Here is a 60,948-nt window from a genome sequence, read left to right as displayed (position 1 = left end):
GAGGCTGCCGCCACATACTGACTCAGCTTGAAATTAATATCCAAGATGAAGCAGCGGATACATGTAAATATTCACGACTGTCAACTCCGCTCTCGGGTCTGGGCCCTTCACTGCCTGAACGGGGGTGAAATCCCCACCCGTGTCAGGGAGGGAAGCGCAGTTCTTCCGGGACTCACCCAGGATTCATGGGCTGTTTCCCCCCCACAGGCTGTCCTCAACTATTAAAAAGCTCTCAAGAATTTTACACCATGCAAAACTAAAAGACGTTTCTGCAGATGGAGCACTTTCTCAGGCTTAAACCTTTTTTGCCTACACTCAGCAAGTGGGAAAATAACACATGACTCTGCAAAGTCTCTGACCCTCACCACTCACAGGAGTAGAATGGCCTCAGCACAAGATGACTCTTCACGGATGAGAACAAAATAAACCCGCCCCCAACCACAGGCACTCCCAGAGACAGCGCTCAGCAGTCTTCTGCACACTCACGGTTGTGCAGCCCTCACCACCATCTATTTCCAGAACACTTCATCATCCCATAAGAACACCCCTGCCACTAGCAATCACTTCCCAACCCCCCTCCACCCAACCCCTTGCAACCATCACCTGCCCTCTGCCTCTGCATGTGCCTATTCTGGGCATTTCAGATCACTGAATTCAACAATATGTGGCCGTTTGTGTCTGGTTCCTTTCACTAAACGTGCTGTTATCAAGGCTCGTCCAGGTTGAAGTGGTATCAGCATCTCTCTTTTTTTTTTTGAAAGTGTTAAAGTTTATTAGAAGGTGGTAAGTACTATCAAAAAGAGTAGAGAGGAGCATAAGTGATTGGGTTTCAAAGGGAAAAGGGCTGGTTGAGCAGTCAGTGTGGACTTCCCAGAGCAGGTGGCCTTTTTCATATTCCCCTTTATTTATTTTTTCTTTTTTATTCACTTTTACGTCTGAATAATGTTCCACTACATGGAGATACTACATTCTGTTCATCCATTCAGCAGCTATGTATGGACGAGCTCCAGACGAATGAGTGTAAGAGGTGACTAGGCAGGGATGGCATTTAAGCAAAGGGCAAGATGTGCTTTCAAAAAAAAAAAGCCAACAAACAGAGGCACAAGGAAATTCAGCGCGTTTCTGAGAAAGTGCATGCTTGCTTCATGATGACTTCCGCGCAGGGCTGGGGGGGGAGTGACAGGAGACACAATGAGGGAGTCACCTGAGAATATTCCCCATGCAAGCAGCTCAGACAATTCTCCTCCCTCATCCTGTATTTTAGAGCCATTTTTGATAGGTTTTCTATTTCAAGTAACAGTTCTTAGTTACACATCTGATCATCTGCATCAGATCACCTTACCTCTAAGACACAGAAAGTCATTCACTGACTGGAGCAGCTCCAAGACATAAAGGTGATGGACCAGGGAGTCTTGCAGCATCCCGGCCTGCAGGCACAAACCCCCACATGTTCCATGGTGATGTCCAGAAAGTAAAATGCATGGAAATATCTCACTGCTTGTGCACGATATCTGCCCCCAAATTGCCCCAAAATCATGCTGGCAAAGCACTACTGAGCCCTCTCACTACAAAAAAAAAAAAAAAGAGAGAGAGAGAACAGAAAAGAATAAAGCTCAGAAGGCAAATTTAGGGTCTTCCATTGAAAACCAGCCACCATCACTGCCAGTAACTCAGCTGGAATTGTCCTGACTTCAAAAACCACTGCGCAGTTACATTGCAAACGTGATAGACATATATGTATTCCACGTAGATGATATTACAGTAGGATTTTTCTTTTCGAAATTTCCAGTTGCAACATTAACACAAGAAAGATTATGTTTCAGCTTTAAAAAAATCAATTATTTTCCACTTTCTTAATTTTGAACCTATTATTATTTTATAAAGGGTGCTATGCTGCAAATTATAAACCAACTATTTGGCTTCTGCCAACAAGACCTTTATGACTTCACTATTTCAGAGCAAGATTTAATGATGCTTTGAGAAGTGGGGCATGGGGCGCTCACTAACAGCTCTTTAAATACTGACAAGGATGTGCTATTTAAGTAATGCAAAGGCTCTAACTCTACATTAACTCAGAAACCAAAGAAACTACACCAAAGCCTTACTTTATCAATTTTAAATTTTGCTATTCTTTTGAATATTAAATTTCTTAAAAGATAAGATTTTTTTTGAGAAACACAGCAGCTGTATTAAATTTCCTCTCACCAAGAAAGCAATCTTTATCAAGAAAAAATACCCCTATGGAAATCCAAAAGACGGGACGTTTCTAGCTAAGTGAACATGCACATCTCAACACAAGACTAAATCCTATCAGATCTCTCTCGAACGAGCTCAAAAATATCCTGTGCTACCCTGAAACTTAGCTATTCTCTTCCAAATGTTGGCTGAGCTAAGATCATCACACAATGCAGGGAAGAAGAGAAAAGTCCACCTGGTTGCATCCGTTTTCTTCCAGCCACAAGGTGCCGCTAGGGGGTCCCCGTTAATAAGCTCTCCTCATGAGGAAATCCGGCATTCACACTGCCCCTGCCGTCCCCAAGCAGCCCCGACGCCCCTCTCCCACTGGTGGCCGCCCAGCCTGTCAATGGTCTTCTAATGACCCTCCCAGTTGGTGGCACTCTCCCCCTCTTCCCTGCTTCACACACACACACACACACACACACACACACACACACACACACACACACACACACGGAGCCAGGACAGCCTTCCCAAAGCACAAATTTGATTACATCACCCCCACTTCAAACCCTTCAGAGGCTCCCTGGTAGAGTTCTAGCCCCACCCCCGACGCTGCTCGCCCACCTTCACCACAGTACCCAGGTCCACAATGACCTCAGGCGCCCCCTGAACTGCTGCTACTCCCCACTTGCCTCCAGGCGCATTTTGACGGTTTGTCAAGGGAGCCTTCCTTCCCTCGAACCTCTACACTTTGGGTTAGGTGCCCCTGCTGTGTTCCCAGAACATTCTACGCTAAGACAACTTCTGACAATGCTAAACTCTCAAGAAGCAATACATTTTGCTTACTACTGTGAGTCCACCCTCTCTCCCCTGGACACTCAGAATTGCATGTGTTATGAATAAATGAATGAAGGGGTGGGTCTCAAAGGGACGGGCAGAGCTGCTCTCGCCCACCCCGACCCCTTCTTTCTGTAGAACATCAGAAGCAAAACCAGGAGTACCTCTCCTGAGGGTCACTTTCTGCTGACACCCTTCACTGCCTCTTCTGTGTCAATTCTAGTAAAAAACCAAGCTCCTCCTAAGCCCTCCATCCCTAGGCCCACTCCAGTGTCCTCCCAAGCAGGGGCACCCTCCACCCTGGACCACACAGTGCACTCTCCCCGAGTCCCCACCCCACAAGCCTCCAGGCCTCTACCCGGGCTGCTCCTGCAACCTGAGTCACCCTCTTGATTCCTTCTCCTGGCTGACTCTTACTCTGTCCTCATAACTGAATGTAGAGCCCATTTCTTCAAGGAAGCCCTCTCTGATGAAGTCCTTTAGCTCTTGGCTGGGCTCCCTCTACAGCAGGACTGCTTGGCGACCAACTGGTGTTTGTCCACCTGCTCCTCTGAGACCATGAACTCTTGGAGGCCACGTGGGAAAAAGGAGTGAGACGATAAGGGGGGTGGGAAGAGCAAAAAGCAAAATCACAGCCCAAGTCCCAGATTCAAGGATTCTGTCTCAGAAGAAAAGAATAAAATGTTTAATACGTATGTCATTTGGCTATGATTTTTGTGGCTCATGGAAAGCAAGAGGTTGGTGTTCTAGTCTAAGATCCAAGTTACATGCAAAGAAATGTACATATTCATATCCAAAGGAAACCAGAGCTGCTCAACAACAGTTTGCAGTTAAAATCAAAGGAAATTTGATAAGGCAATCTCTCTCGCTCTCTCTCTCTTTGTTTTTTTTTTTTTGTATCATATAGTTTTAGAAGTATTTGTATAATTAAGTGATGGCTACAGCCTATGATTCTGCACTGGAGTGTTTGGGGCAGAGGAAGCCCAGATTACATGCACTGTGTAAATGCAATCACACCAACACACTGACAGGTGCCCTACTGGCTGAGCTGAAGTTCCAAAGCAGACAACATTACGATGCAAGACACCTCTCATTAGAAAGTAAGGAATGCAATGTTCTGTACTCAATTACTTACGTTATATGGGCCATTAAGCGATAGTGCATCTTGTCTAATGAAACCCCAAAATAAATAGTTAACGTCGATTTTCTCCATCTGACCCTTATTTGCTAACTTTGGATATCAAACCCTCACTCCATACAGAAAGCTCAGACCTACGGTGCAGCAGGTTACATCCCGTGGAAGAAAGCCTATCAAGGGAGAACTGGAGAGTTTCCCTTCAGAAGCTGATAAGTCTGGTTTTGCACCTGTACGTCATTTGCAACCACGTCATCGTCAAAAGAGTAAGACCTTACCTCTGTGGGGCGAAAAGCACTGCGGTGCTTCTGAACAATTAAAGAACACTGAGATTTGGGAAAGAGTCCTGAGGCACTTAAATCGTACTTTTTGTGAAAGGCTCCAATACTGACCCAATTCACCAATCCAGGTACAACATGGAGGTACCGGAATTAGTAGAGAGAACATGCCCTTGAAGTCTGACAAGGCCCTGCTTGAATCCTGCTACAGCATTTACTAGCCGCGAAATGGACCAATTCCTTAACCCCTCTGAGAAGGCTTCCCAATCTGCAAAAGGGGGCTGCCACCGCCCACCTGGGAGGCACGGATGTGAATGCAACACGCAAGTAGTGAGGCCGACTGCTACCTGACACGAGACCTGGCTAGTTTCCCTCCGCTGCCCTTCTCCCCCTTTAAACTTGCCCTGTTCCCCCTGGTAAGGGTCAAGCCCCGGACCAGACTGCCCGATTCTTCTGTGTATCCCCGGATACATGTCTTACCCTTAGGAGGCCAGAAAAAGAACTATCTCCTCCAACGTCACTATCAATGTTCTTAAGAGTCTGGGTTTTTTTAACTCTATTTTGCAGGGAGACAATTCCAGAACTGTCCAACCACCATTCTCCACTTTGGCTCTTTCTCACCTCAAATCTTCTGTCTGCTGGCCTTTTGTTCATGGGAAATAGAGTCCGCTAGGGTGGAGACTCATTAGGCCTCTGTCCCTCCCTCACAGGTGAGTGTGACTACATTCTCAACACTCCCCACTCCGACTCCATCTTCCGAGGAGGTTCCCCTCCTGGAACATGCAGCCTCTGCTTCATCCCCAGATGCGCACGCGTGGCCACAACCCTCCATTCAGATTTCTTCCTGGGTGGCCCTGCCCACCCCCAAGACCCTTAAGGATAAATGCCATTGCTCTGAAAATCCCAAACGCCACTGAGTGACACGCCAAAGCTGCATGGTCTGGGCTTTCCTCCAACCCAGGCACAGCCCTGACCCGCCTCAGCCTCAGTCTGCACCTCTCGAGATGAACTCATCCACCTGCACGGCTGTGAACCCAGCTAAGAATGACGACTCCCAACGTGTTTCTCTAGTCCGGCTCCTTCACCTGAGCCCCGGGGCCATAGACCCGAGTGCCTCTTTGAAGTCCTAACTTGGATGACAAATGGAATCTTAAAAATGCCTCATGTCCACCATTTACTCTAGAGTTCGATTCCTGGCAGGTACCTCCCAGGCTCCCGATTTTAGTAACAGACCCAGAACCCACCTAGGTGTTTGAGGTCACATTCAATTTCCCCTGTTCCTCCCCCCGGCCCTGCCCTGGAATCAGTCTTGTCATTTCTATTGCTAAGCCAATCTCAAGTCTGGTTCTGCAAGGACCACGGATGGAACCCCACAAGCTGACAGCAAGGTGCAGTGCGTCACAGTCCTCCGAAGAGAGCTCCCTGGAGGGGGAGGCATCTCCTGCCTCTGGTCACCTCAGAAGGCACTGGATTCTCACAAAGGAGGCCCAGGAGAAGGGACTCAAGGTTCTCCTGTGGTCTGAACTTTGAAGGGCCCGAGGTTTGGGGGAGTTCCTAGTTAGCAGACACACCTGCCAGTGAGCAGATGAGGATGGGGGAACCCAGGCAAGGCTGTTCTCACTCCGACCCCTGGGCTCTCGGGAGCCACGGGAAAGGCCTGTGAAGGGCACAGCCCAGCCTTCACAGATCCCAGCCTGCATTTGCCAACCCAGAGAGCCTAGACTCCTACTTGCGATTCTTGTGTTCTGTTCCCCCCCAGAATGTGATGGGCTCTTTCAGAATGTCTGGTCTGTCTCAAGCGAGACCAAGTCAGTGAAGGATGAAGTGTCCACAATTGGACCAGGGCATGAAAGGTAAAACAAGGTCTCATGGCCAGCATGACAGTGGTGGCCAAACCCTTCCCCCGGGTGAGATGAACCAGGGTGTGGGTGAGAATGCAAGGTCACTTCACAGCTGAATAGGGTGTTGGAGACTCACTACCGCAAACTAACGACACGGCCGTCAGTGGTGGACGTCAGCTGCAACAGACACGGAGTCAGCTATTTACTGCCATAATGGGTTAATAGTAAAGGCTGGTGCAGGGAGGACTGCATGGCTGCTGAGGCAAACCACAGACCCGGCTCTGAATGCCCACCGGCTGGAGCAGAGAGGAAGCTACAGTCCCCTTTAGCGGTCCCTGTGTCCACCAGATCCAAGTGAGCCAGCTACTTAGGAGAAGGCCATGTTGTTCTGATACTCAGAAAAACCAGCCTCGTAAAGGGAAAATAAGAGTGGCATGGAGTTTAGACCCACTCCTGCCTCTCTATGAAGGCAAAGTAAATTAAATGGCACCGGGAAGGTGAATGAAAAAACAAAAAACAAAAAACCGGTGACTGCTTCTTCCAACAGCATCCCCTGCAGCTGCTCACCCCCGAGACTGCCACTTTCTCACCAGTGACCGCCGGCCAGGAAGCTCCGTCACGCACGTCACACAACGACAGCCCTGAACCGCGTGCCAAGCACGTTTGTCTAAAAGCCAGAATCAAGGAAGATGCTGCAGATTTTGACATTCCAAGTTTAAATACTCCTTGAAAAAAAATCCCTCAGCATCCGCCTAAATCAATTCACATCTCACTTCTTCAAAACAATCAAACAAATTTAATAAGGGCGCATTTGTCACCAAACATAAGGAGGACCAAACTGTTCCCCAAAGCAAGGATTTTAACAGGTATCAAACACCAGTGGGTGATGTGCTAACAAAGCAAAAATTCCAAAAATCTAGAAAATAAAAAGATGACTAGGATAATATATGGATCAAGGCAACTGTTAAGGTTTTTGCTTTTTAAAGCGATGGGGACAGCACGGAGGACAATCTCGCTATTTCCAATGCAGGGTGTGCACAGTCCACTTTTCAGACGCAACAACATGCTCACAGGGCGGTACAAGATAGAAAGGGAAATAGAAAAAGGAAAAGAGGAACAGCGAAAATTAGAAACACATGAGAACAAAAATAACTGAGAGCAATTACAAGAATTTAGGTGAGTTTGGTGAGGACAGGGACGAGGGGACGGTGAGACCCACCCTCACCTATTGTTCCAGGGAAGGCAGGGGCCTGAGGCGAGCGGCGCTGCCGGGGGACCCCAACGAGGTCAGCGCCCCAAACCTAAACTTCACCTAGATGCGTGTAAACAGCTTTTGAGCTACAAAATGTGGTCGCATTTCAAGCTGGACAATTTTACTCACTCCCACCAAGAGTAACAGGAGAGAATTAGGCTCTGTTCCTGCACCAAAGCATTGTTTAAAAAATTAATGACTGTGTAATAGTAAAAGAAACAATGGAGTAAAAGTGACTGGAGGAGAACTTACTTGACCCGAGCTCACTGGCCGCGTTATCTCACTGACGTTCAGAGGCTGGCTGAGCCCTTACGGTACCAAAACAGACAGACCCACCAGGAGGGAGGTTTAATGCGCTGCTGTATTTTGATGCCGGGAGCCATGCCTGGTACACGAGGTTCTGGGTAAACAATGGTGACAGTGTCAACCACTATGGGCTAAGCACACATCCAGCTACTCCGCCAAATCCCAAGGACAGACTTCAAAAGGCAAAAACAAGCTGGTATTCTCTGGTGGGTCTGCAGACTCAGAGCCAAGCAGTTGCTGAGCAAACATGTCACCAGTGCCTCCTGTGACAAAAGAGGAGGCACTGGTCAGGGGGCTGGGGCAGGGCTCCAGGCTTCCACTGCTCACCCACCATTATGTCCAGGGGGAGATATTGGTCCCTACTTACGTTGCACCGATGTACCGACATTGACTGACGCCTGGGGACTCAGCAGGAGGTGACAGGTGACGGGAATGGAGCCAGCCTGGGAGTGGCACGGTGCTGGCATCTGTGTCCTCAGCTTTGCCCAGGCCACTACATCTGCCAGCTCATCTACAAGAAGCAGAAGGGGAGAAAGCCGTGTAGATCACGGGGCCCTGTGAGGACAAGTACAGGTCATGGAGACGACAAGCCTCGCCCCTTCCTTAAGATATAGATGTATGTCCGGGGAGGAAGTGAAAATTCATCCAGAGCCCGCCAGGCACCACAAGCAGGTGGGACTCGTGTCCCCTGTGCCTGTCACTCAGAGGACTGGTCTGGACTATCTTTTTATCAATTCTCTGGCATCTTCTCCTCCAACTTACCAACAACCAGAAAGTAGAATCTGATTTTAGACTCACAGAGAATCGCAGAAACCCTCCTCCACATCAGGCCCGGCAGCTCGTGCCAGGCCCTCCGACCGTCACCTGTGGGACCGCCATGAGCCCTCTCAATACTCAAGGCCCGAGGCCGTAGGTCGGGGTGGCACAGATTCCCACACTCTCCCCAGCAAAGGGGGACCACCTCTCGGCAAAGGCATCTCACCTTCTTCTTCCCGAGGGACATCTCGATAGATACACAGGGAAACAGAGCAGAATGTGGGGGGGTAGGCAGCCCAGAAGAGCTCGTCTGCACTTCCAAGGCAAAGTGGGTCCGTTGACCTAATCACAGGGACAAAGTGAGGACGAATCTTTCCCTGCTGTGCCCCATGCTCCGTGACACGCCTTTCCCTGCGTAAGGAGCTCATTTGGAAGCCCCTGGCAGTGTTTCTGTTGTCCTAAATTGGCATGGTGGTTGTCAGGCAGGGAGAGAGCTCCTGAGCCGTGCAGGTGCTGGACCTGGGAGGCAGGAGACACTGGCTCCACCCCCAGCTCAACCAGCACCTCATTCTGCGTCTCAGGATTCAGCATGACATCTATAAGCAAAGGGATGAGACTGTCCCAGGACATGCTGTCCAACAGGAATGAAATGACAGCCATGTAAAGAAAGTTTCCCAGTTGCCACATTTAAAAATGTCACCCCCCCAAAAAAAACCCTAGAAACTGATTTAAAAACATATCTTACTTATTGTACAGTATGTAAAATACTATCATTTTGACATGTAATCAATAAAGAAAGAAACAAGATAGTTTACATTCTTTTTACTAGACAAGTCTCAGCGTCTGATGTGCATTTGACCTAGAGCACATCTCAGCTCAGAGCAGCCTCCTCCCCAGCTCTCCTAGCATCAGTGGCTTTGGCTACTCTATTGGACAGCAACTCCAGGGGTCACACCAGGGGAATTGGCTGAAAAGCGGGAGTAAGTGTCCATAATAACCCTAAAAGTATCTCTCTGAAACAAAGGCGGATTCACTTTTAAACGTCTGAAAACCGGCGGGTTTCACCTCCTTCACGCCTTGGCTACAAGACAGCCCTCCTCCTTGCTGATCCCTTTCTGGATGTAGGGAAGCAACCCTTCACACAGCCAGGGTGTCCGTGCATCCAGGTAGACTTTCCTGCTCTCTGTGTCCAATCCCACAAAGTCCTCCTTCTCAAACAGGATGTAGAGCAGGAGGATCTTGTCCCCAGTCTTGTCGGATGCACAGTCCAGCCACTTGGACTTGAGCATGATGAAGTGAGACTCAGTGAAGTCCTCGATCCTCTTCTCCACCACCCTGCAGTCCTCGTAAATTGAAGGCCACGTTGGTGCGCGGCTGCTCGGCAACCTCCCCATGCAGCACAAAGACAAAGAGCCGAGAGTCATAGAGCGTGGTGCCATACAGCTCCTCTGCACGTGGAGCTTCTCGAAGGTCTTGGCCAAGAGGCAGTCGGTAATGGTGACAAGGCCCACGACCTTGCGGTGGGTCTCGAAGTCTCTCCACCCATTCTCGGGCGCATAGTGGTGACTTTAGTGGATACAGAGTGCCCACTGCGAGCCGCAAGGGATGATCTGCCTCACCAAGGAGATTCGCTTATAGATGCAAAAGAAATTCTCCTCTGAGATGATCCCCACGGGTTGGACCACCACGGGGAGAGTCTGGTGGTCCTAAGCACACTGCACGTAGTCAGGGATGTTCATGTTGCAGGCCCTGACGAGAGGGAAGAGGAGACCGAGGTACATACTGTGCTGCAGGCTGCGGGCCTCACTGGGTTGCGGTGACCTGGTGTGTACCAGTCAGAAGGCAGGGGGAGCCCAAACAAAGCCGGGGGTACAGTTTGTCCTCAGCATCTGCACATGGCTACCGCAGGTCGGATCACATTACGCAGCTTTTGGTCTAGGCTTCCGACCTCTGCAGAAAGGGTCATTTCTTGTTTTCTGTTTCCAAGCACCTAGCCAGGCCCTGATGCAAAGTCAGTGCTCAAAACTGCTGAATAAAGGAATGAATAAAGGAACTGCTTCCACACCCCTCAGCAGGATATAATGCAAAGAAACACAGTAGGATCAAAAGACCTGGATTTCAACTCCAATTTATTTGAACTCCTAAGCTGCAGAATACTTGATAAGAAAACTTGCTTTGGGGAGGAGGGTTCAGTTCAGTGGTAGAGCACATGCTTAGCATGTATGAGGTCCTGGGTTGAATCCTCAGTACCTCATTTTAAAAAAAATGAAACAAATAAATAAACCTATTTACCCCCCTCAAAAAATATTTTTTGAATTCCAAATTCAAGAAAAAAAAAACACCTTGCAATTGACACAACATTGTAAACATGAGTATACTTCAATTAAAAAAAAATCCTTGCCTTACAAGAATATATCTGGATTATGGAAGTTTACAAATTTAAAATGCCTAGGGTCCCACCTGCATAAGAAGAAGGAACTGTACAAATTTACTATCCCTCATTTATGAGCTATATTTCCTTTGGGGGGTTTATAACCTCTCAGAGCTAATTTTCTCAGATTAAAAAAAAGAAGGAAACATTACCGGATTCTCCATACTGCTGAAGAATCAGATAAATCTATGATAGCATCTGACCCACAGGGTTTACTCAATAAATGCTTGTTGAATGAATGAATAATCAAGAAATGTGAATGCTGCTCCCTGCCACAGAGAATCATGATGATACTGCCAGGAAATCCCAAGCCCAAGTTTCACCATACTCTACACTAACCATGGGTGACCTGGGCAGGCCTGTGTGCTCCTCTAAACCCCAGTTTAATCATGAATAGAAATGAGGGCAATAACACAAACCTCAAAGGGTTAGTGTGTCATTACTGAATTGTATACCAACTTTGCAAGATGGAACCTTTAAAGAAATTTGGGCAAAAAGTCCGTAGGCCCTCTCCATATTATCTCTTACAACTACATGGGAATCTACATTATATCTCAAAATTAAAAAGTCTAATTTATTAAAGAGGCTATTGAGGTTAAATGAGCTCATTGTCTCAAATAAGGAACACACAGTACCAATCGGTCAATGCCCAGCCCATGAGATACACTCAGTAAACATTCCCACTGAGCCCACTGGTCCCTCCAACTTCAGAGCACGATGATGTGTCCTCATGGCCAGAGGCCCCTGCACCTGAAGCTAACAAAGCTAATGGTCCCCACTTTCAAGAGCCCCTGCCACCACCGTAGGCCTAATTTTGTACTTGTAAATTTTTTCTTTTTATTAAATAGAAAAACGTAATTGCATAGCCTTCAGGTCACCAAAACCTGACCACAGAGATCATGATGGCAGCCCTTCTTCATGAAACAATAAAATGAAAAGCCATTTCCACAAGATCTCTGTGTAAATCTACTAGGGAACCTCATCCTGGACTGAGAGGAAGAGGCCTGGGGAGGAGGGGGCCATCTGCGGCACACAGACCCATGGGCCACCTGTCCCACGATGGACTTTAGACCCAACCCTCACCCTCAAGGAACTTCAAAATAGACACAGACAGAGAGCTGTGGACAAGATTTTATTTTTTTTAAAAAAATCCCTGATTCTCCCGCAGGTTTTGTTTCTACCGAGAAACAAATATCTTATGTGTATAATGTTTCACAAAAGAGTTAAATTGTTATCACCCCAACTTGACGCATTAAGAAACTGAGGGAGAGAAGTTTATCACATTGTGCAAGATTAGAGAGAGGCAAAAAAAAAAAAAAAAAGATTAGAGAGAGGCCACGTCGGACACTGTATATAAGCCCAAGCCCCTGTTCCAGTGCTCACACTAGAAAGTGGGATATACTGCCCCTTTCCTGCCCTCTCCGTGCAGTAAATGTCTGAAGAGTCTTTTCTGTGCCACCTGGAATCACAATCACTTCAATTTTCCACAAAGAGCTATGTCACTCCTTGGAGGATGTGTCAAAATGTATATGTTGAATGGGAGGAGAGATTTGTATTTTCTGTTTCTCAAAGGAAACATGGCTTAAAAGAAACTGAAAAGCACTTTTCTAGTCTAAGTCTTCATTGTGCAGAGAAGGAAACGGAGGCTCAGAAGAGATGAGGAAAGGGCCTTATTAACAAATATTGCCTCAGCGCAGCACCAAGCCAGCCTTGTGCTCTGCTGGGGGAGGATCTGGAAGGCCCAGGAGAATGAGTCTTAGAAAACGGAAAGAGAAGAAGCATACAAGGCCCCGTCTCTACACCACCATACCATGAAGTTCCACCAAATTACACAGTATGGGTGCAGCCAATATTAAGGTGGGCTAAACCGGTTATAGAAACCTGGAAGTCTCAACCATAGTGGAAATTCCAACATTTACTATGTTTTTTTTCCCAGTTCAAGCATCAGCTCAGTGGGTGCTCTGTACCAGGCACTACACGAGGCCTGGAGTTCTCCCAAATACACAACTCTTATATCACGTGTGCAAAACACAAACAGGCGCACCAGAAGGAAAATGCCCACAGATAAGTTGGAATTACTGAAACTGAAAGCAGCCTACCAGCATATATTACTAGGAAAATCGATGCTGCTAGAAATAAACTCATGGACATAGAAAGCAAACTGTGGTTAGCAGGCAGGAAAAGGGGGGTTAACAGATACACATTAATAAATATAAAATAAATGACAAGGACCTACTATATAGCACAGGGAACTATATTCAATTTCTTGTAATGAGTTGTACTAAAAACAATCTAAAACATATGTAGATACATATGCATATGTTTATAACTGAATCTCTGCTGTACATCTGAAACTGACATTCTAAATTGACTACACTTCAATAAAAAATAATTTTAAAAAATAAGTAAAAATAAAAGCAACGCCATTTAGAAAAAATAAAAGAATACTCTGATCCCCTTAGCTGTAGGTGCTGGAGAATTCTGGTTACAAACACCAAGTCCACTGGATCACTCCAGCACTGGCTGTCACTATTTCTGACCATCAGAGAGTCACTTGGCTTCAGTGAGTTTATTTTCTCTTCTGTGAAAGGCTTCAGTTGCAACTAACGATGTATCTCATCATTCACAAACCCAACAATTAATGAGGACTTCCCATGGGCCAGGCTCTGGAAATATGAAAATATAGGGTCCGAGATATATTCATGGCTAGAAGAAATTTATGCCATAAAGACATTAATTCTTCTTGCTTTGATAGACAGATTCAATACAATTCTGTTTAGATTTCCTACCAGATTTTTTATGGGTAACAAGATAATTTATGGTCAGGAACAGCCAAGAAACTTCTTTAGAACCAGCACTGGGAAGGTGTGGATAGGTCATTCATTTCCACTGGTCTTTCTGAAGTGATGAAAACGTTCTGGAATATTAATGGTTGCACCACTGTGAATATGCTAAAGCTGCTGAATTGTAGCATTTATGTGGGTGGACTTCATGGTGTGTGAACAATATCACAATAAAGATGTTAAATGAAAAAATATTTCTTGACAATTATTTTTCCCTCTATACAACTAGTCTGCCCCACAATTTAAGAAGAACAAAAAAACCAAAACAAACCAAATTTTGCCAGGAGCTCTTTTGGACTGCAATGTCCCTGAGTCTACAAAGCCTCTGGTGGTGCTGTTCCTGTTAACACACCCTAGCTGGATTGGGCTAGTTAGGGACTGTAACTATTTTTTTAACATCGACGGTCACACGTTTCACCCTGGGAGAGGGAAGGATGGAGGATGTCACAGCCTCATGCCTTCAGCTGATTTTTAACTGAACCAAGCCTTGCTTTCAACACTGTAATCCCTCTCACTATAAAAACAGTGACATCATCAAGCACCGCCATCATAACACGTGAAAGGGTTCAAGGTACTTACCTGGGGCAGAAACACTGAGGGAGGAGACGGAAGCTCGCTCAGCACTGACGCTCCATTTTCCCGACTCCACCAGGAGAAGCTGGGGTTTACAGCCGGAGGCACTCAGCCGGGGGAGCAGCGCAGACGCCACTGAGCTGGTCCCCAGGGGGCGGGAAAGGGAGAGGAGGGCAGCCCCGGGGTCGCGGGGCAGGGAAAGCGGGGGTGGGTACGCGGGCTGTAGCCCCGCTCGGAGGCCAGCCCCAGCCCCAGCCGCCCGCCCCCGTCCGGGTCCGCAGACCCCGCCCGCCCGGGACACAGCCCGCCCAGGGGCGGGGACGGGCCGGCGGCCGAGGAGAGGCAGCCCGGGAGGAGAGGACTCGCGGGTGGGAGAAGGGAAAGGGACGCCAGCCACGGACACAGGGGAGCCCGGCTGGGGCGAGAGGCGGCAGGTGCACACCTGACCCTGGACAGCTGTGGACGGGGCGCCGGGGCAGGAGCAAATGTCCTACCGGGCGAAAGAGCTGAGCAGCCTTTGGGGCCGATCCCCGGCTCGGAGCTGGAGCTTCCAACCCTCATTCCAGCTGGCAAAGACTGCGCATGCGCAGGAGGGCCAGCGATCCTCTCCGAGTTCTGTGAGAGAAGGTGGGGAAGCAAGGGACGGAGAAGATGGGAGGAGGACGGGAGAAGGGGAAAAGTGGAGGAAGAGACATGGACAGGAGTAACAGAGAGAAGGCAGGGATCTGGAGGGTGGAGGACAGTAGCAGAGATGGAGAGAAATAGTTTTAACTCTGGGGGCATCCTGAAGGAGGCAACAGTCCTGCCTCTGGACACTTCTCTAACCCTTTAAGGCCCGCAGCTCATATTTTACCTCCCTGGTCCAGCCCTCCACCCAAGGCCTCTGCAGAACCCCTATGGGGATCACACCCGTTGCTCCCAAGTGGAGCTGGGCTTCTCTTGCTCTGGGAACCAAGCACCCGCAGGTGTTGTCGCTCAGAACTACCTTGGAAAGAGTACATATTCCCCTTTTACATGCTGGGACACAGGCAGGCAAGATGTCTGCCTTACCTCCACTGTCCCAGGTGTTGTGTTGGCGGGGAGCGGGAGGTACAAGGTCAGATCCCAAAAGGAGCATACTGCCTGAGTTTTGGTGCTTAGTCCCCATCCTTCCTGGGTAAACCACTCCCCACCCTCGGGGAACAATCAAGGGCACACAGTATGTCCCTGGGTGTGGGATAGCTGCCCTCAATTCCAGTGCCCAGCTTGCTAGGAAGATAGGAGTGTTACTGAGTCCAAATTCATTCTCCTTAGTGCAGGACAGGCCAGTAAGTTGGGAGACCAGGTGTTGGGGCATGGAGTAGCAACTTTCTGTAGACCTAGATGGCAAACTAATGTCCTGGAAAACCATCTCCCCAAGTCAGAATTCAGGCTCCTTTCCTACGTGCTTGGTTGTTGCAATCTTCTTGGTGTAGGAATTCTTTGTTGTTAGAATCCTTTGTTCTTGCAGCTATCTGCCTGGGTCAGATCCCTGTAAACCTCCAACAAAACAAACGTTATTTTCTATTATGTAACTTGTTATCTTTATATGAATGGAAAAGTGTTAAATATCCTTAAAGGTCAGAGCATTCAAAATAGGCTCTCCTGTATATTTTAGGCTCTAGGCAACATTGTTTTACAAGCAAAATGAAGCCTAGGAGACAGAGCACAGGGTTACAGTCAAAGGAAAAGATCTAATATGGAGTCAGATTTGTTCTTTTCTATTACCAGGGCAGAAGACACGAGGTTTTAAATCCCTTTAAGTTAAAAATAAGTAATACTTTAAAGGAATTTACATACATAGGTCGGAATGTGCATAGCATACCTGCAAAACAAACAAAGGATTGTAAACAGTGGCATCTCCAGGGAGGGCTGAAAGAAGAGAGGATGAGGGAAAACTTCTTTCACTTGTGTATTTTTGTGCTCTGTTTGAAATTTTTTAACCACATGCATGTATTTCTTTTTCAGTTAAAAAAAATGTGTAATGGAGCAAAGGAGTAGCAAGCTCAGCAAATACAGCAGCCATGGAATCACTGAGCCATCAATTTTGATTTTAGCCAGGAAGCATTTATTGACTCTCTCCTATGTGCCCAGTGCTGTTTTAAGACTTCTTTTATTTTTTTTTTTATAAAATAATAAAGTGCTATTCCTCACCCCTGCCCATGGCTGGTGGAAAACCTACTGAGTTTTTATTGAGTTGTTTTCCAAGAAGTAGAGATCAGTTATAAACAGAACACATCTTCAGGGCAAAACAGGCGGAGTGGTTTTCCAGCAGGCTAGATAGCTATGAAGGGTTTTCAACAGAGGCACACAGAGGCTGAGAGAGAAAGCCTCCAGGACCCTACGAAAAGCTGCCCAAACTGCCTTCTCCATGGCACTACTGAAATAGGAAAGAAAAAATCTGACTCCATACTAGATCTGTTCCTTTGACTTTAACCCTGTGCCCTGTTTCCTAGGCTTAGTCTTGTTGGTTCTGCACCTTTTGTAAAACAATGTTGCCTAGAGCCTGAAATATACAGGAGAACCTGTTCTCAAGGCTCTGACTTTGAAGGATATTAACACTTTTCTATTCACATAAAGATAACAAGTTACAGAATAGAAAATAACATTTGTTTGTTGGAGGTTTACACGGATGTGACCCAGGTGAAGAGCTGCAAGAACAAAGGATTCTAACAACAAAGAATTCATACACCAAGTTTGCAACAACCAAGCATTCCCACTTCCCATTTTTAATAAAAGAAGAGCCTGAAATCTGACTTGGGGTGATGGTTCCTCAGGACATTATTCTACCATTTCTCAGCTGGCTTTCCAAATTAAAGTCGCTATTTCTTGCCCCAAAACCTGGTCTCCTGATTTATTGGCCTGTAATGCACGAGCAGAACAAGCCTGGACTCGGAAACACAGACATTGAAAGTACCCATTTGGTATATTAAATGACCTGCTTCTACTCATCTTCCTGACGTTTTATTCTCTTGAACACTCCTGCTATGTTTATGAAAAACCTGTCATGTGGACACATTTCCACCTCTAGCCACTACCCTTCCAGGTAAGAACTGATGCCAAGAAGGCAATGGAAGTTGCTAGAAGGTATTACCTGGACAAAATAGAGCAGAAGTGGGTTCTGGCTGATGTTCAGGAGCAGGCTGGAACACCTGACAAGATGTTATAAGTACGGATAGACAGCTGGGCACCAAAGGAGAAGCTTCTAAACTTCCATGAGGGACTTGTTGGATAGGAAGGAAAAGTCCCAGACTATAGCTAGGATCCCACCACGAGCTTCCTGGGTGAGTCTGGGCAAGTAATTTAAAATCTCTAGGCCCGTGCTGTCCAACATGGGAGCCACCAGCAACATGCAGGATTATGAAGTTATTCTGTAGCCAGACAGAATTATAAAAAGACATTTTATTGCAAAGGCCCAGCAGGTATAATACTTAAAAACGTTATTGGTTATCTTGACCTAACGAGTTATTTTTGTATGTGTAGGTTTCTGTGGTTTGTAAGGCCTGTGACTAATGATTCCGTTACAGTGATGTATTTTGAAATTATAAGTTACTAGACACAGTATCCTTATATCACAGTTGAAAAAACTGATCCACATAAGCAAGGTGATCTGACTTATTAGTTATGAGCAGGGGCTCTTGGGCCAGCCTGCCTGAGTATAAATTCTCACTCTGCCTCCAGGGGGTTCTGTGTGAATCTTGGACAAATTATTGTTGTTTTTGTTGTCGTTGTTATTATTTGTGCCTCTTTTTCCTTACCTTTTAAGTAGCGAGGAATATGTGGACTCTATCTCCTACTGTGTTGGCAGGATTAAATGAGTAAACGTCTGTGCTGCCCACTTCCCTGGGTTTCAGCATTCTCCAGGCAATCAGTGCCAAACTCAGAGGCATTCTCCACTGTCTTCGTCAGTCTGGGATGCTGTAACAAATTACCGCGTGTCGGGTGGCTTAAACAAACAGCATATTCCTTATGGTTTGGAGGCTGAGACTTTCAAGGTCAATGTATCCTTGAGAGGATTGCCAGCTCGAAGATGGCTGTCTTCCCAACATCTTTATATCCCAGAGAGCAGAGAGAAGCAAGCACTCTGGGGGCTTGTATAAGAACACTAATCCCATTCATGAGGGCTCTACTCTCATGACCTCATTTTATCCTACAAATCACCTCCCAAAGGCCCCGCCTCGCAATACCATCACCCTGGGAGATGGGGTTTCGACATACGGATTTTGAGGGGATGCAAACATTCAGTCCACACATCGGCTAAGTCTCCCCAACATGCAGTCATCAAACCTGTAGCTAATTTCAAAGTAATATTTATATCTCTCTGCCCATTTCCATTCCTACATCCACTATCACTGAAGCCCTGTTACATTTTATTCCTTATTTTTCTTGTGGAGATTTAATTGATTCCTCTAACTCCAATGCTCCCCTCGCTCCAGTCTGCTTAACAGCCCTGCCAGGTAAGTCTTCCTTAAAACACCTTCCCATTTCACCTGGTTGTTTTTTAGGTGTAAATGTCAGAATCCTCTCCACACCCCATCCTATACCTTTAATCCGTTACACTACGGCTCACTATGTTATTTTCCTTTTACCAATGTAAGAAATTTCCATAAGCTTAAGAGCTTAAACCAGCACAGATTTATCAGCTTATGGCTGTGGAGGTCAGAGATCCAACACAGTTCTCACTGTGCTAAATTCAAGGTAGCAGCAGGTTTCCTTCCTTCTAGAGGGTCTAGAAGAGAATGTTTCCTTGTTGTTGTTTTTTTTTTTTTTTTCAGTTTCCAGAGGTCACCCACCTTCCTTAGCTTGTGCCCAACGACTTCCTCCATTTTCATGGTCAGCAGCCTTTCTGAACATTGCTCTATGGCTACACCTCCCTCTGATTTTAAACTCAGCTGGGAAATGTCCTCCATTTTAAGGACCCCTGTGAATACATTCGGCCCACATGGACAATCCAGGCTACTCACCCTATTGTCTCATCTCAGGATCCCCTTGTCCCATCCAATTCAGGCATTATGGATGTGGCTGCGACACTCACCTGTGTAACATTTCCTCTCATGAGCATTTTATGGTTCAAGGCACTTATGAATGACTTTTTGTTTTTCTTCCTTAGCCTTTCTGCATTCAGTATGTCTGGTGGATTATATGAATCCTTTTTATTTGTTCCCCTGCACTAATCTTTAATAATGTATCATGGGTTTAAAACGCTAACTGATAGACAATTTAGAAGACAGAAATCTTCTAAGATTTTTGTCCTAAAATATCTGTCATGCATTTTGCCATGTACAGTAACATGTCACAGGTGGCTACCCTGTGGCCGGGGAGGGACATGATTCTGCCATCACACTCCCCTCATTTTCAATGTGCTGATGTGCTGATCACCTATCCAAGGCTCTATGCTCCCCGCTTCACTCACTTCCTCCTCCTTTCCATTGACTACCCTGTTCCCATCACTTCCTTCATTCAGCACATCAGGATTTCATGACCACATTCTTCTCTAAATGGAAAGGGTATCTTGAATCTAATGTCTGACAACTCTTCTTACTGTATATGCACACACTGACCTTCACATAACCCCGTCCGGCTCTTTATTTTCCTAGAATCTCCCAGAGGAATCAGTTCCATGATGATGGTGATGATGATGATGATACTGACAATGATGACAGGGACCTCTCAAGGATTCTGATAAAGAGGGAATCAATAAAGGGAGGGAATCATTGCAAAATTGCCCCAGAGACAGGCTTAAATGTAAATAACTGCTATAGTGTTTAATGAAATTGACTAATATATAACTATTTTTAAAACTTTATATCACTGAATTTAAAATTTTAACGGGAATTCTCATTCACCAGTAACCAAGATTCAACTCTAGGACCAAAGTCTAAGGATTTTGATCTTCTAACAAATTGTCCACTAGCCTTTTAAACACGTGATCCTTTTAAAAACTTAGTGCTGGGCTGAAAATAAGCAGGATTCATATAATCTCACCAGACACAGTGAATGTGGAAAGACTAAGGAAGAAAAACAAAAAGCCATTCATAACGTCTTGAACTTCACGTTGCTCACAGGAGAAAATGTTAGCCAAGGTGAGTGTCACATCAACATGACGCCTGAGTGGGATGGGGAAGCTGATCTTCCTCATCAGACATTTATGCTGATTTGTTAGATGACAACACAGTTTCCTCATTGGATTTGCTTCTAACAAGTATGGAAGAATTTACGTTCTACCAAAAGCAGTCTAAACATTTTCCCCTGCTGTCAGGTCTCTGGACTGAATGTCCCCACAAGAAGGACATGAATATCCTTCATAGGGAATTCTTCCTGAGAAGCAACAGGATTTTCGAGGGCAGAACTTCAGGCCCCCCATGGAGGGCTGGAGGAGGGCTAGAGGGGGCACTGGAAAAACAGCAGGAGTGAGTTCAGATACTACCGCTCAGGTCGCCAAAGACAGCATTGCTATCTCTGAGGATATGACATTCTCCCAAAAGTTCCATGAGTGAAGGTACCTGTGAACACTAAGCAGGTTGTTAAGAAACAGCAGCACATAATTTGCGTCACAACTCAATTACAGTATGTTTTGATATTTGGAAAATAATTAGCCCATTGTCCTTTGAAACTGCAGCAGTAGCAATAGAAATAAAAAAGGCTGAGCCGTCTTGGAGACAACAATCAATAAACAATTCTAAATCTGCAGGATTCCTTGACGATATGCAAGCAATGAGCTAGATGTGTCTTGCAGATAGCTCTTACTGCAGGGCGCTGTCCTGCAAAGCATAGAACTAGTTTTCTCAGCAGACAGAGGGAACCCAAGTCAAGATTCCAAATCTTCAGAGATTTACTATATGGCAGGAAAGATCACAAGTACATCCAGCCAAATATGAATAAATGTAATCAAATATTATCAAATGTGATTGGAGCACAGATGAAACAGAAATTCCTTTCACCTGGGATCTAGAGAGACTTCTTCAAAAAATGTGGCTTTGGAGATGGCCAAAGACATGGGTGGAATTTTGGCAGAACAGGATGTAAGGAATTTTAAAACTGATTCTAAATTTCATATAAAAATTCAAAGGATCCCAAATATCCAAAACAATTTTGAACAAGAAAAACACAGTTGGAAGACTTGCACTATCTGATTTTCAGCTTTTTTTTTTTTTTAAACTACAGTAATCAGAAAGTATGGTGTTGGTGTAAAACAGGAAAATAGAATAATGGAGCAGAATAGAATGTTCAGAACTAAACCAACACTTATATAGACAATTGATTCTCAAAAAGGATGCAGTGGAGAAAGGATCTTTTCAACAAGTGGTGCTGGAAGAATTAGAGAGTGATATGCAAAAAAAAAATGAACTTTGATCCACACCTCACAAAATATACAAAAATTAACTCACAATGGATCATAGATCTTAATAGGAAATCTAAAACTACAAAACAGCTAGGAGAAAAAGCATAGGCTTAATCTTTATAACCTTGGGTTTGGCAAATATTTCTTTGCTATGACACCAAAAGTATAATTTATTTTAAAAAGAAACTGATAGAGTGAACTTTATCAAAATGAAGACTCTTAAAATTTGTTCTAAACACTGCTAAACAAATGAAAAGACAAGCCATAGACAGAAGCTATTTGCAGATCATATATCTGATAAAGGTCTCTCTTTGTATCTGATCCAGAATAAAGAGGTCTCAAAACTCAATAATAATGCAAACACCTGAATGAATGAATGAGACCAGAAAACACACTTCAGTAAAGATATCCAGATGGATAATAAGCATATGAAAAGATGCTGATTAAAGATGCCATTAGTCATTAGAGAAATGCTTTCAAAAACCACAGTGAGATACTAGTACACATACATACAAGAATGAATACGATTAGAAAGACCGACCTTACAAAGTGCTGGTAAGGAAGTAGAGCAACCAGAGCTGATACACACCACAAGGAATTTACAATAGTACAACCATTTTGAAACAGTCTTTTACAGTTTCTTTAAAAAAGGTAAATACCTATCTACCATATAACCCAGATATTCCTCATCTGGTGCTTTAGAAAAGAAAAGCATATGTCCTTATAAAGACTTGTAACCAAATATTCACTGCAATTTTATTTATAATAGCTCAAGTTGTAAATAACCCATTCATCCATCAAGAAGTAAATGGAGAAACAAATGATGGTCTATCCAAACACTGCTCACAACAAACTATTCAGTAAAAACTCAGCACAAAACAATACTCTGCTATAAGACAAAAAAGCTATTAATACAGCAACACAGATGACTCTCAAAATAATTACACTGAATGAAAGAAGTCAGACAACATAGAGTAGATACTGCATGAATCCATTCATACAACGATGTTGAAAATGCAGACCAATATGTTGTGATGGAAAGCAGATCAATGGTTTCCAGGGGAAGAGATTGGGAGGGAGGGAGGGACAACAAATGGCAGGAGAGAAGCTTTGTGGGTGATGGGTATGTTCACTCTCTTGAATGTGGTCATGGTTTCTTGGGGATATACTTATGTCAAAACGTATTAGCTGTACACTTTATACGTGTGAAAATTACTTTGCCAAGTATACCTCAAAGCTGTTTTAAGGAAAAAGGCACTTCAGTCCTGATCCACTTCAGCGCCTGATTGGAGTGACATGATCAGTCCCTCACCCTGTTTGCCTAACAGGAAGGTAGAAAACCTCTCACGGAAAATAACATATGGATTTTTCATTTGCAATGTCTGCCTTGTAATAAAGAATTTCAAGACATGCAACATGTCAAGACTATATAACAGATAATATGAGAATAAGAAACATTAGACAAAGGATGCAAACCCCCAGGTGATGTAGGCATCAGAGTTACCAATAAAGGCTATGAAATACTTTTAATATATTCAAGAAAATAAGGAAATTATGGGAGAATAGATAACAGGGTAAAGACTTTCACCAGAGAAATATACTGGAATGTATTTTTAAGAGAAATCAAACAGATACTCTAGAACTGAAGCTTTCAGCTCTGGAAACAGGTAAACAGAGCTAATTAGGATCCCTTTTAAGTAAAACTTTCAGTAATACCGGGTAAAATACAACAACAAATGTAACACAGAGCTAACTATGGAAAGAGAAGTTCCCAGGTGACAATACAAAGAGGACACTTAAAGCCCAGAGTGGTAATCTTGTGAGCTGATGCCACCACACCCTGGAGGGAAGGGGTTTTAATCTGCACATAGAGATACAATGTCCATTTAGGAAAAACGGTCCATACCAGATGTAGAAGACTCTTCCTTTATATCTATATAGGCAGATACAGAGATGTAAAGTGGCAGCAGAGGTCACAGTGACACAGGGCCCTGGGCCAAGGAGTGTGAACACCTCTGCAAGCTGGGAAAGGTAGGAGGACGAATCCCTCCCTAGAGCCTCGGTGTGGAACATAGCCTTGGCCACACGTTGGTTTTAGCCCACTGACAATGACTTTGCACTTCTGCACAATAGAACAGTGAGACGATGAATGTGTATTGCTTTAAGCCACTGAGTCTGTGGTCCTTTGTTACAACAGCAAAAGGAAAGAAACTCAGGAACCAACATGAACATGAACCCCAAGCTGCCTGCTGTGCTGGCAGGAAGTTCTTTGTCTCTGATCCTGAGGGAGACTCCTGTCTTCTGGCAGCATCCACAAACTACCTCATGCTAACTTGACAGCTTGCAGATGGTTAAATCTTAACCCTGCACAGTTCTTGATATTTAGTTAATAAAAATGATGGTGTCATCATGGGTATTTTTCCATCTTTTAAATACCCTTCAGTCTTCTAATAAAGCTACCTCTAATTGAGAGACAGTGTAAATAGTTTTCAATCTTCATAATAAATAACTGTGGTTTTATTTGGTTATTTAAATTATGAATAATAATATTCACATTAGTAAAAGTTATTAAAATCAACATTGTTTAATGAAAATATCATTTCTTTTTGCATGAACATGTATTAACTACAATAAATGTTCCATGCTTTGTTCTACGATTTACTGTTAGAGCCTTAAAGAATAATATTTTCCTCAAAAGATATTATGGCAAAGGGATTTCTTTTGGTGGAACAGTTCCTACATCAAATCTGGTGCATGGCTCAGGCCACTGGGAACCTAGAGTTGATAGAAATTAGGAGGCATTATAAACACAAAATGATTTTTAAAGAATTAAACAACTGGATGTGTGAAACAAAGAATCCGAGAATATTCTAGTGAAATAAATGTATTTTTCAGCTTAAGCAAGACACTGGGTGAATAAATCTAAAATGAAAAAAACACCCAGAGATCAGCAGTGATTCATGCATGCAGTGTGACTGATCAAAACCAAGTTGTTTCCAAACCAGTGTGCAGGCTTGATGCCTTCATGAATCAAGTCTGTGTGGCACCAGGCCATCTCGAATACATGTTGATGAGGTATTTATAAGCCCTTCACCATCCCAGCACAAAGCCCACACATGAGCCACAAGACCATCACCTACACATCTGCAAAAGACACAGCATGGTGAATAGCACTTTTCTTGTTCAGTAGCCGGTGGCAGGGCACTGTGAGCAGACAGAGATACAGGGACACAGAGACACAGAGGCACTTCCCCTCACTCAGCTGATAACCTTCCGTGCATTCCTGGGGACAGGATTGTCATAAAATGCACCATGGATTGATCCTCCTCCTAGGAAAGGAACGGTAGGTCTGTCCTCAGGTTGGAGCAAGGGTGGCCGGAGGATCTCAGAAGAGCTGTTTCAGCACAACAAATAGAATTTTCGGCCACCGTGACCACGAGAGACAGGTCTCCTGCCATCCCGGTAGGCACTTGGGCTCCTGACAAAAGCTGGGCTCAGTAAAGGCTTGAGTAGAAGGCACAGACCTGAGGGATGCCCCAGCAAGAGACAGGAGGTAGGGCCTGGTTTATACTGCTCTGGGTGTATCCCAGCCTCATCCGAATACGAAATCAGAAATTTGCAAAACAGCAGAGCTGGGATGGATCATCTACTCCAGACTCCTCACATTACAGTTTAAAGGGTGGCAGCCCTGGGAGGCAAAACAACGTGCTAAAGGCAGAACGTGGAAGAGGCAGCGCGAGATAAAATGCACCGTGCCAACCCCTGTTCAAGGATGCTGACACTGAGTGTGGGGCCAAGGTTTCCAACGAGGAGAATGAGACAGTGTAAATACTTTGTTCCCCCCAAAACCCCAAATATTTTTTAATGGCACAAAACTCACCTTAACTAGCTCTCTTCTGAGGGCGCTCTCTTCTGCTTCTTCGTCTTTCTGTCTGTCTCCATTTCTCTCTCTCAGAGAAAAACACATACAATTTTGTGAAACGGGACTTCCTGCCATACAAAGACAAAATTCATATCTTCAAAAAGACACCTGACAAAGCACGTTTCTCAACTCAAGTCTTTGTGTGGGGTCTGGGCAACTGGCTTATTTTCTAGAACATTCGGTGGTTCGAAAATCAGATCATCTTCCCCAAAGGAAGAGTTCTGGTCCGTGTTGATGAAGTTGGGGATGTCACATTTCATGGGCAAGTTCGGCTCCTCCTCTGGCCATCCGCTGCATCTGATGGCTTCCTGGAGCCGAACATCACTGTCAAGGGCTATGGTGGGGATACTAGCTTTGGCCTTGTCGAAGTGGCCCACTTCATTGACGTAGCAGTGAAAGATGGACCTAGATTCGTCATTGACCTGCCAGAGAACATCTGGGGCACCAGCGGTCTCCCAAAGTCTGACACAAATCTGTTCAGTCTGAATCTGTTTTCGGGAGACTCTGCATTGCTATAAAGAAAACCAAAATAAAATATCGCTCACACTCTAGCTCGGTGACCTGAAGAATCATAGTTTTTGCCATCTACTGAGAGCAAACCCCTGCAGAGAGCATGCTGACAAGCACTGGAAGTGAAAGACATCACTTCTGAACACATACAATTACACCCAAGGTAAAAGTCTCAAGTGAGGACCCTTGGACAATCCTGAAAAGACATCGCTCCCTGAGAATCCTCAATATTGGTGTCTCGCACACCAGTGTTTCTCAGTGGGACCATCAGATCATCTTCATCAGATTTAGTTAAAGTGCTTCTTAAAATGCAGAATTCTGGTGTGCACACCCTCAGAGTCTCAGAGGTAAGGACGGGTAGTCTGTATTTTCATAGCCACCAAGATCACTAAACATGCTCAGGTTTAGCACAGCGGTCTACATCGGGTCACCTGAGCATCGACAATGCTGTCTCATGTGGTGGGGTGGCCATGTGTGTCAGGGTGCTGTCCTACCCACGTGACTCCCCTGATTCTCAAAACTCACAGTGCAGCCCCATTGGGCAAGAAATACCACCATTTCACAATGCATACTCAAGGAGCCCGACTGACAGATACAATCAGTGATAGGAGAGGGGACAAAACTCAGCTTCCTGATACCTTCTTTCACTTACTGTGGGACAAATGATCAATTCAATGGTAATAAATTAGTGAATGAGTGAATAAGATGACTCGTTAGTCCCACGAATGCCTGGAAGAGCGAGCCTGGGCACACTGAGAACCGTAACAGCCCATCTACTTAATTGCCATCCTCCCCAGATCTATGTAAAGGTTACTACCACGCAGGCAGTGTCTCCTGAAGGGCAAGAATCATGTCTGAACACACTCTCAAATCCAGAACAGAACCTGACAACAATTAGGCTCTGGAGTCTGTGTTTAGCGAGTGTGGAATCTCAGTGATTTCAGCTCTTAGACCTTGCCTTCCCATCCCACCCCTCATGATATGGCCCCTAAGACTAGTTCTTTCAGGGCTGGGGCCACGGAAACCATTTACAGGACTGGAAGAATCTGATCATATAAACCATCCCCCAGATTATCATCAAATGTCACCTGCATTTCAGGGATCAGAAATTCCAGAAGCTTTGCAGTTCAGGCAGGTGAGGGATTTTTATATCAGCTCTGTCTTCTACTGTGACTGCCTGGGTGACATCCGACAAGGAATTCTCAAAAGCCTGAGCTTTTCCTTTCAGGAATAATCTAATTAACAAATCTCGCTGACCACTCAACCAATGTGATGTGAAGATCAATGATTTACACAGGAGTACAACATTCACTAGGTCGTGGATTTAGAATCAGAGAAAAATCATTTGAGAAAGATTGACAGAATTTAGCTTTAATGCAAATTTAAGTATTCTTACCTTTCAGTAAATCATCTTCCCCTACTTATCACTTCACCCAAGTTTAAAAGATATTTGAGAACAGGGATGAGTGTGCCAGCAATCTGTGACCCAATAACCTAAAATGTCACCTAGGAAAAAGAGAGGAGTAACACATTTTTAAAAAGCATGGTGAGGATGGCGGGGCCATCCCCCAACTCCAGACTAAGAAGCTCTAAGTAATAGATTTCCTGCCTGCCTGGGGCATCAGCTGATGTGAAAACCCACCCAGAAACCTCACTGTCCAGCAACTCTTCCGTAACACAGGCTACACTTCCTCAGAATTAAGAATTGGGTCAAGTAACCCCTTTGCTGAAGAATAAAGACAAAGGAGAACAAGAGGTTTCTGCCCCTCCCCAGGGGAGAGCCCAGACCTTGGGCTGCATGCACTGCGCCCACCTCCCAGGAGAAGAATTAACTGGAGAAGGGCGTTCTGCGAAACTGGGGCAGCAAAGTTTGAGATGGGAACAAATTGACCAGCTGGCCAGGGACAGCCCCCTTCGTCGCTGCCTTGGCAGCTGCCTCCGCCCCCTCAGCACATCCTGCCCACCTCCAGTGGCTAAGCTGTCAGGGAAACTGTGCTTTGGGACCTGGGGCAAAAGAGGCTGCCCCCAGGCCAAGCTGCGGAAGAGATGGGAGCTAAACCACCAGCTCCCAAGCGGCAGGCTCCATACCCCAGCCAACACCCCGCCGCCCCCTCACCCTACTGCAACCCCGGGGCAATATGACCCGGAGAAACGTGACCTGGGAACGAGGGTCGGCCACGTCATGCCTCCAGAGAGATGGGAGCTTATCCTTCACCTCGCCAGGGGCAGCCACTCTCTCCTCTCCAACACCTGATCTCACCGCGCCCACCTCCCAGGAGCAACCTGACCGGGTGTGGGGTGTCAGGCGAATCTTGCGCGGGAGAGGCCATCCCCAGGCCAGGTCAGTGGAGAGGAGAAGAAGTGGCCCCATTAGGACAGGCAGCCGGACCTCGCAGCTGCCTCTGCCCTTCGACCGCATCGCGCCCTTCTCCCAGGGGCAAGCTGACCTGGAGACGGGCATCCGGCTTCTTGGGCAGCAGAGGATGCCCCCAGGATTGGCAGCGTGGAAGAGGAGAGCAAATTGACAGGCTCAGCGCTGCAGGTCTTCTACCCCCGCCGTCGCCACCCCCGCACCTTAAAGGCACCGCCCAGGGCACCCCTCCCCCAGCAGGTTGAATGGGACAGGTGTGTCTGGTGATCTGGGGGAGGAGAGGCCACTCCCACACCAGGCAATCGGGGAGACGGGAGCCAATCCACCAGCTCCCCAAGGCAGCCACCTACCCCTGAAGCAGCCACCTCTCTTGCCCCCTGACCTCACGGTGGCCTCCTCTAGGGAGCAGGCTGACCTGGAGATGGACGTCCGGCGAACTTGGGACAACAGAGACAGCCCTCAGGGCAAACCATGGGGGGAAATGGGAGCAAATGGACCGGCTCCATGGGAAAACCTGCCGCTGCTGCCACCACCCCCAACGTACCACGCCCGCCTCCCGGGGTCAGGCCGACTAGGATACACGTGTCCCGTAACCCAGGGCAACAGAGACCGCCCCTAGGACAAGCCGCGGGGAAGATGGGAGCAAATGGGCCCGCTCCCCCGCTGCAGGCCCCCGACCCCCGCCACCCGTGTACCCTGACTACCCTGCCTCCCGCCCCCAGCAGGCAAAGTGGGACAGGGGTGTCCGGGGACCTGGCGCAGCAGAGGCCGCCTGCAGGCCACGCGGCACAGACATGGGAGCTAATACACAAGCTCCCCCGGGGCAGCCTCCCTATCCCCGCAGCCACCACCTTACCAGCCCCCTGACTGCACCGCACCCATCTCCCAGGTGCAACCTCACCTGGAGTCGGACCGCAGGCAAATCTCTGGCGGCAGAGGTCGCCCTCAGGCCAGGCCGCGCGGGACAGAAGAAATGGAGCAGCTCCCTGGAACGGACCCCCTCCCCCTGCAGCCGCCGCCGCCGCCTCCCAGGGGCAAGCTCACCTGGAGACCGGCGTCCCGCCTCTACGGCAGCAGAAGCTGCCACTGGCTCCGCCGCGGGGGAGAGCTGAGCGAACTGACCGGCTTCCGCGCGGCAGCCCCCCTAACCCCGTGGGCCCCGCACATTAATGGCACCGTCCCCACTCAGCAAGCTGAGCGGGACAGGCGTGTACGGTGACCAGGGGCAGCAGAGGCCGCTCCCAGGCCCGGCAGCCGGGAGAAGGCAGCTATTCCAACAGTTCGCCAGAGGCAGCCGCGCTCCGCCCCCCTGTCGCTGCCGCTGCCCCCTGACCTAACCGCCCCACCTCCCAGGAGCAAGCTTACCTGGAGTCCAACATCTGGCGAATCTCCAGCGGCCAAGGCCCCCCTAGGCCAGGCTGCAGGGAAGAGAAGAAATCGACCGGCTTGCCCGGGCAGCCTCCCACGCACCGCCGCCTCCGCCGCCCCAAACGATTGGACTAGCCTCCCGGGGTCAGGCTGACTGCGAGGATGTGCACTTGCCTTCTAATCCTGGCCACGTGCCTGAGCACCTCCCTGCATCCCTACACTCCCCGCACCTCTGCACCCCTGCCACTATCTGCACTTCTGCACTGCCTGCACTTCTGCACCCCTGCACCCCCGCATCCCCTGAACTGCCTGCGCCCTCCACAGCCCCTGCACCCCTGTCACCAGTTACACTTTTGCACTGCCTACACTCCTGCACCTCTGCATGTCCCACACACCACCTCTTGGGCCTGTGGCAGAGTCTCTGCTGTTAGACCAATGCACAGGAACTCACATCTTTGCCAGTATATGATGCATCAGTGGACGTCTGGGGTTGGCTGCAGGAAGGTACATGTTCCCGGTCACTAGCCTGGGCCACTAGGGTGATCTCTCTGAGGTCACCAAGGGCGGGCTCAGAGATGCTGTTTTCCGGGAAGAGAGGAGTTGAAACAGGTCTTGAGGGCAGAGCTGTGCTCAACAGGCCGTCCACGCTTCATGTTTTACACAGGGCTTCGGAGAAGTGAAATGGATCCAGCCAAGTAAGACCGGCCTGCTGTACGCCCACCTCAGTCCTGGGCTCTGAGTCAGACCGACTGGCTCCCACACTCACGGCCCAGTTTTGGTACCTGAATGGTCCCTTTGAGGCATCCCATCAGTTCTCAGGAAGAAGTCTGGCTGCTTCCACCCCATGGCCCTCCCTCCTGTGCTGGCCTCAGGAAGTTTCCTTATTTGGGGAAGAAGGCAGCCCACCCCCTACCCCACCCCTCACCATGCTCTCACCCAGGCTGCAGCTCTCGCTGCCCATCAGAGTCTGGAAAGCCATCCCTCTTCAGTTATGTCCCTTCTGAGATGGACTTGCTTCCACTCAATTCTAGGCGAGGATGCACCATGGAATGCACTGGGTAAGAGAACCAAAATAAATAATTTCTTCTGTGAGGTTTTCTGTTTATCTACTGGGATGGGCTGTGTGTAGTTTGCTACAGCTATTGGTATGAGAGGCTAAAACAGCCTGTGTGTCCTTGTTTTCATCTCCCCACTGTCTTTGGGTTTTCCCTTGACACTCCTGAGACATTTACTTCTTTTAGTTTTATTCCTGTTATTACACAGGGGCCCTACTGACATGGAGGTAAGGTGTTGGGGGAGCAGGACAGAGCAGGGCATCTGTAGTCCTGTGATTAGTTCTCATTGAGCCTATGCCCTGAGCTGTGACCTCCACAAGTGTGTCTCTTTCCCCCCACCCCAATTTGGGTGAGACAGAAGGGATTTCCCTTCTCCCAGGTTGGTTAGGCTCTGGTAAAATAATTTCTCATTAAAAAAACAAACAAACAAAAAACAACTTCCCCAAATGAAACAGAATGTTTTGGGTATATTTCAATAGAGTTATTTTCTCCTTTCCAGGCAGGAAGCATGAGGAGTTATCCTCTGAGGCCTTCATTCTGAGAACAGGACACGGTCCTGGAGGTAAAATGCATGAAAAAGAGCAGGGGGCCCCTCTGACTGGCCCCCTGGAGTTGTCACACTCGGACTTCCCCACGCTGAGATTTCCACTGGCCTCAGGGACCTGTTAAATCTGCCTGCCCTGGGGGTTGTTACAAAAGCGGGTTCTGCCCTGGGAGCTGTGACTCGCCAAGCCTGCCTGGCTGCCTCTCTGTGTTGGGAGCAGATTTTCCCCTCATTTTTCTGGGATCTAAGAAGTACAGTGGGATTGCAGCTCCCTCAGCTCTGGTGTTGTTTTCAGGACAGAAGGAGAAATTTCTGAGCTCCACACGAGCTGGAACAAAGGCTGGAATCCTCCCCTCCTCTGCCTCCGTGCAATAAGTTTCTGTGGTTCTAGCCGAGTTTCTGAAGATGTGGATTTAAACACACACATCCCAGCCCCTACAGGAGCACACAGTCCCATAAATCCCCCCAGTTTCCACTGGTAACTACTGAGCTGATGGGGACACGGGTTTCGGGTCCACAGAGGCCTGACTGCACTACTTGCTCCGTGGCCTATTAACGTGGTTGCTCTGGGTCTTGTCTGAAGTGGCTTGCTTACCGCACCTGGTACATGGGAAACACAAAATAAGTTCTAGAAACTTCACTTTTTCTCCCTCCAGGGCCTTCAAACATAGAAAGTATTAAGTGAACTCAGACGGCCTAGTCACCGCAATGAGGTCCGTCCAGCCTGGCTCTCCTGAGTGATGGGCACTGACTTGCACCTTAACTCGGAATAGTAGGGGAACCGCCTTCTTCTAACTGGGCCTCTCCCCACACCGGGCACGCCCTCAGCTGAGACGGTGTCAACTCCCCCATTGAGGTGTGTGCTGGTGGCTTCAGTGTGACCTGGCCCTGCCGGGATATGAACCTGCAGTGAGTGAGGTGGAGGGTCGGGTGGAGAGGGGTCCCTTCTGGGGTGGCAGGGGGCCCGGTAGCACCCAGCCCGGCCTGGTGCCTGGGGCTCCCTAACACCTCCTACAGCTCCTGGGTTGGCTCCGGTCCTGGCCAATCCATACACCCTCCCAGCATCTTCTCATTAAGTCCCTTTTTGCTTTTATCAGCGAGAGGTGGCTTCTGTTGCTTGTTCAGTGAAACAGTACATAGGGAAACCAGACTATTTCTAACATCAGTAAAATACCAACCTCAGTTATCTCGCCGGGCAGACCGTGCAGCACAAAGGCCTGCACAGGGCTGTGCGAACGGCTTACGTGAAGGGTCCTCATCATCTGTCTTCAGAGATGCAGAAGCTGGTGGTTCAGGTAAAACCTCAGGGAGGGATTGAGGAATCCAAAGCTGGTTGGTTTCAAAGGCTAACTGGTCAGACCAGACCCCTGAGCTGTGGTCAGAAGCCTAGCTCAACATCACTCAGACTCAGCACCATAAGTGCCAGGTGGGGGTGGTGGTGTTCCCTTTGCAGGCTCTCATTGGGGATTCACTGTAGTCCCTTAAATGCAGCAGAGATTCCAGCCCCCTTAGCCCCCACTCTGCGTGTTCCATGACACAAATCCCGGGAGTGTTTAATTTTCATCTTTGTTTAGGAGGATGAAGGAGGGGCAAGAGGAGACATAAATTCATACTGACTGACACAAGGTCACAGCCAGTACCTCCTCCTTGGAGAGATATGTGCTCCCAAAGTGGTGGCTGGGGGGCTGGGCGGAGACCCTCCACTGGTCCCAGAGGGACTCCCTCATCTGGCCACAACTGATGGGTTGGACAACAGATCCAGAGGGAGACAGAGCATCTTTCCTGGGAATTTGGAACTGACACACAGAAATCAAGTTCACTCATCTGGGGATTGGCGAGGGGCGGTGGTTGGAAGTCAAATGAAACCAGAGCATGAGAGAAAGTTAGAAGTGAAAGAGAGAGAGACAGAGAGACTGAGCTTGTGAGAGCAAATAGTCAGAAAGAAGGAAAACAATCAGGGGACAGAGGAATTCCAGCTCTTGACTGTCTAGTCTGTCCTAGCCCATCAACGACCCCGCGGGATGGTTAATAAAATTCCAGTTTTGCAGATAAGGATAAAGGCTGAAAGAGGTGGGGGCTGGGTTTGGGTGCACAGTTAATTCAAGTGCCGCTGGACCCCTCATTTCCCATTGCCTGAAGGCACTGTAATCCTCACTGGGACCCCTGCGGTCCCCTGACAGCCCAGCACCCTGATCAAATGGCCCCTGCGGGAGTGGGAACCCCTCTGAGCGTGAAGAGTTCCCTGAACCGAGATGCCATGCATCAGCAGGCTCCTGCACACCCCAGGTTAACATCTCCCCAGCTGTGCAGTCTCCCGACCCACTTCCCTCCCTGCCAGGCACCCCTTCCTTACCACCGAGTGTACTGCAGGAATTCAGACACAGGGATGCCCAAAGCAACACGAGCCCACCGGCTATACAAACAGCAGACTCCCAGCCCCACCTGGGTTCCGAGGGGACAGTAGGCGTCCTCAGCTTCCATGTGTCTAAGACAATCTTCTTCAGCTGGAGGTTATAGAGAAAAATAAAAGGTCCAAAACATAGTTCAGTGAGGAATTCCTCCAAGGACCTGACTCCAGAGACTACAACCAGGGGTCCCTACCCCCCGGACTTGGGGTGAAGGTGGATTATTGATCAGCACAACCTCCGGTGGCCCAGCTCCTCAACTTGGCTGCCCAGAGTGGGCTGGGGGAATGGGTAAAGCCAGGGCACTCAGGAAGAGCACAGAGGACCTGATCTCCCCTCTCCGCACTTGTAAACCCTTCCTCAAATCTCAAGGCATCTGACAGAGAGCAGCCACCACAATAAGGAGATGCTCCCATTTCTTCACTCACTCCAGTCTGTTCACTTACGTGCTGAGCATCCACTGGGTCCCAGGACATGACACATAGGATGGCCGATGGGACAGGCTTGGTCCTTCCCCCTGGACCCTGTTCAATCTGATGGAAGAATGATCACTCATAAAGAGTTTTTCAAAATTATACAGAGACCAAAGACAAACTGCAGAGTGAACCAAATTTAAAAATATATATGAAGATCCCCCAGTCTCCCCGCCTAAGGTTAACAGCATAAAGCAAAAAGATGTTGCCTTTGATCACCAAGGAAGTTGTCACCCCCTCTCAGGTGGAAAGGACAGTTATTCTTTGAGCAGGACACAGAAGTGCTCCATCGGATTGGACCAGGGCATCTACAGTCATTCAGCAAATGTGTATAAGCTCCTACTACGTACGGGAATCTCCTAACTAGACCAATTCACAAGGTTCTCGGGCTTTATCAGTCAACAAAATAGACATGACTCCCCATCACTGGGGGCTCAGAGTTTTAGTAGAGGAAACAGGCAGCATGTTGGGGGTAGTAAGAGCTTGGAAAAATTAAAAAAAAAAAAAGAGTGATATGAGCAAACTCCGGTGATGGCGGTGGGGTGGGAGGCAGGCAGGAGGGAATAAGGCAATCCTGGCAGATCTCACGGAGTAATGAACTTGAAGCAGAATAGATCCGGAGGAAGAAGGAAGAGCCGGAGTCAGAGGCCCCCTGAGTGAGGGGGAGAGTGTGGGCAGAGAGGCAGAGCACGCCGGGTCCTGAGGCCTTTGTGATGACTTTGGCTCCTAATGAAATGATGACCCGTTTAGTGAGTTTTGAGGGGAGGGGTGATATAGTCCAACTTAAGCTTTTGTGTTTGTGTTTTTTTGTGGGAGGTAATTTATTTATTTTAATGAAGGTGCTGGGGATTGAACCCAGGATCTCTTTTTTTTTTTAACATTTTTTATTGATTTATAATCATTTTTGAACCCAGGATCTCTTGCATGCTAAGCATGCGCCCTACCACTGAACTAAACCCACCCCATCAATGTATGTTTTGCAGGCTCCCTCTGACTCTGTGTGGATGAGAGATTGTAGGAAAGCAAAGATGGAAACAGGAGGCTATTGGTGTCCAGGAAGGGCTGAAGGTGGCTCTTAGGAGGGCGGGGAGCAGGGAGCAGGTGGTTAATGAAGACAGAATACCCAGAATTTTCTAACAAGCTGGATTTGCTGTCTGTGTGTGTAAGAGAAAGACAGAAAGAACATTGTTCCAACATCTGGACCTGGACAATGGGAGGGATGTCCTCTCCATCCACAAGGGATGGGACAAGGTGGGGCTGAGCAGGTGGAAAGGGGCTGGTATCAGCTCAGTTCTTCAATGTCATGGTTAAGGTGTGTATTACATATTGCCACAGAAATGCCTAATAGGTAGAGGAGTCTGTTTTCTTTTTCTTTTTAACATTTAAAAAATATAATTTAAATGTATTAATTGTATTATGTGAATGATTTGGGAAGTTTGTTTCATGCCAAGGTATATGTTATATATAGCCAAATGGAAAATATATCAGAAAGGGGAGAAATGAGGGCTTTCACATAAACTGACTGTCCATAACGTAGGTAAAATTTCAATAAAACCAGTGTTCAGTGAAAAAACCTCATCTTGGTGTTACATAAAAATAAATGAAAAAGGACTATGTTAATGTATCATTATTTCATGTTACATAATAGCCCCAAACAAACACACTGTTTAACTATGAGGCTTGTAGAAATGCTATTCGCTTTTTCCACATAAATACAGAAATGCAGAAAGGTTCTAAGTTAGAATAAGCATCTTAGTGGAAATAATACAGATTTGAGCATTTTACATGATATATATATTTACTGATACAAAATTTGGAAAAGTAATTACATAGTAGAACATATGTATGAATGTGAAAGCAAGATTAATGAAAGAAAAAGAATGTGAGTCTCAGGGATAAAGGTCCAGATGGAAAGGGCAAATCAGGGAGTTTTGGAGAAATCGAGAAATTGATGGCATGCCACTTTCCAAGGCTGGGTTGCTTCCACCAAAGGAATAGCAGAGAGAGAGATGAGAGGCCCAGGAGCCAACCCTGGGGCACACCCACAGTGTATGTTTGGGAAAAAGAGGAGACATTGGCAAAGGACCAGCCAGTAGACCAAAAGCAGAAAACAGACTGAGCGATGGGCTGGAGTTTAAGTGAAGCAGGAACACGGGGGAGGAGGGATGGAAGAGCTGGGTCAAATGCTGCCGAGGGTCTACTCATGATGAGGACTGAAAATTGACCACTATATTTAGCAACGTGTGGTCACTGATGGCCTTGACAGAGCAGTTTCCATAGAGCGAGGGATCAGGGGAAGAGCCAGAGTGGGTGTAAAAGGGGATGGCTCAAGAGAAGATGCAGACAGTGAGTTTAAACAACTCCTTAAATATTTGCTGCAAAGACACAGGGTGGCAATTGGTGGGGGTGAATTAGGGTCAAGGAGTGCTGTTTGTTTCTTTTAAGAAGATGGACGTTTATATACTGATGGGAGCCAACTAGCAGGAGAACAAAATAGATGAGGTAGTGAAAGAGAGGATGGTTTTGGGAGTGACAACCCAGAGAAGATGGGAGGGATGGGGCCCTGGGGACTTTTCGAGGAATTGGCTTTCGATGTTACCTGTAATAAGAGGTGGGGCACCGAGAGTGAGGTCACAGACAACACTAGGTGAGCGGATGTGCTGGGAGTTGCTTGTGAAACTTCTCTTCTGTTGGCTTGTTTGCTTGTTCAAAGTAGAAAAGTAACCTTATCAGCTGAGGGATGAGGAGGAAGAAAGAGTTACTGGAGCCATGAGAAGAAGATAAGAAAGAGCCTTCCAGGGAGAATGGGACAGTGAAAAGAGCAGGGGGAGATGGGGGAGTGCGCTCCCAGAAAGTTACATTTTCTCTTTGACGTCCCCAAATGTGTGATGTGTGATTACCCTTCCTGCTGTCTACGAAATAAAAATTAAGTATGGTTCAGAGGAAATGCTATTTCATTCTAAGAGGCTACCTGTTTCTCAGGAATGGCCATCTTAAACTGCAAATATTACAAAAAATGTTGAAAAGATGAACCTGTGTACCTAAAATCCCCTATTTTCTATTAATCTGGTTACTATTTAATTCCCCTATCAATAACTCATAACCAATACTGCCATGATGGAGGTACACTGATGCTTAAAAGGAAATGAGATCTGTATCCTTTTCCTAAATTCCATGGCTTCCTTAATATACAGTTCCCCTTGGAATTTAGGAATGTCTGGTATAAGAAGTGAGAAACAGTTTGAGAAAATCCCGGCTCAGAATTACACAGCACAACCGCATCTCAGAAGTATATACAGCCGTAAAGAATTTTAGAAGCAAAACTCCGTAACTACTCTTAAAGACTTTTGCAAACCTGGGCCTGTCCAGATGTTTCCAAACTGGAAAGGGACTCCAATCACTTGCCTGGTACCGGACCAGAGGCTGACCAGCCTTTTCTGTAAAAGCGAGAGAGTAAATATTTTCAGTTTTGCAGATCATTTTGTTGTAACCATGCAGGTCTGCAATAAGAAAGCTAAGAGCACTGGGAGACAGGAAACAAATGGGCATGCCCACACCCTCCCTTCCACTCAGGGCAGCTTCTCTGTGGTGGGCAGTTTTGCCACAATAACTTGTTTCTTTGTTTCCATTGGTTTCTTTTTTTCCACCTTACTGCTCAAGCTCAGAAATTCAGGTGGTCCTGGTCCTTCAGCATCCATGCAGAGAGAAGGCTGAGTGGGGTTGGGAACCCCACCTGATGGAGAAGAGAGATTGCTGGGAGGGACACTACGGCGGCCACCATGCCACGAGACAATCACACCTTCTGGGGTGAAAGGGAATGAAGACAAGGGAGGGACAGAGCAGTGGGACCCCTAGGTCGCCTGCCAGGCTTTCTCTCCCTCCACAGCCACCCTGGGTGCCTGGGGGGTGTTGGGATTCAGCTACGGTGATTAGGCTGAAGGGACTCAATATAAAGGACCATCCAGCTCCTCACTAGGTTCCAAACGCAGCCCCTCAAAGTCCACCCTCTGAGTTTCTGGAACTCAGCTGGAAGAATAAATGAGCAGGCCAGATCCAGAGCCCAAGCCAAACACGACGGTAGTCACGTGGGGTTGTAACCCCATGCTCAGTGGTAGGGGACGCCTTGCAAATCTGCAGAAATCCCTGTTCCACCTCATTCCTGGGGGAAACCCCAGATCTCCTTCTGCTCTGTCTGTTCTTCTCTTGATGCTATTGTCCTGGATGGATGCAGAGTCTTTGAACCTGGCCCTCCAAACGTACATAAGCAGCCTGTTCGATAAAACAAATTATGCACTTTTTCACATTTGCCAGTTTTTTGATTCCAGAAATTTTGCGGGACTCATTCTCACAGTCTCCTGTGCCCCCACCACTTGGTGGCCCTCTGCTCATGGAAACACCATTTCCCACAACTGCACCCTGCCTCCCAGCTGGTCAGAGGGGAAAGTCCCACAAAGACACAGGTGTTTGTGAGGATCCTGTCCCCAAGCAGAAAGCCTACTCCTGGAGCCACGGACAGGGATCTGGCCTCCTGAGCCGCTCAGCTCTAATTCAAAGCCTAAACTGGGGGCCCCGAACATTGCTGAATGACTTTCTGAGTCACCTGGACTGGAGGGGCCTGATTTTTCTTTCCAGGAATGGATGTAGTGCAGCCTCCATTTTCAGGGCTGATATTGACGATGGATCTAGTTCCCCCCACTGCACCGCAGGAAGGAGAGGCCCTTCCATCCCACAGCTTGGAAACACAGCCCAGGTAAGTTCTGAAGCAGTGTATTGCTGCCAGGTCCAGTATCCCTGCAGAGTGGCCTCTGTCCCTGAATGAGCCCCTTACCTGGGCCTTTTCTGCCCCGACACAACCACACCCCAGTCTGTGCCAGAGATCTGGGGCTCTGTGTGTCCAGGGCACACAGTTGGGACCTGAGCCAGGTGTCCACTGGGCCTCAAGGGGGAGAGGTCTGCCTCTGCATCAGGGGAAGGTGATCTCTCATGGCTGGCAGGACGCTCTCAATATGGACCTCCAGGCGCCCAGGGAGCAGTTTCCCTGCAGGTGTTAGAAGCCATCATCAGGAGGGCAGGCCCCTCTTTGTGCAGACCATCCCGCAGTGCTGGGCCCACGTGCTGACCACAGAAACCTACATGTCCCCAGGTTACCCCAGGCAACCTCACAAATTCGTCACTTGGTGACCTGGGTACCACGGGATCATTGGCCATCCCATGAGGGTGGTCCTTGAAGGCATGGACTCCAGGTGCTCCCGTTAAGAAATCCCCCTGGGTTTCTGTGGTCACAGAGCCCACACCAGAAGATTCTAGTCCTGCAGTGACCACCACAGCAGTCACCTCCCCTGTGCATGTCCAGGAACAAATGACAGCAATTTATTGCCAGGAATCGTGATGAACAAGGGGGTGGGATTCCATACTAGTTTTAGGATCCTGGTAACTCACTCTGCACCCCAAAAAGCATCCATGAGAAATGTGTTTATTGGGATATCTGTGCCCCTAGAAGAGCTGTTCCTCAGGGCTCCTGGGACCCTCCAGCCCCTCTCAAGGTTCTCAGAGCTTGGGTCTAAATTTCTATCTCCCTCCTTTGGTGTACAGCCACCTGTGTCTCGTGATCACAGGTCACTTTATTGCATGACTTGGCATGTTCTTAGTTCTCGTCCTCCACCCCTGCACTAGACTCCCACGATGTTCCCACTGACCCTTGGCTCCCTGGGTGGGTCAGGGGGCCCTAAGTCTGCACCCTTCACTCTCCTCCTCTACCCCCAACTCTGAGGCCACCCCTAGGTGGACTGGAAGGTGTTTGTAAATGAGTCTTACACAAGGACATGACTGGACAAAGCAGGGCTCCACCCCCGGAAAGCACACCTGCTCCCTTCTCTGATGAGGACCCCACAGCCCCACATTGCCTCCAGGAGTCTACTCAGCACACAGTTCCCCAGTTCTGGGCAAGGCGTCTCCCTGGAATCCTTGCTTCCAGGCAGAGTCTCTCTGTCCTTCTGAGTTTAGAGTTGTTCCCATGTTCCTGAGCACCAAGGTGCCCAGCACAGACCCTTCACTGACCTGGAGAGACAAGGAAGATATGTGGCCACAGGTATCACAGGACACACCTGCTGGGACCCCAGGCCAAAGGGCCATCCTTCTGCCTTCTCAGGTGTGGATCCCGTGGTACCTTTTTGCAGGGGGCCCAAATGGGGAGTGGGGCCCAAAGCAGTTCATGGGGCTCTCTGGGCAGGGAAGACTTGGGCCAGGCAGCCTTGCCTGGTTTCCCTCCTGGGGCACTCTGAAAACTCCTGCTCCTCTGGCTGTGGCTGGAGGCCCCCAAACTTCAGGGCGGGGCCCTTTCTCTCAGCCTCCACTGCCTCCAAAGCCACGCTGGAGCTGGCATGGGGAAAGAGCTTTCTTGCCCTCTTGTGGCCAAGCTGCCAGAGGTGGATGCTGCGGGGAACTGGAAAGAGTTAGCAGTTGCTCAGATGTGAGTGGTTAGGCAATTTGACACCCTGTCAACTAGCCTTAAACATTGGAAAGAGGGCTTTCCCGGGAAAGCTGGAAGTTACTTTCAGTAATTTGTTTAAAGATTTCTTTTTTTTTCCCTTAAGGACTCATAAAACCTCTCCCAGGTCATTCCTGGTATGGACCATTATCCAGGGATCAATCGGGAAATGCAGGAGGAGAGGGGTGGGGGTAGGGGAGAGGGTAGGGGAGATCAGAGCCCACAGAGAGGAGATGCCCCTCCTAGGAGCCACAAACTGGGCAGTGGCTGCTGGCATCCAGCTCTCCTGTTCTCAGGCCCATTTCATCTGTGGGGTGTTTCCAAAAGAAACAATGGTGGAAGGGCCATGGAGGACCCCTAGACCTCCCAGAATAGACAGGGGGAGCGGAGTCACCATGCTGGCCCAGAGCTTGGAGACAGACCTGCAGTGGAGACCACAGGTCTTCTGAGAAGCCAGTTTTGAAATAAAGGCAGTATGCGCTGGAATACCCATTTCGAGCAATTGCTTCATCATAGACATGTAATTTACATAGTTCTTCTCACCACGAAACTGTTCCCAACACGCTACATGAATGACGGCTTCAACACACATTCATTTCTGAGATGTGAACAAGTGTAGAGCCGCTCTTTCGTCCAGCATAATGGGCATGGTTACACCTAGGAAAGCTTACCAAGATTTCTCAGCAACAGCCAATTTCGAAATAAAGGCAGTGTGCGCAGGAAAAGCCGGTTGGAGTGAGGGCTTCCCCATACACATGTAAGTTTTATAGTTCCCCTCACCATGAAACGCTGTTCCCAACATGCTACATGCATGAAGGTTTTGACACACATTCAGTTCTAAGAAGTTAGCATGTGGAGAGCCGCTCTTTCATTCAGCATAAAAGGCCTGGTTACACCCAGGAAGATTTACTCAGATGTCTCAGCTGGTTCCTTCACCCAGATTCAAAATAAAGGCCGTTTTTGCTGGGAAAGCCTGTTGGAGCGTGTTCAGAGCTGTTTCGGGCTCTGTCCCAGCTGGAGGGTGCAAACCCCAACCTCCAGAATGAGGGACCAGGACCCCACCGGCCAGGTGGTGTTGCCTTTGCTGGGGAACAGTGATCTTTGGGTTAGATATTTTGCAGCTCTCTCTAAAACCTGTTTTGACTTAAGTTTGCATCCTAGTCACCAGTTTCAGGGCAACAGAAAAAGCATATCCTACATCCCTTTGCACTGAAATCTTCCCAAAAGAGCAAATATTTGCCCATGAAAATACCAGCTGCTCTTCTAAGGCCCCCTAAATACCCAGCAGTGTGGCCGGTGCACTCTTGATCAGGAACAGGATGAGAGGGACCAGCGGTCTTCCAGCAGGCTTGGCCTGATGTGGCAGCTGCGCTGTGGGTCCGTGGTGGGAGGGCCATGCAGGGAATCCTGTTTGAGGGGCCTCTGTGCACGTCTGCATTATGCTCTGAGGTTTCATACAAAGCTCCAGGCATCCTAACTGGTCAGATACAGCCCCCACCCTCGGGCTGGAACCACCAGGACCTCAGTACCTGTAACAGGGACGGTGCCCGGTGTGGGGAGAGGTCATGGGACACTCCGGGGGCAGGGGTAGTGGTGCTGGGGAAGGCAGGGGGTGCAGTGAATGGTGGAGGGAGCAGGGTCCCTTGCTTGGGGGTGAGAGTTCTTGGGGAGACCACAGAGCATGGCACACACAATCCCCACCCCATACCCCAAATTCCTAGCCCCGCCAACACAGGGGCTTTTCTGAACACTCTCACCGTGGCTAGCCTGTAAGACTGCACCTAACCCGGCATCTGGCACCCCTGCCCTATCTCCCCTCTTAGGACAGATCCCGTCTCCTTGGAAACTGCCCAGCAGCGTGAATTCAAGGCCGGCAGCGGGCCTGGAGGATCTGCACTTCAGGTGCCCTACCTGGCCAGCCGTTTGTGCCTTGGCTCAGTCCTCTATCTTGCCCAACGGCAGCCTGGGTCCACGTCCGGTGCAAGGGGAGGCCGCGGAGCCCAGGCTGAGCCACACACACGGACAGGTGAGGGTGCCCCCGCCCCGCTGCCCCACCGCCCCGCAGCCCCGCCCACTGGTGGCAGCACCGCCCCAGCATCCGGCCGGCGCCAGCTGCAGGTGAGGACGTCTGCTCGGCACCGCCCGCCCCGGCCCCGCCCAGCTGCCCCATAAGCCTCCCCCCAGCCCCCGTCCTGGCCGAGCCCTGGCTCCCATTGGCTCCGCAATTTCTGCCCTCTCACGTCTAGCCTCGGGAGGACACAGACGCAAGCGCTAGAGGAGGGCCCCGCGGCGTTGCCATGGCTACATGCGCCGCGCTCTGCGCGGGCCGGTGTGAGCTTCTGGGGCGGGCAGCGGGCTCCGGAAGTGTGCAGCTGCCCGGGACCATGGCGGTGCTTGCTGCTGGGGCTGGCGGCTTGCTCGCCTGGGCGACTAGTTCTTGCCTGGTCAGTCGGAGGCCGACATCCTGTCTGGGGCGGCGTCCCACAGACGGTAAACGTACGGCCGCGCCGTTGGCGGGGCCAGTGGACATGGACCGGGGTGGGATCCGGGTTGGTGTGGCTGCCGGGGAGGCGCTGTGGTGCCAGGGAGCGGGTTGGGGCGGGGAGGACAGGGCTGGGGCACAGCCTCGGGCTTTCCTCCCCCTCGGGCACTGGGGCTGGGACCGCGAGTCCGGGTAGCCCTGCTTGGCCGCGGCCTCCCAGAACCCCCGGGAAGGGCAGGCGGAGGACCTGACTTTTATGAAGCGGGGCCTTATCCGGGTTTTGAAGAGCCCCAGAATCAGATGTTTGAATGGGGTGGTTTATCAGCCTTGTTTATCTGCAGGGAAATTTCAGTTCCATCCAGATGTTGGCTCCTTCGGTAAAACTCAGGAATAAGACAAGGGTCATTGTCGATTAGCAGTTATCTAGGGCTTGACTCAAAATAGACTGTGCGGGGTGTAGGGATGGTAGATGGGCCTTCCCTCTCAAAGTTGGCAGTCTTCTGGGATTAGAGGCCCCAGTTGAGGATTACATCTTCATCTGCGGTAATGGAGGTTGTGGGAACATTAACACAGAGAAGGGAGGAGTGTGGCTGCGATAACTCATTAAAGAAGCCAGGACCCTTGCCTGGCTCTTGTGTAGGAGAGTCTCGCCTAGGGTAGGGCAGCAGTTATCAAAGTGTGTCTGAGGCCCCTGAGATGCAAGACTATTTTCATAGAAACGCCGGTATGTCACCTGCCTTTTGCACACTCTTGCACTCCCGAGTTTCCTGTGGGGGTTTCCAGGGAAAACCTGGTCTGTGATATCACAAAACAGGGAATTTAGAGGCAGATAGAATTCAGAACTCACCAGTCCAAAAGAGTTTTGCAGAAATTAAAATCACTGCTCTTCTTCTCATTAATGATTTTTGTTTAGAAAAATATACTTATTTTTTGCTTGAGTATTAATGGTAACATGTAGTAGGTTGTTATTATTTTTAAGTGAAATCATAAGCATTTTTTAAAGTTCTTATTTAAGTTCTAACACAGGAACTATTGATAGATTTAACCCACATAAACAGCAGCCTTTTAGAGTCCTCAGTAATTAAGAGTGTACAGGGGTCTGTAGGCCAAGAAGCTTGAGAGCCCCTGGAGAATGTGTGCTCAGGTACTAGTCAGGTACTTAGCGTTGTTAGACAGATGCCAAGATGTCTTCTGCATGTGCTCCCGGACTCGAAGTAATTGGCCACATGGAGACGGGTGGGCAGTGCCTCCACTATACAAACCAGAAGCTGCTGAATGTGTCTGGATTGTAGGCCATGGGCTGTGCAGGGATTCCCGTTGTATCTGTTCTATCTAAGCCGGGATTCCTGTGCAGAGGCTTGGCCCTGAAGACCCGCTCTCCTTTGCTCCCTGCCAGGTACCTTCTGTGTGACGTCAACCCTCCAGAGGGCTTCAGCCTCCATAGGAGCGTCTGTATCCACATCGCCTTCCTCCTGAAGACCCTGCTGAAAATGGAGGAATCGGTGCTGGTGATACCCCCTTGGGGCCGCCTCTACCATTGGCAGAGCCTGGACATCCACCAGGTCCGGATTCCCTGGTCTGACTTTTTTGATCTATCAAGTCTCAACAGAATCATCCCTGACACTGAGTACCAACCGTTCATTGCAGGGGAGATGGTGATCGTTTAACTGGGGCCAGACGGTTGTTGTTCTGGTTCTGATGTGAACATCAGGCCATCTTGCTTCGGGCTTATCGGTCTGCTAAGGGGTCCTGCTCATGTTTCCCGCACTGCAGGTGAATTTGGTCTTTCCATAGTTTTTCTCAGGAAATAGATCTGAAGTGTATGAGATATGTGTTCCCTCCGCTCTGAAAATCCTGGCCTCCTGGTGAGATGGAGCGGTGACAAGAAGGCCACTGCCACACAGGCCTTGTCTAAGGAGGACTCGCTCCCTGGGCAGTAAGGGCCATTCTTACCTGAAGGAAAACACGATGTGTGTGTAGCATGGGCCACGTGCTGGGGAAGGTATGTAACCTCTCATTCAGTATAATTTGGTCCTGCTCAAGCTTCCCATTTTACTTTCCGTAAGAGGTAAGAGTTGAAGATTTTCTTTGAATAAAGGTATTTAGAACTTATCTTTTTCTTTAATTGAAATGTGGTTGATTTACAATGTTTTGTTAGTTTCAGATATACAGCTGTTTTGTTAGTTTCAAGTATACAGCATAGTGATTCAGTTGTACATATACATAGTCTATTCTTTTTCAGGTTCTTTTCCATTAAAGGTTGCAAGATACTGAATATTTTCCCCTGTGTTCTGCAGTGAATCTTTGTTGTTTGTCTATTTTACATATAGTAGTTTGTAATTGTTAATCCCAAACTCCTGTTAGTTTTCTAAGTCTGTGAGTGTGTTTTTGTTTTGTAAATAAGTTCATTTGTATCATTTTTAAAAATTCCACATACAAGTGATATCATATGATACTTGTCTTTCTCTGAGTTATTTCACTTTAGTGTGATAATCTCCAGGTCCATCCATGTTGATGTAAATGTCATTATTTCCTTCTTTGTTATGACTGAGTAATATTCTTCTATATCTAAATTCTACATCTTTATCCAATCATCTGTCTGTGGGTGTTTAGTTTGTTTCTATGTCTTGGCCATTGTAAGCAATGCTGCTGTGAACATTGGGGTGCAGGTATATTTTGGAATTAAGGCTCCCTCTGGATATATGCCCAGGAATGGGATTGCTGGATCAAATGATAAGTCTTTTTTAGTCTTTTGAGGACTCACCATACTGTTTTCCACAGTGGCTGCACCAAACTACATTCCCACCAACAATGTAGGAGGGTTCCCTTTTCTCCACAGCCTCTCCAGCATTTGTGGTTTGTGGATGTTTGAATGGTGGCCATTCTGACTAGTGTGAGATGATAACTTATTGTAGTTTTGATTTGCATTTCTCTGATAATTAGCAATATTGAACCTTTTTTTCATATTCCTATTGGCCATTTGTATATCTTCATTGGAGAATTGCTTTTTTAGTTGTTCTGCCCATTTTTGGACTGGGTTGTTTATTTTTTTTTCTTATTAAGTTGTATGAACTATTTATATAGTCTAGAATTTAAGCCATGTTCAGGCTCATCTTTTGCAAAAATTTTCTCCCATTCCATAGGTTGTCTTTTTGTTTTGCTTATGGTTTCTGTTGCTGTGAAAAAGCTGATAAGTGTAATTAGGTCCCATTTGTTTATTTTGTATTTTATTTCTGTTGCTTGGGTGTATTGCCCTAGGAAAACATTGGTGAGATATATATCAAATAATATTTTGCCTATGTTTTCTTCTGAGAGATTTATAGCGTCTTGTCTAATGTTTAAGTCTTTAAGCAATTTTGAGCTTGTTTCTTTTTTTTTTTTCTTTTTGCGACTCTATTGTATGCTTTCGATTTGTGGTTATCTATTTTTTCAAGTATATCAACTCATTACTATATCTATTTCCTTTAGACTGACAATCACGTAGGCTCCAACACATCCTAAGAATAATGAGAAAAAAAAAAGAAAGAAAGAGAAAAAAATCTATCTTTTCATGCTACCGTCTCCCATTATCACCTTTTTGTATTTTGATGTACTTTTTCTTTTTTCCATCTTCATGTTTATTGTCTTGTAACTCGTTATTGCATTTCCAACTATGGTTTCCCGTTTGTATAGCATCCTGCTTTCTTTCTGTTTAGAATAGAAACTTTTAATGTCTCGGTTTGGTTCAATAATGCTGAATTATCTCCCCACTCCCCTCCCCCCCTGCATCTCTGAATCCTCAGTGCAGGGAAGCCAAACCATCCTTGCCTTCATCGGTTCTGGGAAAGCAATCTTCATAGTGGGAAAGAAAACATTGAAAAATAATATTCTGTGTGTTGCTTTCTACCCTTGCCCAGAGAGTGAGAATCACCTCTGAAGGCGGAGGAAGAAAGTTGGAGGTGCGGGGCACAAAGTCTTTTGTCCTTTTGCTACTGAAAAAATGATTGCTTTTGTAATTAATGATGATGCCCTTTAAATTGGTGAGATCGAGATTCTACAGCTCCAGCGCCTGTGAATAACCAGCCGGGAGAAAGCTCTCCAGGGCCCCTGCAGTGGGAAAGGCAGCCCCTCTGAGCACCTGTTGTTCTGTATTCTTCCTGACTCCACATGGGTTTGCTACGCACCGCACCGTGCAGGACGATGCAGTTACCCGAGGTGGAGGACAGGGAGACCCCTGCTGGGTGGAGAGCCACAGGAGCCCACATTTGAAGGACAAAGTGAAGAGTAGTGGGGCGGGCATAGGAGGAGAGGATGGTTGAGACCCAGGATGGTGTCCTGGAGTCCAGCAGGCGAGGCTGGCGGGGCAGATGGGGCCCTGGGGCATGGGCAGTCCTTGAGGGATCTGAAGCAAAGATATGAACCAAGAGACTGGATTCGTGTGGGCGTACAGCGCCCCCTGGATGCCGCGGGGCAGTGCAGCAAGCCCAGGAGGAGCGGGCAGTTCCCCAGAGTTGGGTTGACAGGTCACAACCAATTCACTGGGGACCGAGAGGTACCGAGATTTTGTTAACTTTTTGTCCCTCTTCCTGGAAAAAAGCTGCTTCCTGTTGAATAGCCTGTGTCATTAGTGAGAATTAAAGACATGAAGCAACATTTCCTCAAAAGTCATCCATTGTGTAGTTGTTAATAAGGGTCAAATGCAGACTTGAATAGACTAAATCAAACATTCATCATCGGATTTTAAAATCCTTTAAAATAAAAATTCTTGCTGTCTTTGTTCTTCATTTCAGGGTTCACTTGGTGATAATAATAGTAAACAAAGCAACAGCAAACCCTTACAGAACTCTGTCCTGCTGTTCCAGGAACTCTGTTCACGACAACCCAATGAGGTGGCACTTTACAGGAAGGACAGTCATTAATCACACAGCTAGTAAATGGCAGACCTGGGACTTGAACCCAAGCTGTCTGGCCCCAGAGCCCCCTCTCAGGCCTTTCACTGCAGCTCATCACTTGGCATGCCCGACACAGGCCAGCATTAAGGAGCAGCGTGACCTTGGCCAAGGCTGCTTCACTGCTTGGTCTCTGTTTCCTCATCTGTAGAATGGGGGTGTGGGCAGTGAATTCTGTGAGCTCAGTGGTCACTTCCTCCAGCTCTGCTATTCTACTGCTTTAAGTTAATTTATTAAGTATCTGAGCCTCTGAATGGGCCACACTGGAGCTTTGCTAGGACCTGGGTTACGGAGAAAAGTAAGATCAGCCTGCTTCTCCAAGGAGCCTGTCTCCCTCCACGGGAAACAGCTGCAAGGCCCAGGTTCCCTCGCTGGTGGACGGGGGCTGGGCAGGAAAGTCTGATAGAAGATGGAGGCGGAGCCCCTCCGAGAACAGTGTTGGCCACACAGCTCTCAAGAACGGGAGCGTCTGTCCAGGCTGCTGAGAGGGGTGTCCTCGTGAGACCAGCAGCCCCCCCAAATTAAGCCCTCAGGACAAAGATCCAGCCAGCCCTGCAGTGTCACCATAGAGCCAGTCCATCCTCATCACTGTGCCCCTGTGCTAATTTGTCCTGGGGCCTCTCTTTCCCCTACACCCAGAAGACTCTTCTCCCTCTGTTTTCTGAGTGTCCCCTCACTTCACCCGTGGTCCTTGCTTCCTGGCCCACCATCTCTGGAGTTGACACTTTGCCCCCTCACACCCCTCGTTTGATAAGGAGCCTGGGTTTGCCTCCTTGTGCTCACTTTCCCCTTTCAGATGATTGCTCCTACTCTCCTGGGAGCACCTGGAAAACCCAGATCCTTTCCTAGCAGTGCCTGCCACCCTGGCCTCCCTGCTCATCTGCCTCAGTCAGGAGCACCTGGACCACCAGCTCTGTATTGCCTCGCCTCCTACCATCAAGACGTCAAAGTTCATTCTCCCTCCACCACCCAGTATGTTCATTTAGGGTCTTCTTCACCGTCAGCCTGAGCCAGCCACCCCCCATTCACCCTACCTACGGGCTCATACCCGGGTGTGTCTCCACCCCAGGTCTAGCCTCTCTCTTTTAAGTGCCCACCTCTAGCCATCCAGCTGCTTCTCCACCAGCCTCGTTGGCCCTCATTCACCCTCACTAAGGCCTCATGCACTGACTCCTCTGCTTTCCTGCCTGTCCACATTCCTCTTACTTCCACTACCCCACCTTCCAGCTCTTCATCCACAGTCAGCACTCTCTTTATGACAAACAAAACCCCCTTGAGCCTTGACCTTTTCAGTTCCTCACCAGGCCGACTTCCATCTCGGTTCACCCAGCTCTATTTGTTCTGAGCCTGCAGGCAGCAGGCTCTCCCAGCACAGGTTTCTAAGACTACAAATCAATGCCCACCGTGTTGCCACTGCCAGGCAATCCTCCAGGATTTCTCTAGTGAGCACATTTCCCCACTTATCACTCAGTGGTGTCAACATTCTCTGCTCTCTGCACACCTCTAAGCTTCCCTCTGTCTCTTCCCTGACTCCCAGCAGATGGTCTTCCCTCCTGCTTCAGAGAGAATGACATGTCACTGGAAAGGAACTCGCTCACCTGCAGCAAATCTTCTCACCTCATCTTTTATCTGTCCCTCTCCCACCTGGACTCTAGCTGTAGTTCTTAATTCAGTGAGTTTAGTTGACATATATATACACAGTTAAAAGCATAGCACACTATCGCCTACCTTCTAGGGCTTATGTTTCAATTTAACATAGAGTGTGTGATTCATCCACTTCGCTGCATGTACCTACAGTTCATTTGTTTTAACTGATCTTAAGTGTTGTGTGTGTGAAAGTAACACAAGGCAAGGGTAAGCCAGGATTCAGGATGCTGGTTACTTCCTGTGAGAAGAGGCCAAGTGCAGGTTAGGACACAGTATGTCACTGTCAATAGTCCTGTTCTGATGCTGGGTGATAGGTTCACAACTGTTTCTTATAATATTAATTTTAATACATAAATACTTCTCAAAGGCACCTAAGGTGAGATTGTGTCATGAACCAAGGCATACAATGTATAATATTACATCATTATTGTTATGTAATCTTGTTATAAAATATATTAATCATAATCCTACATTGTTATGTATTATATATTATATAGATGCATGAATTATATATTATGTATATAAATACCTACATACGTATTATATACTATCTGATAATAAATAAACAGAACATATTATGGTAGTATATCTACTATTATGTATTATTTAATAAATAATAACATACTGTATCCTGTTATATGACATGGCACCTAATCTTTAATCAAATAAAAATATGCCACTATATGTAATGGTAATTAATAAAATTAAATGAAAAAGCCCGCAGCTTTTAACGCCAACACCGCTTCAGCTGTCACTATCTTTTTTCTTCCCTTTCATGGCCGAGGTCCTCACAGTGCTATCTGTTCCCCCTTTCATCTCCTTGTCCTGAGCCTTCCTCTTCCTCCCATCCCATGCTGCCTTCTGCCCCGTGGCCCCTCTAGTCACCAGCGGCCTCCGGGGCACTGATTTTCGGAGATGGTCTCAGGCCCCTGCTCACCTGCCTGTCCGCTGCCCCTGCCACCGCTGGTGGGGGTGGGGTTGGGGTCAGAATGCACCTCTTGTCCTGGAAGAGAACACAGCACAGACTGTGACCAGCAGCAGGTGTGGCCGGGAACTGCAGGACTGGGGGGAGAGCCAGACTGTCTGCATCCAGACCGGGGGCTCTTGGAGTGTGAAGAAGCCCAGTCCTCACTGTCCCTGAAGTGAGGAAAACACCCTCAGGTGAGTTAAAGTGCTTAAGACCTAGGTCTGTTGTCTGGAAAAGACAAACGGGTCCCTAAGGGGAGGGTAGTTGATGTTCCAGTCCCCACCAAGGCCCTAAGGGCTGGCGGGGAACCAGGCTGGATGCTCCACTGGACCCAGTGCCCCCACGGGGCTGGGGCCTTCGGGAACAAGCAGAAAGCCCTCAGTCTCTGGGGGGAACGGGGCAGTGTGGGAGCATCCCTGCAGCGAGTCAAGTGACGTCAGGGCTTGTGGGATCCTTTTTTATGGCCACACCGAGCCTCAGCAGAAGCCATGGCAAGAGTGGATTCCTGTCTCTCCAGGTGCCATCTTGTCTGAGTTCCAGGATTCAGACCCGATCCCCTGGGGTGCTAGGACATTTATACACAGAGGCGGCTCGAGGAGGCCTCAAGAGGGTGGTAATGGCCTTCCTGCCAACACGATTACACAAAGATCAATCAATCGATGGGAAGTAAATAAGAACCATGGTCACATCTGGACCCCAAGCTTAGACGTGGTATATGGGTGACATTTATCGACAATCCAGCGAGGTTCTGGTCAGAGCTAGAGGCCAGGGCAGCAAGATGGGAGTGGCACTAAGGAGCATTGTGGTGCAGAGGCTAGACTGAGGGTCTGCAGGCTCCTCCCAGGAGGAGCCTCAGAGTTTTGGAGGTGGCTAACTTGCCTGATTCGTGTCACCAGCAAGTGATGCCACGTGCTGAAAATCAGCTATAATCCTGAGCCGGGTCAGCCCTGGGTGATGTGATAAAAGCTCCTACAAGAGGGAGCACCAGGCGGATAGTGAACCAACCAACAGGCTGATGCGTTTCTGGCCTGTGTTTATCGTGCTTTCATAGCCAAGAATGAGGAGAGAGTTGAATGGCTCACCATGAAGATTTTAACAACTTAAGAGGTTTCCGTGTCTCACTGCATTTCAGTGTCACCCGGAGGAATTCAGGAGGTGTTTAGACCCAGTGGAGACTAACGGCATCTTGGTTCCTCAACCTGGCAAACCTACCAGCCCTCTATGGCCAGACCTTGTCAAGTGCCTTCCCTTGTAACAAAACCTTTCCACCCACGATTGTGGTATGCTTTTATTTTTTTTAATTAATGGGAATGAAGATACCTTACAGCCTCCTCAGACCTTTCCTTGGGGCTTCTGCCCTTAGACCCCGGCAAGGGGGCCCTCTGACCTGGGTCCTGCACTACAGAGGGTCCCTCTGGCCCTGACACTTCCTCTGGCCATGCCCTCCATGGGGTGGAGTCAGCAGGGCCAAGGGGACATGGTCATTGGCTCCGCCCTGTGCTCTAGAAACCCAGACCACAAATGCCCTGTCTCAGCAGCCCCTGACCCATTTCTAGTGCCTGCATCAGCTCTCCCCAGAGTTCAGATTCCTAGGACTCACAGAGAGGCCAAAGCATAGCTGTTTGCATGGAGGGTATGAGCAGAGCCCGGACATGAGGTCTGTGTGTCCCCCTGTGCACATCCAAGGCCCCTTGTGGCAAGGGATGGACCCAGCATTGGGAAGAAAACGGTCAGGCTAGTGATCAGAGACTGGGAATCAGCTCTCCCCACACGCTCACTTTCTTTGCCGGACTCCCCTGTGTCTGGGAATTCTAAATTTGAACCTGGCCTTCCCCCTTATAATGAATGTATATTTGTAAAGGCAGGAGATTAGACCCTACTGCACTTAACATGTTTACATGTATAGGATGTGAGCTCCCAGGTATGCTCTGGCCCTGCACTTCCAAAGGTCCAGAGCAGTTATGTTGGCTCTACTGAGACTGTAAGTGGTAAAGACCATCTCCAGAGAGGAGGGGTTCCTGCTTCACGCTCCAAAGTCAGGATCTTCTGAGTGGATAAAACAATGGACACTGTGACCCTCAATTGTAAATTGATTTAGAATAACGCCAAAGTGTGTAAGACGTGTGTGTACGCATGCACGCACCTGGGGACGTGTGTGGTACATGACTGTGTGTGTGTGTGTGCATGCGCATGCCTGGGGATGTATATGGTTCTGTATGTTATGTATGTGTGTGCGCCTGAGAGCGTGTGTGGTTGTGTGTATGTTATGAGTGTGTGTGTGTTACATGACTCCATGTGTGTGTGCCCGTGGGGATGTATGTGGAGCAGAGCCAGTGTGTCTGCACGTGTGTTTGTGTGTACGTGCATGTATTAGTTTTAATAGTAGAAGCTGTCCTTTAGAATTATGAAGTAGTAAAAATTGTATGATGTCCTTGGCTGTATAATTCAAAATTAAAATAATCTTCAATCACCAGAAATTTAGTCCCCCTCAGATTCTGATTTTTTTTCCATATTGATTATGTCTTCATTTCACTGATGAGGAAACTGTAGCTTAGAGATGTTAACTGACTCAACCAAGGACATGGAGCTAGCGAGCCCAGGACCAGGACGCAGTCCAAGCCACGTTGTTCCAGAGGCCTGGAGCCCTGCTCACGATCATGCGTGGCCTCTTGGCGGGGGAACAGATTCTGATGGGCTGTGGCCAGCGTGCAGGCTGCCCAAGCCGGGGATTCGGGAAGCTGGGCGGAGAGTACCAGACAGCAGACAAGAGTGAAGGGCTGCTCAGAAGTCAGATAGGTTCCTAGGTCTTGGATGAGGAAGGATGCTCACTGATAATCCTTGATCCCTTTGCTGGTGGCTAAAAGGGACCAAGGCCTATGAGAGCACTTCTGGGAGCTGCCTGCCAAAACCTGGAAAAGGACTGCTCAGGACTGGCTCTGCAGTAGGAGCAGAGGAAGGAAATGCCGCCTCTTGGTGGACATTATTGGTGATGGCAGTAGGAGGCCTAGCAGCCTTGGCATAGAGGTGGCAGGACAAGGTCCTAGTGGATGATCGTTTTCAAGTGTCTTAAAAATCATTGCTTCATATATTTTATCCATTTTGTGGTTTATTGTAGGGTGGTAATTATGGTCAGTGTTACTCCATATTACCTGGATTAATTAATTTTTTTATTGTTAATTTTCTCTTCAGTGATTTGGAAGCTATATTACCTCTTAATGAAAATTCTCTCTAAATTTTTAAAAATCATCTCTAAGTTCGTAACTTTATATGCAATTGGACCAGTATTCCTATAAGAGTCTCAAAAATGAAATAATCTATTAGATCCTGTTCCTCAATAATGAAAAATTTAGCATATTTTACCTCTCTGCTCTTCCAAACTGTGTGTGTGTGTGTGTGTGTGTGTGTGCGTGTGTGTGTTTGTGTGCTCCAGTTACTTTTTAGACAGTTGCTTTAAGTTTGTTACATTAACAAAGAAAATATAGGTATAAACATCTTGGATTTCATTGCTCACTAACACTATTTAATTCCATGTGTTTCCCACTTTTGAGTTATTTACTTATCGGGATTTCCCAATCAACTGGACACAAGATTGACTAATTTTTTTCAAGCGGTTGACTTGGAAAACTTTCATATCTATATGCAGATTTATGTTCTCCTCATCAACAACTCTCAGTGTGTTGTTCATAGCCCAAACCTTATTTTAAATTAAGGCATTGTCTTTCATCACCAAAAAAAAAAAAAAAAAAAAAAAATTCTTAATTTAAGGTGCTGTCTTTTTATGGCTGGCTAGTCTTGTATGCTGAATGGATATTAATAGAGATTTCCTTAACCTTCCTCCTTCTTTTTGCCATAACTCGAATTCATTGAGAAGCATGTTTTTACCATTTATCACATGGGCTTCCACTTTGACTTCCGCCTTAAACCATCACCCCACTCTTTTTCTCCATGCTTATTCCTGAAAAAGTGAGCTCTCTATCTGTTTAAAGGTGGTTCCAGTTAAAGATGTGTGACTCCCTGTCCAAAGGTCCAAAGGAAGAGAAAAGGAAAGATTCCTGTTTCTGGTGGTTACATTTTGTCAGCTTAGAGATCTAGTTATCCGTGTGGCTGCGGTGGAATCTGCAATATCTTGGCACAGAGTTTCCTTTTTCTGGCTTACTAGGGGAGCCGCATTAGCTGGGGTCAAGGCGCTGTGGCCGTTGTCAGGATCCCGGGGCTGAGGCAGCCCCTCTCCCTCCTTGTTATTTTGATCTTGCAAACTGGGTCCCAGCTATGTGAACCCTGGACCTGGCGGCCAGGATCGCCCCCCATGCACCGTGTCCCCAGTTCCTCGGCGTCCCTCACTGCTATCAGCTAGTTCCAGTAAGAGTACGAGATGGCTTCCGCTGCGGTCCTTCCTCCTTCCTCTCCAGGCAGGCCCTCCTTTCCCACTAGTTGGCCCTAAGCCTTCTCTCCTGCGCTACATAAGCTGACGGAATTCCTCAGGGTTTCCAGCAGGTAGATGGCGCTCTTCTATGTTTGGACCCCTTCAGTGCTTGCAGTGGAAATTTAGGAGGTGGGAAGGAGGAGCTTGGGGGTTCTCCTGATCTAGGGGCTCCCTATCCAGCAGATTCAACTAACTGTGGATTGAAAATACTCGGGAAAAAACACAAAGTTTCAAAAAGCAACACTTGAATTTTCCATACACTGGCAACTACTTACATAGCATTCATGTTTTATTAGATACCAGAAGTAACCTAGAGATAATTTAAAGTACACAGGAGGACACAGCAAAAGAGAAAGTGACAACAAATATACGTGTATATTCATGTATAACTGAAAACTTCTGCTGTATACTGGAATTTGATACAATGTTGTAAAATGACTATATCTCAATAAAAAAAGTTTGTATATATATTGAAAAAGTAGATGGGAGGATGTACATGAGTCCCATGCAAGTCCTATGTCATTTTATACAAGAGGTGTCAACATCCATGGATGTTGACGTCTGGGGGGAGTCCTGGAACAAGTGCCCCATGGTTACCAAGGAATGACTGGAGGCCCAGGCTCCTTATCCCAGCCTGTCAGGTCCCCATGTGGTCTGAATCCTACCTGTACCACACTTCCCTTGTCACTCTCCTCCAGCCCTGGCAGACTGCACTCTGATTTTTGAACAGGCCACACTCACTGTGTTTCATATCTGGCCCCTAGAAATACACGTTACTTTCTGAGAATGGCTCTGCTTTCACAAAATGGGCTGCATTGTTACTAGAGAAGACAGTGTGGATGTTCCTTTAAAAACTGAAAATGGACTTAACTCATGATCCAGCCTTCCCACACCTGGACATATGTCAGAAGAAAATTCTAATTCAAAAAGTCACATGCACCTCAATGCTCACAGCAGCACTATTTATTATAGCCAGGACATGGCAACAACACAAATGTCCATCAGCAGCTGACTGGATAAAGCAGTAGTAGTATACTTATACAATGGAATACTACTCAGCCATGAAAAAACAAAACAATGTCATTTGCAGTAACATAGATGGACGCAGAGATAGTCATTCTAAGTGAAGTAAGCCAGAAAAAGAGAAAAATGCCATATGATTTCACTTATATGTGGAATCTAAAAAAAGACACAAATGAATTTAACTACAAAAGAGAAACAGACCCACAGACATAGAGAAACAAACTTACGGTTCCCAGGGAGAGAAGGGGATGGGAAGGGATAAATATGGGGATTCAAAAAGTGCCCGTCTTGGGGAGTGATGGAAATGTTAGCTATCTTGATCGTGGTGATGGTTTTCTGGGTGTAGACATTTATCAAATTCATCAAATAGAACATGTGAAATATGTGTATTTTACTGTACAGGAATCATACGACAATAAACGTGCCTGTAAAAAAACAAGAAAAGATTGGCGGCATTTTGTCCTACTTTTTTATGTGTCTTTAGTGAGTCGGTCTTCAAGTTTCTGGTCTGCCATATTTTCTGAACCAGAAGTGCCCTGCTTCCCTTTCCTTTGTTAAACTGTCAGTGGGTGGCATTTATTCCCGTGGCTTCAACTGCTCTCTGTCCACTGATTAACTGTCAAATCTTTTCCAGCATGGGCATCTCAGTTCAGTCCCAGAAATATACGTATAATTGACAACTAGACATTCCCATTTTATTAGCCCATAAAAATCTCAAGCACTGTATGTTTGGATTTACACTCGCTCAGACCTAGGTTTACTTTTTCAAACAACGGCATCACTATCCCTTCTGTTTTCCGTGCCAAACATCTGGGAGTTTTCCTTTACTTTTCCACTCCCTCACCCCCGTCAGTACTACAATTCTATTCCTTAATGTCCCCCAACTAAATCCCTGCTCCTCGCTCCCCACTGCATTAATTCCCACCCCTTGCTAGTCTGCCCAGTTCTGTTCTTTAGAGTGAACAATCCACTTTGCTCACTTTTAATGACAAATTTGTGTCACTCTCCTCCTTAAAACCCCAAAGAATTCCCCGCTGCGTATGTGAGGAAGTCCCCGCTCTCTGATTTAACGTCACACCTTCTCATAACCTAGTTGCTGCTTTTTTACAGCCTCAGCTTCCGTTAGTTCCTCACAGCCTCTAGCCTCACTGACCTTCCTTCCCTAATTGCAAAGTGCTGTTAGACACGACAAGACCTCTGCACGAGACACGCAAGCTGCTGAGAATCCCGTCCCCACCACGCACTCTCCTGGTCTACAGATTTGCTGGAATCCTTCAGATGTCAGTGCAGAAAGCATTTCCTCTCTGACACCTTCCCTACCTTCTAGAACCCTGCCCCAGGCAGTGCAAAAGCCCCTCTGAACATACAGTAAACATGATGCCAAGTGAATCTTAACACATTGTTTTGAAAACCTATTTAAATTTGTCTCTTCCATGACACACTGTGATCTCCTTGAGGGATGGGGGCTGTTTGGTATTTGTCTAGACAGCTAATGTCTGGCACAGACCCCGGGCCATCGGAAATAGTCTGCTGACTCATCAAGAATTGTCGTCTTTGCGATGTAAGAAAGACTACATGATGTCTGATCTTACACCATCCGGCAAGGGTCAAAATAATTTCACATAGAACTACACAGGAAAAATATGTGTATACTTTTCCTCTTTGTGAGCCCAAGATCATAGGCAGCCTGGAACGGAGGTGTCACTCTAAGCTGTCTGTCCCCTAGGCTGTCACGTCCAGCTTCAACATATTTTTTAGAAGTTGTAGGGATACGTGTACATCACCCCATCTTAGAACAAACGGTGCTTCAGCCTGACCAACTTTAATGTCCATATAAAAATCAGAAATCTTCCAAACTGAAGCCTGAAGAAACATTTCACTTCTCTCCTTCCAGTCTGTCTGCCATCTGCATCCCACATCCCCACTGCTCACCTGCGTCAGACCACCTTCTATCTAGAAACATTTTAGGTGGGACACTTGGATGAGAACTAATTACAGCAGTCATGAAAATGGTCCCATGAACGTACGCTCTGCACAACAAGGATGTTTTGACCGGAGGCCTCAGCCGTGACCTTCAGGGTCTGTTCACATGTTCTGCCTGGCTTCCCTACAGATGTTCTGCAGAAAATCAAGCCTGCAGTTAAAGTCATAGAAGTCCCAAGAAATCCAGAAAAATAGAGTGAGATTCATTTCCTTGGGAATATTTTTGAAAACCATCCACTAATAGGAAGAAGAGCTTTAAGAGGGTCATTTCAGATCAGATGATGTCCAACTGCAGGTGGGTCAGTTTTGTCATTGTTGCTCGCTAGTTGGCTTTCTGCTGCTTCTAACATGCCGCTGTTTAGAGAAGTGGCCTGAGTAGGCCCTCAGAGCATAAAGGTGAGCTGGGCCTGGAAACAGCCAAGCTCCTCTGCTGTGTAGTGACCCGCTGAGAAGGAAAGGATGGCCCAGGGCTTCCTCTGACTCTCTCCCTCAGTTATAAACTCTATGAAGGGAAAATGGAACAAAAAATCTTAATTCAATATGGTATTGTCAAAGTATAAAAATAATTGTCTTTGGAGGGGATGGTATAGTTGAAGGGGTAGAGTACATGCTGGGTTCAATTCGCAGTATCTCAATGTAAAAATATAATAAGAAAAAGTCTTTACAATAAAAGAAAAATAATAAATAAGAAAAGAGATCTCAAAGAACCCAAGTTTAAAAAGAAAAAAATGTCTTTTAAAAATAGTAGTCAGCTCGGTCTTTTGCTAGATTAGGAGTTTGGGATTAACAGATACACACTACTATGTATAAAATAAATAACCAACACCCAGGTCCTTAATAACCTAGTTCAACCTGAATCCTTTCTCTTTTTTCCCCTAAGCAACCCGTGGAAGCATCTGAAATTCTCATCTTATAAAAGAATTCATTTAAAGGCGTTTTGAAAGTTACTGGTTAAAAGTTATTTGTGGTTCCATGAATATAGGTCTAGTAAGAATGACAGACAATAAACCACTAAGCAAATTAATATATGACGTACTGCCAGGTTCTAATAATTGCCAGAAAGAAACATAAAGCATATTAGGAGAGAAAATGATTGAATAGGAAATATGTGCGTGCTATTTTAAATAATGTGGTCAGGTAAGTCCTCTCTGAGGGTAAAATAACTTGAACAAAGTCCTGAATGAAGCAAAAGAATAAGCCACATAGGTAACAGACAAGAAAAGCCTCCCAGGCCGGGAGAAGTGTAAGTACGAGACTTGGAGTTACAAACACAGCTCTCCTGGTGGGGACCATCTGGGCGTTGAAGATGGGCTGGAGCAGAACGGTGAGAACTGAGGCTGCAGAGATGGGTGAGGGACCGGATCACACAGGGCCTTGGTAGGGACTCTGGATATCCTTCTGAATACAATGGAAAATTACGAGATTATTTTGAAAAGCAGAACAGCTTGATCCGATTCATAATTTAATAAGACCGTTGTGGGTAATATTTGTGGAATAAGCAATGGAAGCAGGGCAAGGTAAGCTGATGGGAAGCCAATGGTAAGAGTGCTGCTGACCTGGAGAGAGACACCGAGGTTGGGCTGGGATGATGGCGGGAGACGGGCTGAAAGGGGGACACGATTTGACAGTAATGGTAAAAGGCCTTAATGCTCGAGTTGGACACAGACACAGAGTGGTTCAGGGTGATGGTTATGTGATATTTGGGGCTGAGCCACAGTTTTTGTGCAGAGACCTGAAAGGAGAATAAAGTGGGGACGTTGACATCGGTAAGAAGGGTTGGTGGGTGTTTAATTCCCCCTAGAGCCGCGTCTCTGTTTCTCTGTAGATGAAGTCAGCAGAGCAGGGATGGGTGTTCCTAATTCTGCAGTGAATTGCGTGTCCTTCTCATCGACAAATTCGAGAGGCCGACCTGCCCATCCAATTGCAACACCTTGAATCTGCTTCTTTCTATCCAGGAGGAGATTTCCAACTAAGATGCCACTCAAAAATTCCCATGCCCACAGTTAGAGCTGTGTGCCTTTGGAATGATGTCAGAGATGCCTCCACAGAGGCTTGGTGTGCTCTCTCTCCCTCAGAGCACACAGTTCCCTTCAGTCCGGTGGGTCTCAGCAGAGAAGATTTCACAAGTAGCCCCTCTCAGGCCCTGGGGACCAACCTCATGCTTGGCAGAGCTCTGAAAATGAGCACGAGTTCCGGGCAAAGGGCCTTCTCCAGGGCGCCATCTGGCAGATTACATGAAGACAGTGTACAAAAGAGTGGGATGGTTGATGGTATAAATGGATTTTACTTTTTGCTCTGAATCTGATTCTGTCCTTCCATTTTATTAAGGAAGAGTTCTTAGGCCAGACATGATTCTCTTTTTTCTTTCTATTTGATCATCCAAGAGGTTTAGATAGGGTATTTGTTTTAGGGTAAGAATCTTTAAAAAAAAAAAACAAACAACTATGCAAATTGTATCTTGTTAGGTATTTGGACAAGTAAATTCTCCCAGCAGTATTGAACCCCCTTGTACCTCCAGGGGTTCTCCAAAGGTTTACATGTTCCAAATCTGACCCAAAACCAATGAG

At 47.4% G+C, this 60,948-nt stretch overlaps 1 protein-coding gene and 2 long non-coding RNA genes across 4 annotated transcripts; all 3 read right to left on the bottom strand.

The window, feature by feature from the left end:
* Positions 1-7,274: 7,274 nt before the first annotated feature.
* LOC141573694 (uncharacterized) lies at positions 7,275-14,994 on the bottom strand. The gene is made up of 4 exons (XM_074344107.1): positions 14,989-14,994; positions 14,440-14,848; positions 8,198-8,341; positions 7,275-8,093 (listed from the first exon to the last, which is right to left on the bottom strand). The coding sequence occupies exons 1-4, from the start codon at positions 14,992-14,994 to the stop codon at positions 7,978-7,980; spliced, it is 675 nt and encodes a 224-aa protein (XP_074200208.1). The 3' UTR covers positions 7,275-7,977.
* Positions 14,995-18,129: 3,135 nt separating this feature from the next.
* LOC141573724 (uncharacterized) lies at positions 18,130-30,605 on the bottom strand. Its single transcript, XR_012499739.1, has 5 exons — positions 30,416-30,605; positions 27,622-30,014; positions 25,674-25,741; positions 20,013-20,130; positions 18,130-18,369 (listed from the first exon to the last, which is right to left on the bottom strand). It is a non-coding gene; the product is annotated as an uncharacterized LOC141573724 (long non-coding RNA).
* A 301-nt stretch (positions 30,606-30,906) lies between these two features.
* Positions 30,907-42,969, bottom strand: LOC141573723 (uncharacterized). 2 transcript variants are annotated; one of them, XR_012499738.1, is made up of 5 exons: positions 42,840-42,969; positions 34,415-34,501; positions 33,917-34,067; positions 32,742-32,865; positions 30,907-31,018 (listed from the first exon to the last, which is right to left on the bottom strand). It is a non-coding gene; the product is annotated as an uncharacterized LOC141573723 (long non-coding RNA). The 2 variants fall into 2 exon arrangements; XR_012499737.1 differs by lacking the exon at positions 42,840-42,969 and adding an exon at positions 37,041-37,166.
* Between the last annotated feature and the right edge of the window lie 17,979 nt (positions 42,970-60,948).

The sequence above is a fragment of the Camelus bactrianus genome, chromosome 17 (genome assembly GCF_048773025.1).
Source record: "Camelus bactrianus isolate YW-2024 breed Bactrian camel chromosome 17, ASM4877302v1, whole genome shotgun sequence".
Lineage (NCBI taxonomy): Eukaryota > Metazoa > Chordata > Mammalia > Artiodactyla > Camelidae > Camelus > Camelus bactrianus.
The sequence above is the reverse complement of the archived record's forward strand: the minus strand, read 5'-3'. Positions and strand labels throughout refer to the sequence as shown.

What these genes read in the sequence shown, in the direction of transcription:
- LOC141573694 (XM_074344107.1), bottom strand. An exon ending in CCTCAGTGTTTCTGCCCCAG is followed by an intron (nt 8,342 to 14,439) that starts GTAAGTACCTTG and finishes TGCTTCTTGTAG; the next exon opens with ATGAGCTGGCAGATGTAGTG. An exon ending in TGTCGGTACATCGGTGCAAC is followed by an intron (nt 8,094 to 8,197) that starts GTAAGTAGGGAC and finishes CTTTTGTCACAG; the next exon opens with GAGGCACTGGTGACATGTTT.